This window comes from Trachypithecus francoisi, unplaced genomic scaffold (assembly GCF_009764315.1).
Source record: "Trachypithecus francoisi isolate TF-2019V2 unplaced genomic scaffold, Tfra_2.0 Lachesis_group7, whole genome shotgun sequence".
In the NCBI taxonomy this organism is placed as follows: Eukaryota; Metazoa; Chordata; class Mammalia; order Primates; family Cercopithecidae; genus Trachypithecus; species Trachypithecus francoisi.
In genome coordinates this window covers 64340057-64412145 of record NW_022681472.1, presented here as the reverse complement: position 1 = coordinate 64412145, position 72089 = coordinate 64340057, and the positions used below count along the sequence as shown (strand labels likewise).

General features: G+C 36.8%; 1 protein-coding gene across 2 annotated transcripts; it reads left to right on the top strand.

The window, feature by feature from the left end:
• The first annotated feature begins 22888 nt into the window (after nucleotides 1–22888).
• Nucleotides 22889–67999, top strand: EIF3E (eukaryotic translation initiation factor 3 subunit E). Of its 2 annotated transcripts, XM_033203526.1 has the most exons (14): nucleotides 22889–23072; nucleotides 27965–28079; nucleotides 29915–30032; nucleotides 33770–33812; nucleotides 34869–34973; nucleotides 40743–40868; nucleotides 41530–41654; nucleotides 52301–52427; nucleotides 53241–53342; nucleotides 55036–55145; nucleotides 55471–55533; nucleotides 66225–66327; nucleotides 66612–66746; nucleotides 67816–67999. In XM_033203526.1, exons 1-14 carry the CDS (start codon nucleotides 22899–22901, stop codon nucleotides 67852–67854), a joined length of 1485 nt encoding a protein of 494 aa, XP_033059417.1. In that variant the 5' UTR covers nucleotides 22889–22898; the 3' UTR covers nucleotides 67855–67999. The 2 variants fall into 2 exon arrangements, with proteins under 2 accessions (XP_033059417.1, XP_033059418.1); XM_033203527.1 differs by lacking the exon at nucleotides 55471–55533.
• The last annotated feature ends 4090 nt before the right edge of the window (nucleotides 68000–72089 follow it).

Here is a 72089-nt window from a genome sequence, read left to right as displayed (position 1 = left end):
TGATAGTACTTAAGATTATCAGGGACACCTCTGAGTGGTCCCTACCATTGTTTTTCTCATTTCTCCCTAACTCCAACTTTCTCTTTGCTTTCCTTTTTTTATTTTCTGAGGTGCACCTATGTTATTGCAAGGTATCTATGTATGCACACACAACACACAAATACGTTATTGCATGGTGTCTATGCATGCAGACACAACACACACATATGTTTAAGAACATTAAAAATTCAATTCAAAGTCATTTTGGAGCACGATTCTGAAATATTTATCTCAAGATGTTTAAATTTTACATACCATGAACTAACCATTATAAGTTTAGGAATTTATCTTCATAAAACTGTAGTGGACTGAATTGTGTTCCCCTAAAAGACATGTCCATGTTCCAACCCCAGGAATTTGTGAATGTTACTTTATAAGGAACAAGAGTCTTTGAAGAAGATATAATTAAGGATCTTGGGATGATGAGATCATCTTTGATTATCTGGGTGGGTCCTAAACCCAATGACAAGTGTCCTTATAAGACAGAGGTAGTGGGAGATCACACAGAGAAATGAGGAGGAAGCAATGTGAACAGGGAGGAAATGCATCCACAATCAAGGAATGCCAACAGCCATCAGCAGCTTGAAAATCCAAGGAACATTATCTTTGCTTAAGTCCCTGGATTAGTGTGGCCCTCCTAGATTTCAGACTTTTAGCCTCCAGAGCTGTGAGAAAATAAATTTCTGTTGTTTCTACCCAACAAATTTGTGGTACTTTGTTACAACAGCCTCAGGAAGCTAATACAGAAATTATCCATAAAATTAATAAATATAGTCAGTATAATTTTATTTATAATAGCAAAAGTAAAAGTGTCTACAATAGAGAGAACATTAAAAAGTATACTACAGATATGACAGAATATAAATCCTATAGCAAAATAATATAAAATAATATATTCAATATATATGAAACGAAAAAAATAGTTTGCAAAACAGCCTGCAAAGTATAATTCCATTTGTTTAAAAAGATATATTGGAAGGGTTAATGTCCAGAATACATAAAGAACTTCTACAACTCAACAACAACAACAACAACAACAAAATAGCCTGATTAAAAAATGTGCAAAGGATTTGGACAGACATTTCTCCAAAGATGATATGCAGTGCTCACTTTGGCAGCACATATACCAAAGATGATATAAAAATGACCAACAAGCATGTGAAAAGATGCTCAATATCACTAATCATCAGAGAAACACCAATTAAAACCACAATAAGACATCACCTCACACCCATTTGGATGTCTACCATCCAAAAAAAAAAATACCCAGAAAATAATAAGTGTTGACAAGGATGTGAATAAATTGGAATCTCTGTGCACTGTCTGTAATAATGTAAGATGGTATGGTCACCATGGAAACAATATGGCAGTTCCTCAAAAAATTAAAAATAAAATTACAATATAATCCAATGATTTCATTTTTTGATATATTTCCAAAAGAATTCAAAGCTGGATCTGAAAGAGATAGTTGCACACCCATGTTCATTGCAGCATTATTCGCAACAGCCAAGAGATGTAAGAAACACAGTGTTCATTGATAGATGAATGGATAAGCAAATTGTGGTATACACACAATGGAATATTATTCAGCCTTAAAAAAGGGAAGGAGGTTCTGACACATACTGCAACATGGATGAGCTTGGGGATATTCTGCTAAATGAAATAAGCTAGTAACAAAATCACAAATACTCTATGATTCCACTATCTAAAATGGTCAATTCATAGAAACAGAAAGTAAACTGGTGGTTGCCAGAGGCTGAGGGGAGGGAGAAATGGATTGTTACTGTCTAATGTGTAGAGTTTCAGTTCTGCAAGATGAAAAGTTCTGAATATGTGTTACACAGCAATATGAATATACTGAAAACTATTGGAATGTACACTTAAAAATAGTTTTTGAAACTTACTAAATTGTATATTTTAAATATGTGCAGTTTATTATATCAATTACACCTCAATAAAGCTGTTTAAAAATATGTTGGTGGCTGGGCACAGTTGCTCATGCCTATAATCCCAGCATTTTAGCATGCCGTGGCAGGATTACTTGAGCTCAGGAGTTCAAGATCAGCCTGGGCAACATAGTGGGACCCCATCTCTACAAAAATATTTTTTAAAAACTTAGCCAGGCATGGTGGTGCACACCTGTAGTCCCAGCTTTTTGGGGGGCTGAGGTAGGAGAATGACTCGAGCCCAGGAGGTTGAGGCTGCAGTGAGCCAAAACTGTGTCACTGTACTCTAGCTTGGGCAACAGAGCGAGACCCTGTCTCAAAAAATATATATATACACATATATATGTAACTGTAAACCTAGCAATTGATTAAGAATAAAAACTTCAAAGTCAGACTGCCTGGCCTCAAATTCTAGCTCTACCATCTACTAGTGGTATGATCTTGGACACATTATTTAACTTTGTTTCTTGGCTTTCTCCTCTGTAAAAATAGTGTTTATAACAGTAACACCCAGATGAGCTAGTATTCATAAAGCAAGGTCTCGTCATAGTTTGTGATAAATAAATGCAATGACCTATCACTCTCAATCTTGACATAGCTCTACAAATACAGATGGTCCCTGACTTACAATGATTCAGTTTTTGACTTTACAATGGGTTTATTGGGATATTATTTGCATTTTTGATTTATGATATTTTTGACTTAAGATGGCTTTATCAGAACATACCTCTATTGTAAGTTGGTATTAGTGATTATCTCTAAGTGGCTGTTCCACCAGAGACTTTAATTATGATCTTTTCAGCTTATCTTTTTATTACATGCATGTGTGATTTTTATAATAAACCTAAGCAAGCTTTTTATACATACAAAGTAAGTCAGATGATCTATCTAGCACAGAGGTTTGTCTCTCTTGGTGATACTAATGAAATGCTATTTGAGCAAACATGGGCCATTTATTATATTTCAGAAGTCCTTCTAATATTATTGGTACTATTATTGAAAAACAGAAAGATATTACATTTATATGAGGAAAACAGAGTTTATAAAACCAGCCTGCAACTGTTGTTATGGTTATTAATCTCCTGAAAATTATGGTTGATAATCTCCTGAAATTTTATAGTAATGTCATTAACTATTAGTCTCACTAACTATGTGTAAACAATAGATTGGGTGATGGAAGAAGTATTTCATATAGATGCCTTATTGATCCACTATTTTTGTAACACTGGAAAGAGCCATGGTAAATTTGGTGTTGATCCTGTTTTTCCCTCCAGACAGGGCCAGCTCTGGCCTGCTCTATCTCTCATTACTGTGATGACCGCTGTATCCAGATGCTAAGCACTCCAGGGACACTCCAATGCAGTGTTAAAGACTCTGAACACTTCATCCCCAAAGAATGTAGCATTCCAAGAGAAAACAGGCCTCTTTCTGACACTAGTAAAACTGTGAAGGTGTGTAATAAATCAGGGATCAAAATGAGAGGACACAAATTCTCTGCCCCTTACAGTGAATCCTGCTCTTCTCTTCTCAATAGAGTAACAGTCATATTTAAAAATAATAATAATAAAGCTTGTACAGACACACTAATGGAAACAACGACAAAATATATTCAAACATAGTGTGTTACAACAGCTAGAGGCTGCTCTAGATGGGAATCAAAGAATAAATAGCTGGAGATGTAACTAAGGATAAAAACATATGAAATGTCTTGGGCTATTTGAGGGGATTAGTTTTGAGAGGGTAGGCTGGAATAGTTTGTCCTTGGGGCAATGGTTGCTTCCATTTGCTTTCCTTTCGTTTTTCCTCGTTTTTCTTCCTTCTTTTCTCCCTCCCTTTCTCCTTCCGGCTCCCACCCTTTCTTCCTTCTTTCCTCTCTTTCTTTTTACAGAAATTTTCATTTCTTTGCTGCCACAAAACAAAGACAAAGGGTGTTGAAAGTACCATTTACTTGACACATCAACCTCCCAAAGTAATATAAATTTTTTAAAATGTAAAATAATAAATATTATCTATATCCAAGAAAAAAATGGTGGCCAAAAATTTTGGGCTATAAATTAGAATTCTTTTTTCACTAACAAAATCAAGTGTTTTAATCAAAACTATGTACAAGATTGTTTCCAAAATGACCACTACCCAAGTTTGCTAACAAAAATGCAAAACAGTCTGCTTCAGTACAACAGAAACACATAAATTATGGCCACAAATGGTAATTAAAAATTTCAAAACAATAAGTTTACTTGTTTTGTTAAAGTATTATGTAATCCTTAGCATTTTTTGTTTCTTCTTACTTTTTAATGAGGTGTCATTTATATAAAGTACACAAGTGTGCATCTTGATAAATCTTTCCATAGTCTACAGCCATGTCACCACCAACCAGATCAAGATAGAGACCCCCTCAAAGACAGTGTTTCCAGGTTTAGGTGTATAAGACTCTCCTGAGGATGTTGTTAAAAATCTATATTCCTGGGTCACAATCCCAGAGGTTCAATATCAGTGGGTCTAGGGTAGGGTCCCTGAGACTGATTATTTAATAAGCACTTCCACTTAGAGAAACTCTGCCCTAGAAAGAAACCTAACTTAACCCAATGGCTCTAGAAGTTCTATTACTCTCTACTTCAAAGACAATTTATTGGGAAACGTAGGTGCTTTCCTACCGAGGAAGAATATATAGGACATTTGCTATCCCTGTGTAATTTTAACTTTTAGCATTGTTTTTTCTTTCTTCGAGCCAGAGTCTCCCAAATGAAGTTTCCACCAGTCCATAGAAAAATGAAAATTAATAAGACCATAGTGAGTTATTCATAAAGTTAGATGTATCTAAAGGATTGTCATTTATTTTCAGATTATGATCTTCCTACCTTTAGGACTTTCAAACGCTCTTTGCTTTACAAAATAATTCTACCAGTAAAATGGTATGGCCTTTTTTTTCTTAATAATTCTGAGAAATTAAGAGATAGAAATGCTATATTGTTCAACTTTGAAAAATCTGGGTTATCAAGCCTTCAGGTCTGCTCCTGAAATTTGAACCAATTGCCACCAGGGGAAGTAGAGTACTACAGCCTGTATGATTTCAACTGTAGGGGCATTTTTTTCTGCCAGAGAATGTCAAATTTAACTGCAGATTTTCTACTGTAGTCTTCTGTCACTTAACAATGAGGAGATGAGGATATGTTCTGAGAAATGTGTCCTTAGGCTAGTTCATCACTGTGATAACATCAGCGTGTACTTACACAAACCTAGACAGTATAACCTACCACACACTTAATGCTAGATGGTGTAGCCTATTGCTCCTAGGCTACAAACCCACACAACATGTTACTGTACTGAATACTGCAGGCAGTTGTAACACAATGGTAAGTATCTGTGTATCTAAACATAGAAAAAGTACAGTAAAAATAGGTACTATAATCTTAGGGGACCATGATATAGTATATGTGGGTTTGTCACTGACCAGACTATCATTACATGGTGTATGACTGTTCTCCGAAAAACAACCTTAGCTTCTTTTCTCTCTATATAAGCAACATATGGTCTCTGTAAAAAACTTTCAAAGAATGGGAAAAATTAAATCAAAACCATCAAACTATTGTTAATGTGTTTTTTTTTTCCATTTTAGTCTTTTTCTATGTACAATTTTTTAAACAAGTCAGGAATGAAATGAAGATAGAAAGAGAGATAGATTCATTACCACCTGATATTTTTCTTCAGCAGTTTCCAATGTCATTAAAAATCTTTTCTATGCAGTTTTGTCTGTATAGTGTTTATCTCATGAATGCATCATAATTTATTTATTTATTTTTATTTTTTTGAGACAGAGTCTCATTCTGGCACCTAGGCTGGAGTACAATGGTGCAATCTTGGCTCACTGCAACCTCTGCCTCCTTGGTTCAAGTGATTCTCATGCCTCACCCTCCTGAGTAGCTGAAATTACAGATGTGCACCACCATGCCCGGCTAATTTTTTTTTTTTTTTTGTATTTTTAGTAGAGACAGGGTTTTGCCATGTTGGCCAGGCTGATCTCAAACTCCTGGCCTCAAGTGATCCATCCACCACCTTGGCCTCCCAAGGTGCTGGTATTACAGGTGTGAGCCACCATGCTCAGCCTCATAATTTATTTTATTAGCAATCTTTTACAATTTTTAAATTTAGAGGTTATTTCTACTTTGAAAAGAGGTCAGGAGTTCCAGACCAACCTGCCAACATGGTGAAACCCCATGTCTACTAAAAATACAAAAATTAGCTGGGCATGGTGGCAGGTGACTGTAATCCCAGCTACTCAAGAGGCTGAGGCAGGAGAATCACTTGAACTCAGGAGGCAGAGGTTGCAGTGAGCCGAGACTGCACCACTGCACTCTGGCCTGGGTGGCAAGAGCAAAACTCTGTGTCAAAAAAAAAAAAGAGATGTAGGCTGGGTGTGGTGACTCATGCTTGTAGTCCCAGAACTTTGGGAGACCAAGGTGGAAGGATCACTTGAGCCCGAGAGTTTGAGACCAGCCTGGGCAGTAAAGTGAGACCCCATCTCTCTCTCTACATATATATTTTAAAAGTAAATAACACTAGAGGGAATATTTTTGTACTCACTTAAAAATAACATTTTGAATCTATCTTTAAGATAGATGCTTTTTTAAAGGAAACTGATACAAGGGATATAAGGATTTTTTAAGGCTTTTGATATATTGTGATTCAATGACCTATTGCTGTGTAATAAAATCTCCACAACTCAGTGGCTTTAGAATCACAGTGTTCATGCTGTTCTAAGGGAGTAGTAAAAAATAAAAAAATAATAAAAGCCATATATTATGTCTCTGCATGATGTTGACGGAGGTCACTCATGCAGCTGCATTCAGCTGAAGGCTCAACTGAGACTGGATGTCTAAGATGACTTCACTCATATATTTGGCACCTTAGCTGGTATATTAGTCAGTTCTTGCACTGCTGTAAAGAAATACCTGAGACTGGGTAATTTATAAAGAAAAGACTTGGCCCACAGTTCTGGAGGCTGTACAGAAAGCATAGCAGCTTTGGCTTCTGAGGAGACCTCAGGAAACGTACAATCATGGCAGAAAGTGAAGAGAAAGCTGGTACTTCACATGGCTGGGAGCAGAAGGAAGGTTGGGGGGAGGTGCTATCTACTTTTAAACAACCAGATCTCATGAGAACTCACTTACTATTCAGTATCAAGGGGGTAATGGTGCAAAACTGTTCATGAGAACTCTGCCCCCATAATCCAATCACCTCCCACCAGGCCCCACCTCCAACACTGGGGATTACAATTCAACATGATACTTAGGCAGGGACACAGATCCAAACCACATCAACTAGGATGTTTGGAAGAGCTGGAAGATGATTTGGCCTCACTCTGCATAGATTGTCATAATTCAATAGTCTAGCCTGAACTTATCTATAGGGCAGCTGGATTCCATGAAAATAAACTTAGAAGCTGCCAGGCTTCTCAAGACCCAGACCTAGAAGTCAAAGCAAGTCATGGGGCCAGCCCATATTTAGGGGGAAGAGAAGTAGACTCTACTTTTTAATGGAGAAGCTACAGATTCACATTGCAGAAGGAGACTGAGGTAAGAAGAATTGTTGTGATCATCTTTGGAACTAATCGACCATATATCACCATATTATTATTTTATATATCACCAATTTACAATAAAAAAGTGTATGCAACATATACTTCCATCAGATTGCCATGAATTAAAAAGTGTCAGCAAGGATATGCAGCAACAATAACTCTTATATACTCCTAGAAAGAGTGTAATCTTGAATGCCCACTTTAGAAAGCAGTTTGGTATTAACCGCCAAAGTTCATAGGTATATACCTGAAAAAATGGGTGCACGGGTAGACTAGAAAATATGTACAAGAAGGTTCATAGCATCATCATTCATAACTCAGTATAGCCCAAAACTAGAAACCCTAAACTTCATTGAGTCTAAAATAGATTTTGTGGAAATATGAAATATTATAAAGCAGTGAAAATGAACAAACAATACACTCAGCAACATGAATGAATCCTTTATACATAATGTTGAACATAAAATCCAAGTCACAAAAGGATGGATACAGTGTGTTTTCATTTATGTGAAGTTCACAAACAAGCAAAAAGGAACTATGTTGTTTAGGGATGCAAACAAATAATACAACTATAAAGGAAAAAAGAGAAATTGTTACCATTTCAAAGCTAGAATAGGAGTTTGCCCCAGTGAGGATGAAGGAGGATAAAGAGGAGAATCTAGGCAGAGGAAACAGCATAACTGCATGATTGGAGCTATTTAAATTTAAGGAAATTAAAGAAAGCCCATGCACAAAAGGAAGAACAGGAACTTACAGAGCAATTTAAGGATTTTCAGGTTTCATGCTAAGAACAACAAAAAGGCCATTGATTGGTTTTAAGCAGTGGATAATATAATCAGAGTTTCATTTTCAAAAGGTAATTTTGTCTATTGTGTGTAAATTGATTAGAGAAAGTCAAGAGTGGATACAGGGATATAGTTAGGAATCTATTTGCAGTGGCTTCAGGTGAGAGATGATATGGCTTCAACTAGTGCAGTGACTGGAAAAGGTGAGAAAAGAATAAATCTAAGATAAACTTGGAAAGTGGAATTAACAAGAGCTGATGCTTAGCAATTAAAAAAAAAATGAGTTAGAGTGACTTTTATCTTCTGGCATGATCAACAGGGTGCCATTAACCAAGAAAGGGAACACTAGTGGAGGGCTGAACCTTGATTTTGGATTCCCTGGAGACATGAAATTGCAGATGTTACCGAATAAGTTGAATAAATGATCTGGAGTTCAGATGAGGTGCTTGAGTCAGAAAGAGGAATTTGGGATTCATCAGCACTGACACTGATATACATCTTTTAATATATATATCAATATATCAAGACACTGATATATCTTTTAATATACCATGGCAGTAGATGAAATGGGGCATAGCTGAAATACCAGGAGAGGTAAAATGACTCAGAAAGGACAAGTAGAAGCAAGAAGCAGCGAAGATATTAAAACTCTATGCATAAGGTACTGTGTTTGATGCTGGGGGCACATGGATGAATAAGATATGGGCCCTACTTTACTGCCAAGTAGAGGAGATGGACACTTTAGCATATTACATCTATGTTACTTGGTAAATGACAGAGTAAAGATAAGTACAAGATGCTGTGGGAACTCAGAGAAGGGCAGTGAAGCCCGGAAAGTCCAGTAAGAATTAGCCACAAGAAGAAAGGTGGGAAATGCAATCCAGGCAGACATAATAAGACACAGAAGCACTGAGGTCTGAAAGAATATCATGTATGTACACAATTGCAAGCAGACCAGTATTATTAATGTACAGAGTTTGAAGGCTAAGTGACGGGACATCAGAGCAAAGAGGGAGAAAGACCCCAGTCATGGGCACCTTGGATGCCTTGCCAAAGAACTTAGGATTGAATCAGTAGGAATACAAGTGACATGGTCATATTTGCATATTAGAAAGATTACTTAAACTGTGAGTGAGGGGTGAGGGTAAACTGAACACAGCTGAACTGGTTAGGAAAACAATAAGTGGCTGAATAGTGGGTGCTGATAGGGACATGGGAGAAATACATTTGATAAATATTTAGGACTGTTCTTTAATTCAAAGGGCCTTTCTGGAAGGTCATAAATGCTCATTTCTAGTTTGTCCCACTTTTAAAAGCAGTTGACTGGTATTTGGGGGAGATGGCGGTGGCCCAAGTTGTCAATCTCTGAATTCCTACACACCACACACACACACACACACATGCACACACACACATACAGAGCAACTAGATAGCAAAGCCAAAATGCCTAAGCAACATTTACAATAAAGCTAGGGGACCTCGAAATACAAGCAGGTGGTGGTAACCCCCCAACAGTCACAGATTGTCAGGGTCTGTGCGGGAGGAAGAAGGTAGCCATGAAGCTGAGGACCGAGATCGCTGCCAGCAGGGGAGAGCAGGTGCGGGCAGAAGCCTCAGCAGCCATGGGCTTGAGGGCCACTGCTCAGAGCAGCTGGATAGGAGAGAGCACATTGTCCTCTTGGCCAGGGTGGCGCTCCTGCTGGCGGACTGCAGGCACCGGAGCAGTCCAGCCTGCCTGTAACTCCAAAACCTGTGACTCGCTGCTGCTCCCTCCCATCTGGGACACAGCCCCACACTGAGAAGAATCTGCTGCAAACAATCCAAAGCAGCACTGGGACAAATGGGATAAAGAAAAGTAAAGGTCCAGTGGAGAGGGCTTAGGGCCAGGGAATCCCAGAAAGCAAGCCACTGACGCTTTGACCACTATGCAAAAACAACAGAAGTGGGAGCTTCTTAAAGTCAGAAAAGATTTCCTCCATTCTATCTCATTGTAGAATTTTGGGGAAAATAGAACTGAACACCAGGAGAGTATGGAGGGAAAATCCCAAACACAATTATTATTTAAAAAAAAAAAAAAGAAGCAAATAAACATCTACAGACAAGGAAGGCAGGCCAGGAAGATGTGCCCACAAAACAGCTCAAAATAGTAACTTCACATTTTAAAACAAGTCTAAGAACATTAAGAAAATTATTCAAGATTTTGAATAATGGTGTTTTGTGGAATAATGTGTTCACTGGGTAACTCATAAGTTGCAATCAGAAAAGCTCAGCATTGAGGTGACAAAACGACAAAGAATTAGAGATAAAAGGAAAAATATTTCCAACACAAAGAGGAAATGAAAAGGAATACCAGAGAAAAGAAACACAAGAGATAATATGCCTTAAAAGAAATAGGAAGTGGCCAGGCACAGTGGCTCACGCCTAGCACTCTGGGAGGCTGAAACGGGCAGATCACTTGAGGTCAAGAGTTCAAAACCAGCCTGGCCAACATGGAGAAACTTTGTCTCTTCTGGAAAAACATAAATTAGCTGGGCTTCCTGGCACACATCTGTAGTCCCAGCTACTCAGGACGCTAAGGCAGGAGGACTGCTTGAGTCCAGGAGGTGGAGGTTGCAGTGAGCTGAGATTCCCCCACTGCACTGGGTGACACAGCAAGACTCCATCTAAAAAAAAAAAAGAGAAGAAAGGATGTAAAAAAGGAAATTTAAAAGCCATATGTTTTAAAATAAAAAAGAAATGAAGAGATAAAGACTATTAGTGAAGCTAGTAGTCTAGATAAACCTTTTCCAGCAGTTACAGACAGAGCTCTGCTTTGTATCTGCCACTGCCTTAAAACCATCCTCTTAGGCATCTTTGTATCTCTGTGACTTCACTTAATTCTTGTCACATGACAAGAAGGTGATGAGAAACTGGGGGAGCCATTCTACATAGGAAAGTCAGGGAAGACTTCTCTAACCATATTCATAGCCTTACATTATCAGGTTAGTTTGATAATAATGTTAAAATATTCAAGCACCCATGAATCCCAGTTGTTCCCCTGTGAACTAACTACAGGCCTCCTTTCTTTTTCTTTATTTCTTCCAAAAGGTACATGGGGTATAGTTACAGATAACACCTAATTCCAGACCTTGTAGAACTCACAGTTTAGTGGAAGGGACAGATGGGTAAACAGGTAAGTAAACACAACATGACAAAGGGCATACCACAACTTTGAACAGTATTACTGTTCTCGTTGTTAACTCTTCTGCTTTGGGCCTCTGAAGTCCCTGGAAAACCCTGTTTTCCTGTTTGAATTCCAGGCTGAATATCTGCCTGGCTCCCTACATCATCTTAATATTTACTTTCTATTTTTTGGCTAGATCAGTAACTTGACTTGCATGCAATACTAGCTTAATTCCCTCATAGTCAGTTGATTATAGCATTGGCTTGAGATACATGACTTAATGTAACATGACAATTTTATTTTAAAATTACTTTCTTAAAGAGCCTGTATTTTTTGCACCAAATATTTTAAATAAATGCTAAATAAGATTTTGGCCAGATAATTTAAACTGGCTATTAGCCAAGAGAATGCATTCACTGGGTAACTGTCATTATTAGAAATCTATGCTGCATTTCAGTATCACTGTATTTCTATCATTAAGCACAATCACCAACCACTTGGTCTAGTAATCAGGCAGGGAGTGTTTATCTGTACTGCAGACATTTTTAAAGACAGATAACACAGACAGAATATTCTATAAGAGACACACAATAATTAGAAGTATTTAAACAAATACATAGGTATTTAAATTATGTTCTGAACTGGCTAGTGGTTTATATTAGCTTGTCAACTCTTCTAGCTTTACCACAATTCTTTTAGATTCCTCTGAGATACTCCCAATTACTGGAAATTGCTATCTTCCCCCAAAGAATGGGGTAGCCACATTCCAGGGCCTAGTGTTGGGGACAGATGAGAAAGAACAGTGACGATGTCTCTTTCCCAATATCCTTCACTTCACATATTACGAGGCCTCAGAACTAGAGTAAAATTGACTGTCAATCCTAGCTTTATATGAGGTGGTAAGTGAAGAAAGAAGGGGATTAAAGTTCTCCAAAGGCATCTTCTCTCCAGGTGATTCTTTAATGAGGATGACAGCAGGATTAAGGCTTCTGGAAATTCTCACACAAGCATTAGGTGTAATCATAGGAAGTTCCAATAAGGTCCCTCAAGAGCAAGAGAATAAGGTCAGGAAAAAGTCATCTTCTGAAGATACATAACTTAAAGAAACAGTAATAATTTTACAAAAAGACACAGAAAACACTTAGATGTAAGATACATATATATTTTAATCTAATTAAACTACTCCATTAATACTTCATAACGCATCTCTATGGTCACACTTATCACACTGCAGCGGAATTCTAAGTTTTTACCTATCTGTCCCTTCTACCTACCTGTGAGTTCCTTTACATAGGAACAGTATTTTAGTCATTTTTGTTTTGTTTCGTTTTACCCTCAGAATCTAGCACTGTGTCTGGCTCAGAAGAGGGATGAAGAAAATGTGTGTTAACTAAATGAGCTGGAAATATAACGAAAGAAGGCAGATATTGAATTGTAATAGGCATCTGCATGTAGTATACAGGAAAGGTTATTTGACTGAAATGTTAACGCTATTTAGAAATACCTGAGATATATGGAATCAGCAGATATGGACAATCTGATTGCTAAAATGTGTGCACCACAGTAGTAGTAGGTATTCACTAGACTATTCCAAAACATAAGCCAATTTCTTTCAAGAACACATAGTTCTAGACATCTAGGTTTTGTGCACATTCATTTCTAGAGCATTTACATTTATTAAATACCTTTTCTTTTCTTTTCTTTTCTTTTTTTTTTTTTTGAGATGGAGTCTTGTTCTGTCACCCAGGTTGGAGCAGAGTGGCACGATCTCGGGTCACTGCAACCTCCGCCTCCCGGGTTCAAGTGATTCTCCAGCCTCAGCCTCCTGAGTAGCTGGGATTACAGGTGCCTGCCACCATGCCCGGCTAAATTTTTGTATTTTAGTAGAGATGGGATTTCACCATGTTGCCCAGGGTGGTCTCGAACTCCTGACCTAGTGATCTGCCTGCCTTGGCCTCTCAAAGTGCTGGGATTACAGGTGAGAGCCACCATATCTGGCCTACTGAATACCTTTTATGTGCCAGGTACTGAGATGGGAACTGGAACTATAATAACAGATATTCATAGTCTTTGTTATCAAGATGTTTAGTAGGAGGAAACAACAATAACAAAAAAGGTGAATGAAAGTGTCATAGGCTCTGAGGCCAGGTACCATGGCTCGCGCCTGTAGTCCTAGCACTTTTAGACACCAAGGCAGGCAGATCGCTTAAGCCCAGGAGTTTGAGACCAGCCTGGGCAATATGGCAAAACTCCTTCTCTGAAAAAAAATATAAAAATTAGCTGGGTATGGTGGTGCGCATCTATAGTCCCAGCTACTCGGGAGGCTGGAGTGGGAGGGTCACCTGAGCCCAAGGAGGCCCAGGCTGCAATGAGCTGTGATTGTGCCACTGCACTCCACCCTGGCAACAGAGTGAAACTCCATCTCAAAAAAAAAAAAAAAAGTAATAATAATGTTATAGGCTCTGAGATAAAAGTTCGTTGCCAGCAGAGAGTGGTAGAAGAAGAGACTGATGACTTAAAGTTTTGCTAAAGGGAAATAGAGAATAAAAAGATGCTTCATCCAAATCTTAAAATATGACAAGGCGATCAACAGGGTGAGGACAGAAGAGCATTTTAGACTGAAGAAGCTTATTGAAGAAACAATAAACTTGGTGGCTTACTTGAGCAGAGCTTACTGTGGAAGGAGTGTAGGGTTCTGGAGAGATGAGATTCCAAGGAACTTTATTTCATGGGCTAAGAAGTTTTGACTTCATATTACACAAAATTGGAAGTGACAGAGTATATTAAATTGCTAGGGCCACCATAACCAAGTACCACAGACTGGTTTGGTTTAATAACAGAAGTTTATTTTATCACAATTCTGGAGGCTGGAAGTCCAAGATAAAGGTGTTGATAGGGTTGTTTCTTCCAAGGCCTCTCCTTGGCTCATAGATGTCCATTTTCTCCCTGTGTCTTCACATGGTCTTTACTCTGTACATATCTGTGTCCTAATCTCCTCTTCTTATTAGGACATCAGTTATATTGGATTAGGGCCCACCCCAATAATCTCATTTTAACTTAGTCACCTCTTTAAAGATTCTACTTCCAAATACAGCTATATTCTGAGGTACTGGAAGTTGTGACTTCGACATATGAACTTGGAGAGAATATAATTCAGACCATTAACAGGGTTAGATCTAATTTAGATCATCAAGACAGCAGTGTGGACAGATGCAAGACCAGGGCAGGGAGACCCTTTGGAAGACTATTACAGTGTTTAGTTTGTATGGGTGATGATCCCAAGGTTGGTTTGGTTGTTGTTTTCTCCCTGTCATGGCTGATAATCTGAATTTGAACAAGAGACACAGAGGGAAGCATGGCAAAAGAAGATGTTAAAAGGGTCAACAGGAATACCATATTAAGGATCAGTGGCCTGTAGGATAGAATTCAGACTCCTTGGCACAGTCCATAGGCTTCTGACAATTTCCCTCTGATCCCTCAGTGCAGCAGACTCTTGTCCTGCCACTCGACACAGTGCACGCCCTGCCCTCTAGCCATAAAACCTCACAGTCTCCAATCACACTAGGCTTTTCCTCAAGGCCAAGCCAGTGCCTGCTCTGTCCTCTGCCTGAAATATTCTTTCTCCTCTTCTTAGCCAGCCAAACATCTATCTACTCAAGTAGAGGTAGTCAAATGTTGCCCTCTTCATGAAACTCGAATGTTCTCTGGCAGCGAGGAACTTCCTCCCCTGGACTCCTGGGGGCATTCTGCCTAGACACTCTCATTTGGTGCTATGATTAGTTTACATTTTAAACACTTGCTAGTCTAAATTGTAAACTCCTTGTGGGCTGGGACTGGCTTCCTTTGTTTCCCCAGAGCTCAACACTGTGATCACCAAATGGGAAACTCTTCAACAAATATTTGATAAATGTGTGAGAATCAAAGTCTACACCTGTTACCACCTAGACACTACCAGGTAAAGCCTTGCCCGTGCTCTCTCTATGATATCTCTTTTTAACTAAAACACTCAAGAAAGTCAGATTTTCCAAATTTGGAGCTAAATCTCTCTTATAAAAAAAGAAACAAGATATTTTACAAACCAGCAAGGAAAATTCCAGGGGAAAAGCCAGGGGAATCAGCAGAGTTTCCAATCTGTCACCACTTTAACCCATCTTGTAAATCACTTCCAGTTTAATTTTAAAGGACAAAACACCACTGCCTTCATGTCTTTTTCTATTTAAGAATTTAACAAGTGGCTCCCTTTGCCTTTCTGATCAAATCCAAGTTTCCCCATCTGGTTTTGGAGATCTTCCATGGCCTGGCTCCATTTTACCCATCCAATCCACTGTCTACACAACTGTCAGAATCACCTCTCTGAAACACAGACAGGATTATTCACTATCATACTCAAAAATACTTCAAGGCTCCTTATGACCTAAGATAATTCTCAAATTCCTCAGTTTAGTTTTCTACTCTAGTAAGCCCTCATTTAATGTTGTCAGTAGGTTCTTGGAAACTGTGACTTTAATCAAAATTAAGTATAATGACACCAAGTTGTTGGGTTTATTTTCCTCATCAATGTTATAAGGAAGCAACCTTGAATGAAATGACATTACTTGACCTGCTGTACTTTGTTTCACTTAAGGTTGCAGTTTCCAAGAACTATCGACAACATTAAGTGGGGATTTACTGTAGTTGGTCCTGGTCTTTCTTGTCCAGGACATTCTCCCCTATAGACTCCAATCGTCAGCTCACTTCCCGAGTTGTCCTTCACAGATATTTCTTACATTTTCCTGTTTCTGTGTCTCTACAGTGTTCAAGTTGTTCCTGAACCACCTGTACTGTTCTCTTCCATATCTGTGGTATAAATTAGCAGTCTTAATACAAAATACTTGCAATCCACTAACCTTCCCATCTGCTCTACCTCCACTGATAATCAATTCCTGTTTGGGGTCAGTGTTGAACTAACAGCACCATCTGATATAGTTAATTGCTCTTTGCTGCTTGGGCCACTCTCCTCCTTTGACTTCTAGGACACCACTTTCTCTTCTTCCTCCTCTTCTGTCTTCCATGAACTGACTGATCCTTCTTTAGCTTTTTTATTTGATCTGAATTGTCCCGACCTCTACAAGTTGAAGTATCTAAGATTTAATCCTGCTCATCTCTTTTCTAAACACACTCATACTTAGATTTCATCCAGTTCCATGGTTTTCAATTTCATCAATAGGTTAAAAAGATCTAATTTTCTATCTCCAGCTCTATCTCCTTTCCCCTGATTCCAGATTCATATGTTCCACTGTCTAATCAATATCTCCACTTGAATGTCAAAAAGGTATCTCAAACATAATATGTCCAAAACTAAACACTTTATTTCCCTCTTCCCTAAAACTTGCATCTGTCATACCCTTCCTCATCTTAGAAATGACCCTCAGTTCTTCTAGATCTTAGAATCAACTCTGACTCTTCTCTTTCTCATACAATCCATTGGCAAATTTTGCATTGAAAATATGTTCAGAATTGCACTATGTCTACAAGTCTTTCACTGTTACCACTTTGGTCCAAGCCATAGTCATCTCTTTTTTGAATTAACTCAATAGTATCTTTACTGATCTCTCTGTCCCTGTATCCCTAACCCTCAAGGTGGTCTTTCTAGAGCTGATTATGTAAACTCCTCTGCTCAAAACCCTGTTAGTAGCTTCCCATCTCATTTAGAAGATAACCAAAGTCATTACCATGGCCTATAAAGCATTATGACATCTGGCCCACCATTGCTTCTGAGTCCATCTGCTACCACAGTTACTGTTAGTCAGCTCTAGCATTTCTAGCCTCCTTGCTAATTCTTGCAGGACTCCAAGCACACTTCTGCTTCAGTATCTTTATACTTAATATTCCTTCACCAGGAATGTTCTTCCTCTAGACAGTCACAGGCTCTCTCACTTCCATCAGGTTACCTTTCAAATTCTACCTTATATGTCTGGGTATAGTGGCTCATGCCTGTAACCCCAGCACTCTGGGGAGGCCAAGGCAGGAGGTTTATTTGAGGCCAGGAATTTGAGATCAGCCTGGGCAACACAATGAGACCCTGTCTCTACAAAATTGTTTTTTTAAAAATTAGCCAGGCATGGTGGCACATGCCTGTAGTCCCAGCTACTCAGAAGGCTGAGGTAGGAGGATCACTTGAGTCCTGGTGATTGACGCTGCAGATCAAGCTGATACCATGCTGCTGCATTCCAGCCTGAGTGACAAAGAGAGACCCTGTCTCCCAAAACAAAACAAAACAAAAAGCAAAACCAAACAAAAAATTCTACCTTATAATTGAGACTTTCTCTAACTACTTTATACAAATTAGCAACCTTCCCCCATCATTCTCTAGCCTTTACCTTGAGTTATTTTTCTTCATATCACTTATTACCACTTAACAAAGTATATATTTGTTAATATGTTTTTATCTACATCCTTCCACTTAAATGTTGTTAGTTTTCTTTAGAGAATGTTGTTTTCTTTCCTTCTGTATTCCCTGGGCCTAGAATAGTGCCTAGCATGTTGTAAGCATTTAGTTTAAATTGAATAAATTAATAATTGTCATCTATAAGACTGAAAGCTCCTGTGGCCACAGACTAACACTTATTGATTATATATTCCCAGTAACACCTAGCTTAGTACCTTGCCTATGGCAAAAGTTCAGAATGTTTGTCTAATAGAATTGCATCTTATTTCTCTCTGCTTCTCACAGATGCTCTCCGTTCCTTTTTGGCAAGTTTTCATACTGCTACCTGTTTCCTTCCTTCCTTTGCTCTACCTCACTTTTGCCTATTTTCCTGTTTATATTTTATTACAACTTCCTGGAATTTCAGGAAACTTCAAATTACAACTGTTATTTCTCAACTCTTAGAGGCCACACAGACTATGCCCCACAATTTAGCAGTTTATACTAGCATGTATTCTCTGCTTCATGGGCATTCTGCCTTGCTTTCCCAACAATACTGTAAATGGCATAATGGTAGAGATCATATAATACTTCCACATCATGGAAAACATACAAGGTAACATTCATTGTAAGCAATCGATAACTATATCAACTCATCCAGAATAGTATCTCCATTTGCTTACTAGATATGACCACTCGGATATTTAATAGAGATCTCATTTTGCCTGAAACAGAACTCCTTGTTTAAGTACCCACGCATATTCCTTTGCCATTCTACCCCATATACTGGTCACCAGAAGGGACTCAGTTTCTTAAGCACAAAGTGCAGGAATAAACTTCTTAATTTTGAGATAAAAGATTCACATGCAGTTGTAAGATCAACTTGTAAGCACAGGGTAGATCCCATTTGCTCTCTATCCAGTTTACTCTAATGGTAACATCTTGCAAAACTATAATACAGTCTAGCACTTCCTCAAACTATGAAACAGAGATAACCATGTAACCCAGCAATTCCACTCCTATACATATACCTAAGCAAACTGAAAACACATGTCCACAAAAATACTTGTACATGAATGTTTATAGTAGCATTATTATTATTATTTTGAGACAGTCTTGCTGTGTCACCCAGGCTGGAGTGCAGTGGTGCGATCTCAGCTCACTGCAACCTCCGCCTCCCGGGCTCAAGTGATTGTCCTGCCTCAGCCTCCGGAGTAGCTGGGATTACAGGTGCATGCCACCACGCCTGGCTAATTTTTGTATTTTTTGTAGAGATGGGGTTTTGCCATGTTGGCCAGGCTGGTCTCAAACTCCTGAATTCAAGTGATCCCCACACCTCAGCCTCCCAAAGTGCTGGGATTACTATAGTAACATTATCTTTAATAGTCAAAAGATGCAAACTATATAAATGTCCATTTACAGATGAATGGGTAAACAATATGCAGTCTGTAAATACAATGGAGTATTATATAAATACAATGACCATAAAAAAGAATGAAGTACTAGTACCTGCTACAATTTGGATGAACCTTGAAATCATCATGTAAAGTGAAAAAAGTGGGACACAAAAGGCCACATGTTATACAATTCCACTCATATAAGCATCTTGAATAGGGAAACCTGTACCGAAAGAAAGTGGTTATTTAGGGCTGGAGTGAGGGGAATGGAAGGATAGAGGAGTTACCCTTAACTAAAGGGTACAAGGCTTCTTTTCGAAGTGATGAAAATGTTCTAAAATTGACTGTGGTGATGACTGCACTTATCTGTGTATGTCTATGGAACTGTATACTTTAAATGGGTGGACTGTATGGTATATAAATTTTATTTCAATAAAGCTGTTGAAAACAAAACATAAACTGCAGTAAAATAGCACAACCAGGAAAATGACATAGTTAAGATGCTGAGCATTCCATTACCACAAAGATCCCTGCTATTGCCTTTTATAGCCACCCTCACTTCCCTCCCACCCCCACATCCTCCTTAACCCTTGGCAATCACTAATCTAGTTTCCATTTCCATAATTTTGTCATGTAAAAATATTATGTAAATAAAATAATTTAATATGTAACATTTGGGAACTAACTTTTTTTTTTTTTTGAGATGAGTCTCACTCTGTTGCCCAAGCTGGAATGTAGTGGTGCGATCTCGGCTCACTGCAACCTCCACCTCCCTGGCTCAAGCAGTTCCCCTGCCTCAGCCTCCTGAGTAGCTGGGATTACAGATGCACGCCACCATGCCTGGCTAATTTTTTTGTATTTTTAGTAGAGACAGGGTTTCACCATGTTGGCCAGACTGGTCTTGAACTCCTGACCTCAGGCAATCCACCCGTCTTGGCCTCCTAAAGTGCTGGGATTACAAGCGTGAGCCACCGCGCCTGGCTGGGAACTAACTTTTATTCACTCAGCATAATTCCCTGCAAATTCATTCAGGTTGTTGTGTGTATAGCTAGTCCCCTCCTTTTTATTGCTGAGTAGTATTTCTAGAAATTATTTTGATTTTTACTCTTCCTTATCCATCAGATCCAATCCAGGAACAAGTCTTGTTAGTTCTACTACCAAAGTTCATCTTGGTTCTTATCTCTTCTCTCTACTTGTGTGAATATACTTGTCTATACCACCATTAGCCCTCACCCAGTCTGAGAACATCAAACTGATCCTACTGCCTTCACTCGAGCTCCTTCGCAATTCATTTACCACACAATAGTTAGAATACATTTCCACTAAAAATCTTTGCATCAGGGCAGGCGCAGTGGCTCACGCCTGTAATCCTAGTACTTTGGGAGGCTGATGTCGACGGATCATGAGGTCAGGAGATCGAGACTATCCTGGCCAACATGGTGAAACCCTGTCTGTACTAAAAATACAAAAATTAGCTGGGCACGTGCCTGTAGTCCCAGCTTCTCGGGAGTCTGAGGCAGGAGAATCACGGGAACCTGGCAGGCGGAAGTTGCAGTGACCCGAGATCGCACCACTGCGACAGAGCGAGATTCCGTCTCAAAAAATGAATGAATAAATAAATAAATAAATAAACTCTACATCACTCTCCAAAGGCCTATCTCCTTCTTTCACTCATATACTCATTCAAATATTTATTGAGTACCAACTATGTACTGGGCATTGTTTAGACTTTGGAGAGGTGGTTATTATATTTAAAATAATGACAAAATCCCTGATCTTGTGGAATTAATACAATAGTCAGGGAAGAGCAAAAGTAAACAAAATAAGTAAAATATTGTAAAACAAAAAAATAAAGCAGGAAAGCAAAATAAGAGGTTCTTGTAGGCAAGTTAGTTACATTTTTAAATAGACTGGTCAAGGAAGGTCTCATTGAGCAGATGACATTTGAGCAAAATATGAAGGAGACAGGAAAAGAGCTATGCAGATAACTGGGTGAAGAACATTCCGGGTAGAGGGAATAGCAAATATAACAGGACAACATGAAAGCAAGGTGGGAGTATCTGAGGAACTGAAGGGAAATCTGTGTGGCTGGAGACAAGTGAGCAAGAGGGGAACATTTAGGAGATGAGGTCAGAGAGGTAATGGGTCCAGATGATCTACTGGCTTTTTAGGTCATTTAAAACACCTACTCCATCTTTTACTCTAAATGAGATAGCAAGCCTTGGAGAGCTTTAAGCATAATTTGACTTTTAAAAATTCACTCTGGCTGCTGTATGAAGAATAAAGCACAGGAGGAAGAGGGGAAGCAAGGTGATTAGTGAAGAAGTGATTCCCAAAGTCAAAGCAAGAGATAGTGGTAGTTTGCACTAGAGTTGTAACTTTGGAGGTGGTGTGAACTGATTGGGTGTGAATGTGCCTTAAAGATTAGCGTTAAAGGGTTTGTCGGTAGATTTCATGCACAGTGTAAAAGAAAAAGTCAGTGATGATTCTAAGGTTTTGAGTCTGGGGAACTGTACAGATGGAGTGGCCACTGAGGTGAAGAGTGCAGCTGGAGCAGGTTTGGTAAGCTACATGGGGAAACTTGGTTTGGGACAAGCTCATGTTGAAATGCTGGGTACATTTGAGTCTGGGACTAATAGTCAGTGTTGCGGCTATATTTTGGGAGTTGTCAATGTGCGGACTGCATGTAAAGCCATTAGGCTTGATGTTATCAATATAGGGCATTGGTCTAGATGGAGAAGAGGTCCAAGATCCCTGGGGCTCTTCAAAATGAAAAGGCCTAAAAGAGGAGAAGTAACTAGCAAAGGACACTGCAGAGTACTTAGAAAAAAATCCCATATTCCTTACCATAATCATGACCTGACCCTTGTCAAACTCTTTAACCTTACTCCCCAGTACACACAGGCCACTCAGTTTTTGAAACACACACACTAAGTCCCTTCCTGCCTCATGGTCATTGTCTTTGCTGTACTTTCCAACAAGCATGTTTTTACCCTGGCTCTGGTTTTAATCACTTCCTTCTCTTACTACAACTTTCAGCTAACTTGTTACTCTATCAGACTTTTCTCTAATTTTCTTAATTCCCATCTGAGTTTTATCTAATCATCCTAATTAAATAGGTCCAACCCAACCATCTCCACCAAATTATGGCTCTTACTATATCTGAAAATCTTTTTCACTTATTTCTGTCTAAAAACCCACCCTCACTTTAACAATCGCTTACAAAATGATTAGCGTATGCCAAATGAAAAAGCCTAGATATTCCTCCCAGTATGCAACTTCCTGGAGATGAGGGCCCTTCTCATCTTTTCCTTTGCCGCATCCCAATGCAGTCACATTGCTTCAGCAATCAATTCTGAGGTTTCAATAGTTATTAACGGAATAGAATGCAAGCCACTGACTGGCAATCGAAGGCCAGCATTAGAAGGAGAATACTGACAAACCTACAATTAGATAGAAGGAACTGTTCCCGTCACTCGCACCCTAACGCAAAGGGCGTGGGACAACCCGCGCGCATGCGTCGTTGTCCTCTGCTCGCCAGGCTAAACCCCGCCCCTTTCCTTAGCCCAGTTTTACCGTGGCACATGCGCAGTACGGGATCTGTCTGTTCGTTTGTCGGCGCTACCAATAAAGTTTTAGTGAGCACAGACTCCCTTTTTTTTGGCAAGATGGCGGAGTATGACCTGACTACTCGCATCGCGCACTTTTTGGATCGGCATCTAGTCTTTCCGCTCCTTGAGTTTCTCTCTGTAAAAGAGGTGAGGGGGTCTTTGGGTGCGAGGAAGGCGTGCGGGCGGGTGAGTTGCTGAGCAAGGCCGAAAGGCGGTGTCTGTAGCCCTAGGCCTGACACGTGCGAGGCGGTCGCGAGTTTGGTTCTGGACGGACAGTAAGGATCTTGTGGTAGTTTAGCGTCTTCTCAGTTAAGAAGCACCGCGGTATTCGGCAGTGAGGAGGAGGGAGGTTACGGAGAGAGAAAAGACGTCTCCTTCACTAACTGAGGTGTCAGTGCCAGAGGGACGTTCGCATCAGTTCACCACCAGTGAAGGTGGTGATTCACTGGTTTCTCTAGAGAACGTTAGAGCTTCACAGGCCGGCTTCTAAAAGCAACCTGGAGTGTTGTTAAAGCTTTTGATTTTTCTTTTGGAAACGGTGAGAAGCCTGGGCTTGGCTATGGGTTTTTGTATGTCGAGTCGTTTGGAGTGATTCTCTTACACTTAAAATAAGTATCTAGCGCTTTAATTTCCATCAAGTTGTGAGTTCTTTGCGTTTTCTTGTCTTTGATAAGTAGGACTTTCTAGAACAGCATATTTCGTCAGATGGGGACGGCGCTCCCCTGCCCCCCCCCAAAAAAAATCCCCACAATCTTTAAATGTGTTTTCCAGTGTGTATATTGTACTGACTTAAGTGATTTGAATTGGTCGTTAATGTTCAATTATCTACTCAAGATATTGTGAATAAATGTGTAATTCTGGAACTTCATTTTAAAGCGTATGTCAGTCCTAAAAGTTTTATTGGACTTGAAAGTTTTGGCTAGAAGAGAATTGACATTAGTTATACCGTGAGTTTATTGGGAAATTGATGCATTTTGATAATGCAAAGTATTTTGCAATGATGAAGGAATTTTGGGCAGAAAAATAAGTGAATTCTGTTTCTGGAAGCAGACTACAATGTAAGTCTACTTAGGGAACTCTAGATTTGGGGAGTGGATTTTGTGTAGCAAAAGACAAAAAGCAATAAAACAAAAACGTCCCACAAAACCAGCCGCCAGGTGTTTGTGGCTCGTTAGACAGGTATAATCCTCATATTCCTATGCACCTTTTCTAAACATAGACAACTCTGAAGTTGTTGATGTTAGGTAACGGCTAAGATCATTTTCAGTAAATGTCCAAGAATGTCTTGTCATGTAAAACTTTCTCTTGAAAAGATATATTTTTGCTTTGATTCTTCTTTTTACACCTGTATTTTAGCCCTTGAGTAAAACATTCCCATCTGCATTGTTTTCTTTTCTGGAAAAGTGAGGACAGAAGATCTAGTAAAAGTGCCATATTTTGAAAGCCTTTTTAGCAGCTACTTGTAGAAGTACTTCTGAAATAGCTGAACTTTATATATTTTTGTGTTCTTTACAATTTCATTTTTTTAATGGCAGACAGAAGGAAAGGAGGAATATGTAAATGTAAATTAGATTTTCATAGGGCTAGATGAAAACTATGAACTGCGGGCAGTTGAGAATCAGTGGGAAAAACTGCCCAATACCCACCTCTTTGGAGAAAATATTGGTAAGATTACTGTAACATACCAAGAGGAAGACAGATGCTAGAGTATTTAATTACCAATTACTAAGTACATTTTATTCTTGGACAATACAGGGGTTAGGAATGCTGAACTTTTGCAGTCAAAAATCTGTTAGAACTTTTGACCCCCAAAACTTAATAATACCCCAATGTTGACAGGAAGGCTTACTGAGAACATGAACAGTCTTGTGTTGTATGTGTTATATACTGTATTCTTACAATAAAGTAAGCTAGAGAAAATGGTCTTAAATTATAAGGAAGAGAAAATACACTTACTTTTTAGTAAGTGGAAGTACATCATCATAAAGGTCTTTATTGTCTTCATATTGAGTAGGCTGAGGAGGAGGAAAAAGAGGGGTTAGTTTTGCTGTTTCAGGGGTAGCAGAGGTGGAAGAAGTAGAGGAAGTGGAAGGGAAGTCAGGAAACGCAAGCACACTTGGTGTAACTTTTATTGAAAAAAAGTGTATACGTGGACCTGTGTGGTTCAAACCCTTGTTGTTCGAGGGTTAATTGTATAGGGCTGTGTAACTGTGAGAAATCCAAGATAAAACCCAGACATCTCACCACTAAAAACTTATCTATCCTTTAGAGTTGAATATTTTTGATATAAGGTAAAAAGTAATAAATGTCCAAGAGGTACTGGTAGGGTGCTATCAAAATTGAGATTCTGTTATCTTCAGTAAGCAAAGAGTACTTTGAGGAGGTGAGGCTTTGAGTTTTGAAGGCTAGATGGTTAGGATAGAGTCAGTGATCCTGCTATGTGAGGATACAGCAGCCCCCCCACACCCCCTTAGCAGTTTCAGTTTCTGCAATTCCAGTTACGGTCCAAAAATACTAAATGGAAAATTCCAGAAATTAGCAATTCGTAAGTTTTACATTGTGCGCCCTTCTGAGTAGTAGGATGAAATCTGTCTCGCTCCCTTGCTTTAGACCGGGACATGAATCATCCTTTTGTCCAGTGTATCCACACTGTATATGCTAACTTAATTGTTATATTTTGTTATTGTTAATCTCTTGTGCGCAGTTTATAAATTAGACTTTATCGTAGGTATGCGTGTATAGGAAAAAAACAGTAAATATAGGATTGGGGCTATCTGCAATTTCAAGCATCCGCTGGGGGGTCTTGGAACATTTAGCTCGTGGATAAGGGGAGACTATTGTATTGCACCAAGAGAAAAACAATTTCATATATTTGTAGTACATTGGAGAATATAAGCCTCATGAGAGCAGAAGCTTCCTTGTGCTCTCAGCACGTAATATGGAGTCTGGCATAAAGGCTTTTTATGATTGTTTAATAAATGATTGAATGAATACGTATTTGTTTCTCACTCTTTATTTTCATGTGAAGCAGGCCAGATAGTGAAATATTTAGGACCCTGGGCTCTGAATTGGAACCTTCATGACTTTGTCATTTAATACCTCTGTACAGTCAACAGATTCTTTTATCCTCTTAACCTTTTCTCATGAAAAAATTGTGGAAATTTGATTCTGCTTTTTCATGTGAGTACTTATATAGTATTTTCAATTGTTGCTTCTTGATACAAAGTCTGAAGTATTTGCTTTCTGCTTATGAGGCAGAATTGAGAGGCAGATGTAGATTTCAGAACAAGTCAGTAACACCTGACGGTAGAGGAGCAGGGCTGTTGAATCTATTGTGGAGAGAGACGTGGCAAACTAAAAGTTATTAATAGAGTTGTGAGGAGAGGTTGCATGCTTGGAAAAGAATGTTTTTATTTAAGATTACGGTTTCTATAGCGCAAAGTGATGTGAAGGTTTTTTTGGTAAATTTTATCAGATACAACATTCATTCATAAAAGTACACAAATATAAATGTACTGGTCAATGATACAAATTTTTTTCAAAATGAGTAGTGAATACATTTATGTGACCACCACTCAGATTAATAAATAAAACATTACAGACATCTTTAAACCTTCCTCTTGACCCCTGTTAGTCACTACTCACACCCCCTAAAGGTAAGCTGTAGTCTGATGATTCATTTTGCCTGTTTTTAATTTTTACATAGGTGGAGTTAAGCATTTACCACCATGTACTGCTTTGTATGACTGCTTTCACTCAGCTTTGTTTGTGAGTCATCGTGTTTTTAGGATAGCAGAAGTAGTACATTGATTTTGCAGTGCCGAATGTTAGTGTCTTATGAGTATGCTGTGGTTTGTTTTCTCATTTTAACATTGATAGACTTGGCTATTACAAATAGTGCTCCTGTATACATTTTTGGAAGTGCACTTTGACTGTATGCACCCATTTGTTTTGGATGCCTCAAAACAGAATTGCTGGATCAAAAAGTATGTTTGGCTTTGGGAGATAAAAATCTTACAAAGTGGTTTTATTCCTGCCAGAAGAGTATATGTTCCAGTTAGTCTACATCCACAGCAACACTGGTACTGTCAGGATTTTTAAAATTTTTATTGTAATTTTTAATATGCGTTTACTTATGATTAATGAATTTGAGAACCTTTTCATGTGTTTTTTGGCCATTTCATTGTCTTCTTTTGTGAAGTGCCTATCTTTTAGCCATTTCATTTGCATGGTCTGTCTTGTCTTACTCATTTATAGGAGTTCTGCATGTAATTTGGAAGGTTCGGTTTCGCTCTTATGGCTAAATACCATTTGACCACCTTCATCTTTACTTCTTGCAGGCAGTGAAATACTGTGGCATTTGCCTGGATTTTTCTTTCCTTGCAAGGTTAAGTTCAGTACAGAAATCTCTTCTTTTGCTGAAGCATTTATGTCTCTGAATATTTTGTAGAATCTTTACATATTACTCAGTACACTTCATGTTGATGTGAGTTTGTATATGTATCTATTTGCTCCCTGTACTATAGATTAAATTATGTTTTTTGGACCCTTTGCAAAGCAAAAGCCTGTTCTGACATGGTTGACTTAAAAAATCGGTGCAGTTTTTGTTTCAGCAGTGTGGATGGAGAAGCATGTTAGAGTTTATTACTAATTACCTGGATATGAAGAGGTGACAGCTATTTCTGCTTTACAAAAAGATGGTGTGGATTTTGTTTATTTATCCACAGCCTTGCCTAGAAAAGATAAGAGATGGTTTGTAGGGACACATAAAAAATAAGATCATATAAATCAGAAGGAGGTTGGAATGTCCATAGTAATTCTCTTCATTTTAAAAATTTTAGGTAAGTAAAATACTTTTATATCTGTAGGTTGTTTGCTTGCCATATTGCTTGCCATTATTACAAGAGGGGGAAGTTAATAGTTTATCATATTTTATAAAGTATTTCTTGAAATATATTTCCAGGTAAATTAGTCTTAGTATTAATCAATTTATTTGGGGGACTTAAATATATTCATTAGAAAGTTATCTTCTTTTGCAGATATATAATGAAAAGGAATTATTACAAGGTAAATTGGACCTTCTTAGTGATACCAACATGGTAGACTTTGCTATGGATGTATACAAAAACCTTTATTCTGATGATATTCCTCATGGTAAGTTTTGTCATTAGAATTGAAGCTTGTCTTGTGACTTGAGGATGTGTGTATTAAAGTTTTATGATTTATAAGAGAGCTTTAGCCAAAAGACTTAATTATTATTTGAATGTTAATGTTCTTTGGGTGAGAGGTTATATAAAGGTTTCATGTCTTCTGAAGTGTATTGTTTTCTCCCTGTGAAAGATGTGGAACTACTTTAAAATATGGTCATCAGATACCTTCAGTTCATAGTATGTATCATCAAAGTTGTGCTTATGATTCACATTCCTTAGAATTATCTGCGAATGTTGCAGTTCTTGGGTTGCTACCTTTTTTAGTTACTGCATTGTGTGCCTTAGAGATTTTTTTTTTAATTTTAATTTTGAGGCATCTAGTGTAGACATTGTTCTCCAAATATGGTCCCCAGGACCACCGTCATCAGTTTACCTGGGAGAGCTTGTTAGAAATGCAGGTTTTTGGCCACACACCAGACTTACTTAATCAAAACTGTTAAGTGAGGCCTAGCACTCAAGTTGGAGAACTACTGTGATACAGTGTTTTCCAAACCCTTGCTTTCTGTGGTAACGTTACTTAAAAAAAAAAAGGGGGGGGGGAGGTTTTGGGAAATACTTCTGTGTCATTTCTTCAACGCACATGACATTTTTAAAGATTCCAAGAATTCTGGCAGTAGAGAAATACAGTATACTCTATTTAGATTGGCATTTCTCAAAATTTGATCATAAATCTTCTCCTGTGTTTGAGAAAGACTGCTCTAGAATATACTTTCTAATATGTAATGCAGAAATTATTACATTAAGCATAATCCACCTGTTTGACTTGTAGTTCCCTGCAACAACAGTAGCTCTTCTTTAGTTTGTCATATATAAACAAAAAGGAAACTGTTTCTTAGTTTTTTTTTTTTTTGAGACAGAGTCTCTCACCCTCAGACAGGTTGGAGTGCAGTGGCGTGATCTTGGCTCACTGCAGCCTCCACTTCCCAGGTTCAGGTGATTCTTCTGCCTCAGCCTCCTGTGTAGCTCGGACTACAGGCACGCGCCACCATGCCTGGCTAATTTTTGTATTTTTAGTAGAGACGGGGTTTCAGCATTTTGGCCAGGCTGCTCTCGAACTCCTGACCTCGTGATCAGCCCGCCTTGGCCTCCCAAGTTCCTGGGATTACAGGCATGGTGCCACCGCCCCCGGCCTATTTCTTAGTTTCTTAATGAAACATTAAGGTGTTACCAGAGTTGGTTATGTGCAAGTTTTCTCCACCTTTTCATACCCTTCCACGCTCCATGCCCAGCCCAAGTATAGTAAAAGGAACAATAGAATTTGGTTTGAGAGGTTATAGAGCTGGATTTATAGTTAAAAGAGATTATTTAATGGATTTAAATTCCATTCAACCTTGTGGATAGCCTGTAATAGTAATATGTATGCCCCTCTGAGTTTTTGTTCAAAAACTCCTGATAATATTCACCTAAGAAAATTAAATGGGAACAAATATAAAAACACTTGGAATGAAGTTTCTGCAATGGAGAATTAAATGATAGATAATTGGGTCCTACCCTTTTTTTCTTTCACCTCTGTCACCCGAAGGCTGTATATTCTCCAGTTTCCCTTAAGAGTAGGAAGAGGATTCTCTTTTCCTTTTTGTGGCTTTGTATTACTAGAAAAAAGAAATTAGGGATCGGGGGACATTTTCTGAGTGAGTAGCCCCTGGCATATGAATATATTGGGGATAAATAAATGTATGTATAGTTTAAATACTCTGAAAAATTTCCAGGCATTCTCATGATGAGTAGCACACTTTAACATGCCTTGACATTGTAGTACTCTTCTGCACTTTTAATTAGCTTTGAGAGAGAAAAGAACCACAGTGGTTGCACAACTGAAACAGCTTCAGGCAGAAACAGAACCAATTGTGAAGATGTTTGAAGATCCAGAAACTACGAGGCAAATGCAGTCAACCAGGTAAACTCTTCTTAATTTTGAATTCGAAAAATTCTCGTTTCTGGATTAATACAAATGTTAATTCAAACTTTATCCAGTATCCCATAGTAAAAGTTCATGGGTTTAAATGAGTACTTTATTCATTTTTAAATGTTCATTTATCCTTATTTTGTAGGGGCCAGTATAATTAATAAATGTTAATATTAATACTTTTTTTTTTTTAAACTTCTTTAGTACTTATCTGTACTGATTATGCTACAGAATTTCCATCTCCTATTTCCCCCTTCCTGGGGACATTTGGCAATGTCTGGAGATACTTTTGGCTGTCATAACTGGAGGGGTGCTATTGGCACCTAGTGAGTAGAGACCAGTTATGCTGTTAAGCATCCTACAGTGCATAGGACAGCACCCCTCCCGCTACTCCCCAACAAAGAATTACCTAATTCAAAATGTCCATTAAGAAACACTGTGCCACTGTGTGGTGGCTCACGCCTGTAATCTCAGCACTTGGGGAGGTGGAGGCAAGCGAATCGCTTGAGCCTCGGAGTTCGAGACCAGCCTGGGCAACATGGCGAAACCCTCTATCTACCAAAAAAATAAAAGCAACAAAAAATTAGCCAGACGTGATGGTGTACGCTTGTAGTCTCAGCTACTTGTTACTTGGGAGGCTGAGGTCAGAGGATGGCTTGAGCCCAGGAGGTAGAGGTTGCAATGAGTCAGTGTCATATCACTACATTCCAAAGTAGGTGATGTAATGAGACATCATCTCGGGAAAAAATAAAAAAGAAACCCTGTGCCTGAGCAATACCTAGCGCCTTAGAGCACAGGTGTATCTCGTTATAAGAGAAACCTGAGCTCACTTTATTACTGGCTACATTCTTTCATACCCTTCCACGCTCCATGCCCAGCCCAAGGAGGGTAGTTTTGAGCTGATAAGATTATTTTATTACTAACTTCCCTTTACCTGGAAATAGATTTACTGTTTCGTAAGCATGTTGCCTCACTCTGACTTAGTACATGTCACGGGTAGAAGTCGTTTGGGTTATTAGAAACATTAAAAATAAAATCTCTTACTAAAATTGGATATTGTCATTTGAGATAAATCCTAGCTACCAATGAATTCACTTGAGGAATTGCTGGATATTTTGCCGTGCTATACCTTTAATTTCTATGTGTTGAAACCAAATTTTTAGAGATTGGCTCTTAAGTTTTCCTTTGTGATTTGTGAAGATGTTACCAGATATTTTTAGAAAAGCAACAAATACACAATTACTGTGCCATACTATAGAATACTATACTATACTATACTATGACATATACTACACATAAATACAGTCAACTCTCTGTTCTGCATCTGTGGATTCAACCAACTACAGACTGAAAATGTTCAGGAGAAGAACCTAAAAAATAACAATACTGCAATAAAAAATACAAATAAAACTACAGTATAACAACAACTATATGATATTTACATTGCGTTAGGTATAAGTAATCTAGAGATGATTTAAAGTATATGGGAGGATGTGTATAGTTTACATGCAAATACTGTGCTATTTTACATAAGGGACTTAAGCACCTGCAGATTTTGGTATTTGAGGGAGCTGGTGAGTAGGGGGTAGGCGAGGTCTTGGAACTAATGCTCTGGGGATACCAAGGGATGACTATATGTGGGAAAACACGCACACAGAGATATATATATACACACATTACATGCATAGGTGGAGCTATATATTATACTAAACTACTTGTATGCTTTTAGAATAAGTAGTTTTAGATCTTCAGGTCACATGTAGGTGATTACAAAGGGACACCTGAAATAATCCAGTTGTTAGACTACAACAGAAAATTTTGAATGTTGTAGTTCAGTCACTCTAAGACTGGGAAGTTATGGGATCAAAGTTTGAATAAGGTGAATGTAGATATGTTCACCAGTTAGTAAAAGAGGATCCTTGTAGCTTAATAGGTACTGAATTTGAGATAAATGAAAGGATCATGTGTTAAAAACTTGTAATCTTATTATACCTACAAACTACCTATTTTCAATGTGAAAACCTTTTTCTGACAATTCCCCCTTTTTAAATTTCATTGAACATACAGTATCATACTTAACACTTTACTGGAAATAATCAGCCAGAGGACAGTAATTATATACGTGAGTGGTGTAAGTAGTGCAATACAAAGTTATTCACTGTGATCCACTGCAAGTGTTCAGTTTTTGTGGAAGTTCTTCTGTGTTGGAATTTCATGTACATTTCATACTCAGTATTATAATACACCTATGTTAATTTTTATGGGGACATATCTCGCCCCATTAAATCTTCAAGCAAAATTGTGCTCCCCAAGATACATTATGGCATATTTCTTCTCATGAGAAGGATAAGAAAATGTTTTCGTTTTGGAAAATGCAGTCAGGTGCAGTGGCTCACACCTGTAATCCCAGCACTTTGGGAGGCCAAGGTGGGCAGATCACTTGAGGTCAGGAGTTTGAGACCAGCCTGGCCAGCATGGTGAAACTTCATCTCTACTAAAAATACAAAAATTAGCTGGGCATGGTGGTATATGCTTGTAATCCCAGCTACTTGGGAGGCTGAGGCAGGAGGATTATATGAACCCGGGAAGCGGAGGTGGCAGTGAGCCGAGATCACGCCAGTGAACTCCACCCTGGGTGACAGAGTGAGACTCCGTCTCAAAAAACAATAACAACGAAAATGCTCATAAGGTGAGCAACTACCCTTATATCCCCGTCCCTTGATGTCTTTATTATCAGTTTGTCTTTTACCAGTCTGTCAGCATCTCAAGATAATGCAAAGCTAATTTAAGAAAAATTAAATATGGCACTTGGTTATACCTAATGATTATGTAGGGTATGTAGCATGGCTGTCATGTACATGAGTCATGATTTTTTAATTTTTATTAATTTTTTTGAGACAGTCTCACTCTGTTGCCCAGGCTGGAGTGCAGTGGCGCCATCTCTGTTCACTGCAACCTCCAGCTCGCAGGTTCAAGCAATTCTCCTGCCTCAGCCTCCCAAGTAGCTGGGATTACAGGCACCCGCCACCATGCCTGGCTAATTTTTGTATTTTTAGTAGAGATTGGGTCTCACCATGTTGGCCAGGCTGGTCTTAAACTCCTGATCTTAGGTGATCACCTGCCTCAGCCTCCCAAAGCCTTCCAAAATGCTGGGACTACAGGCATCAGCCACTGTGGCCAGCCAGGCATGATTTATTAATCTTGTAAATTTGTCAGAATCATCCTTTTGAAAAATATTAACAGATTGGAAGAGGGGACAAAATTTGTATATAGGATTAGTTTCTTGTAGTTTGTACATGGTGCATTTATATCAGTCTCTATAATTAGACTATATTATCTGTTAGAAATCTGATCACAGAGAGCAAAAACCATTCTCAATAGATTACCACTAAGTAGACTACTGACCTTACTAGAAATAGTCAGAATCTTCTGGTTTTATTACCTGACAGACTTCTAAAGGCCTTACCTTAGTTGTGGTGAAACAACACTAATTTTCAATTAGAACTAAAGACATCTGAAAGTGAATTTTAAAGTTTGTAGCTCTCCTTGTATACTTACTCTTTATATTCAAAACATGTAATGTCCTGCTTATTTTATTCTGGAAGTCTTATAACATTTACATATTTATTTAAGGTGACTTTGCATAGGTAATAATTTAGAAGTTGGATATGCTTATTTTGTTTTCTGTGGCCTTTAAAATACTGTAATTTTTGTTTTTTATTATTTAGGGATGGTAGGATGCTCTTTGACTACCTGGCAGACAAGCATGGTGTAAGTGTTTTAAAAATATTTTAAAGTTGTCATGTGTTAATAATGCTGACTAAAGACTGTTTTGTACAGATAGACTCATGACTTGGCCTAGGAATATAATTTCCAGATTAATTTATTAATTATAAAATCTGGTTCTATTTTTAAAACTTCAGTTTTTAAAAATTGTTGCTGATAGGAAAATTTGTGCTTACAGCTCACCTTTAGGTAACAGAAATTCTCAAAGCTTTTATTTATTCCAGAGTTGTAATATCTGGCAATAGTTGTTGGCATTTTATATTAGTGCCAACAGCAAGCTAAGTATTATATATTATAGGGCATAGGATGCCTTTTCTTATGGATTAACAAGTAAGGCAAACAGAATTAAATTTGAATTAGAAATGTTTTGAGCAATAGAATTAGGTAATACTTTGGCCGCCTTGTGGAACACAATAGCCTTTGAAGTTATCAAAGTCTTTGTAAGTCCCCAGATTCACAAATAAAGAAATGTTATAAGCTTTCCTAACCATCGCTCAATCTCATTTCCCTTGTGTTAACTCAAAGCATGAGGCTTTGCATATAATTCATTATTTAAGGGGTCCCCAACCCCCAGGTCATGGACCAGTACCAGGGGGCCACAGAGCAGGTGATTAGAAGGTGAGCAAGCATTACCATCTGAGCTCTGCATCCTGTCAGATCAGTGGAGGCATTAGATTTTCGTAGGAGCACGAACCCTATTGTGAACTGCGCAAGCAAGGGATCTAGGTTGCACGCTCCATATGAGAATTCAACTAATGCCCTGATGATCTGAGGTGGAACAGTTTCATCCTGAAACCACCTCCCCCAGCACAACCCCCGTTAGTTTACTTCTTTAAATAGCTCCAGAGGTCAGTTCTTTGAAAGTCTCCCAAAAGCTGCCGCCAAAAATAAATACCATAATCAGAGATAGATTTTAAAATATACATTAGAAGTTCGTGAATTAAACGTTCATAGTTTTGACCTCAAAGACTTATGAATTACAATGAGGTTTTAAAACTCTGAATTAAAGAAAACTTAATCTTTTTTTTTTTTTCTTTTTAGTTTAGGCAGGAGTATTTAGATACACTCTACAGATATGCAAAATTCCAGTACGAATGTGGGAATTACTCAGGAGCTGCAGAGTATCTTTATTTTTTTAGAGTGTTGGTAAGTATAGGTACCTGATTTTTTTTTTGTTGTCTTTTGTAGGATTCCCTTGGTTCTTCAAAATGTGTATATAGATTTGGGTCTGTTCATTAAGTTTTCAACAGTTACTTGCCAAAGAGAAAAAAGTAAAGAAAACCACTGGAAAACAGAAACCTTGTTTCAGGGCCTCAAAATTTGGAAGGTGATTTAACTTGTCCTTGAAATCCAAAAGTAGGAACAATTTTATGATTTTTAGCATTAACAGAATCATATCATGTAATGGATTTGTTATTACAATATTATATAGCACAGTGAGTAGCACATTGTAGGTACTTAATATTGTTGAGTAAATCCATTATTCCTGATTTAATACTTTATGATATGTATATTCCTTGAACTTGTTCTAAACAACTGTGGAATCATAAGGATATGTGAAATATTTTGTGCCTTAGTAGTAACTTTTCCAGTTACCTCTGCCTTCAGCTATTAAAATATAAAGATCAATGGTTTCTTCATTACGTGGGGTGTAGATGAGTTTAAATGGTACTATTAACCATGAAGTATCCTGTTACCTTGTATTTGACAGGCTTCTAGATTTAGTGCTTCTGTTAGAGAAGGAGAGTTGTGTGAAGCCAAATTAAAAATCAGGCCTTGGCCAGGTGCGGTGGCTCACGCCTGTAATCACAGCACTTTGGGAGGCTGAGGCGGGCTGATGACCTGAGGTCTGGAGTTCGAGACCAGCCTGGCCAACATGTTGAAACTCTGTCTGTATTAAAATACAAAAATTAGCTGGGTGTGATGGCACATGTCTGTAATCCCAGCTACTTGGAAGACTGAGGCAGGAGAATTGCTCGAACCGGGAGGTGGAGGTTGCAGTGAGCCGAGATGGTGCCACTGCACTCCAGCCTGGGTGACAACAAGACTCCATCTCAAAAAACATAAACGAAGTAAATAAAAATCAGGCCTTCAAGTTGATGTACTTCGTTCTCACTCTGTCTTCTGTTTAGGAAAGTGTATTAAGTGCCTTCTACAGTTATCAAAACATCCTTGTTTTAACTAGCCTCTCATTTGAGAAATTATAATTTGTTACTCACCTTGGACTAGTCAGTAGGTACTTAAAGTCTAAGATTTCTTTTTTCTTTTTTTTTTGAGACAGGATCTTGCTCTCACCCAAGTTAGAGTGCAGTGGTGCCATCATAGCTCACTGCAGCCTTGAACTCTTGTGTTCAAGAGATTCTCTTGCCTCCTGAGTAGCTAGGACTACAAGTGTGCATCACCACTCATGGGTAATTTTTAATTTTTTTTTTTCCAAAATGGAGTTTTGCTATTTTGCCCAGGCTGATCTCAAACTCTTGGCCTGAAGTGATCCTCCCTCCTCAGCCTTTCAATGCTTTGGGATTTACAGGCATGAGTCCCTGCACCCTGCCTGTCTAAGATTTTCTAGTTAATCCTAGAAGTTGGGAAAAGACCTTAAAACAGAGACCTTTTGTTTTCCAACCTTGGAAGAGTTTCTTTTTGCCTTTATTTTCTGTTACTTTTTTCTTCACTTTTAGCTCCACATGTCGCAAAATAAAGTCTCTTGGCTGGTGTCTGTGGTTATTTTCTAGGAAATTAAATTTTCATTTTGTGGGGAGGGAGAGATTAGTATTACTGATTCAGGTAATTTCGACACTTAAATTGCATAGACAACTTCACTTTTTGAAACTCCACCATCCTTTAAATAAAAAGATTTTCTGTTTATTTCCAACTTTGCTTAAGAAAAACAACTTTTTTTCTTGCTCCCATTTGTAGATGAATTCTTAATTTACAGATTAGCTGTGGTTCACTTGCAAGTGCATTGAAGGTAATCAGTGATGCTAAACTTGTAGTAACTTATCAAAAAATTCCATCAGTTTTACTTTGAATATTACGAGGGATTTAGGAGAGCAAAAGTTGATTACTTTGGAAATGTAAACAGCTTAAACCCGGATTGTAAACTCAGAAGCCTGGTATGATTACAGGTACATGAAAAGAGTTGGTTATTTATATCATTTGTTAATGCTGGGAGTGAATTTTGAGAATGAAGATTTAGTGTCATGTTAGAGTTCCAGCACAGTAAATTTATTGTTGCTGGTCAGTGAGTGAATGTGCCGTTTTGCTAAGACATGGAAACTTAAGGTAACTGCTGGAAATCCAGATATTGAAACTCTTCTAGCATATCAACCCTTGAAAGCGGGTTGGTATGAAGAGCCAACTGTAATGACATGGAGTTTAGCCAGAGTAGTACACATGAACCTTTTGAGGATTAAAAAACTTGCTACACTGCTACAAAAAGCTTTTATTCTAACACATATAACACATTCTAGTGTTAATAGTATCATTATATTTATGTAGTATGGTTTTATATTAGTCTGAAAATTTCTACAAGTGACAGGTTTGTACTTGTAGATTTGGTGAATTTTTGTGTTTACTTTTTAAAAATATGAAGATAAAAGTTAATTCCCTGTCTTTAAAAAATTGGGGGGTTAGTTTTAAACTTTTGCATTGCCCCTAACATATCTTGTGGTGGAACTCAAATGATACTTTGATTAAGTGATTGAATACGGTGATATAAACACTAAATTAATATGTTTTACATCAAGAACTGTCAACATAGAGTTACTGGAAATTCTGAGAAGTTACGTTCAATTCATTTTTAAATTTTTGTCCTGTCTTGTGCCACAAAACATTTGTGTTAGGTGAGAGTTTGTTGCTTCCTATTGGCATATTGGCAGGCTAACAGTGCCAAGCTTAAAAGAATAGATATCTTTTTCTTTTGATTTAGATAGCCACTACCATAAGATCTGTGTATTTGTTTGAGGTTTTGTTAATAGCAGATCTAAAAATCTTGTTTGGATTTGGGATGAAAAATGTCAGTGTTTTACTTTAATTATTTTTATTTTTTGCAGTCGCCTTTTTTTATTTCTAAATACTTTTCTGGTGGTTGATTATTTTAAATCTATGGTTAGGGAAACATAAGCTATGAAAGAACCATTGTAACTATGATCTGAGATTAGAATTTGACTCTCCAAATGACCTATTGTAGGTCAGTGTTGTATAAATTAAAGCTGTGTGACCCTAGAATCTGCCCTTTAAAAAAAAAAAAGAAAATGACTTGTGGATTTTAGAATACATTGAGGATTGTTCAGGTACACTGTTTGGTTGTGAAACTTCTTTGGTTGTGAAAAAGACTTGTGGATTTTAGAATACATTGAGGATTGTTCAGGTACACTCTATTCTTTGTGAAACTTCTGTTTGGCTGTGAAAATGACAAAACTGGTTTGGTGGGAATTTTTGAAAACGTTTGCTTTAAAAGTTATTAGCACTATTGATTATTTTATTAAAATTTTCCTTCATTGTGGCCTTTGCTCTGGCTCCATAATATATCCCATTCCCTTATTCAGCAGCTCTTTGAAATAAAAGTGATTTTAGTTCCTAGGACTATTTGTTATATTTTTGGAGCTATATCTTTCCCTCCCTCAGGATGTGAAATGTATTTCCTGGTTGTATATACCACTTCATTTAAAAATATTTTTCCTTGAGGCTTAAGACAGTATGAGTAATGATAATTTTTGGTGACTGAAAATTTCTCTCTGATGTACCCTGTTGTGATGTCACTGTAAGAATTGTGCATTTAATACTGATTTTCAAGCATAGTTTTTCGTATTTTAGCATCTGAAATCAGAAAGTGTCTTTACTGGGTTTTTCGTTTTGGAAACATAAAATAAAAATGTATGTTAAAATTGATAGCATCTTTGACTTGATGATATATTTTAATATTCAGATGTCCTTTATAAGAATTAAACATTTTATCCTTTGTAATTAGAACAATTATTTTATGGATTTTGATAAACCAGTTTTTAAATTTGCAATGAATTTTGAAACATTTGTGTACTTGTGTGGCTACCATTAAATCAGGATAAAGAATATTTCTGTCACCTCAGAAAGACCCTTTTTCTGATCATACTCCACCCATGGTCCTGGGCATCCACTGACCTGCTTTCTGTCCCTGTAGATTAGTTTTGCCTGTTCTAGAATTTTACGTATGTAAGTGGAATGATGTACTATGTATGTGTTAGGCTTATTTTTACCAGCAAGTTTTTGAGATTTATTCATGTTATCATGTGTATCAGAAGTTAGATTTTATTTATTGCTCAGTAGTATTTCATTCTGTGAATTTACCATGGTCTCTTTAATGTATTCATCTATTGATGAACATTTAGATTACTTTTAGTTTTTGTCTATTAAAAATAAAGGTGTTATGAATATACATGTACAAGTTGTATTGTGGATATACTTTGTGATAATAACTAGAACCAGGAGTGTCATGGATATATTTCAAAATGTGATTTACAAATCTAGTCCCTGTGTTATTTGCCTGCTCTTAAGAGTGTGCCAAATGTTATTTAGTACATTTGAAAGAAAGAATCTCAATATAGACTGAGTTTGTATTGTGGTCCCCAGTGTTTGGATTATATATCTGTAAATATGTATATAGATAAATGTAAATTTACATATGTAAATATATGTAAATCTGTATACATAGCTCTGCAATGATTTTCATCATGATTTTAATAACTCATATTTACCAAGTTCTTAATCTGTATCAGGTGATAATTGTAATCTCTGTATGTCTCATGTCACTTAAACTATGCAACTGAGGTGGGTTTTATCCCCATGTTGCAGTGAGGAAGCTAAAATACAAACTAGCTGTTAAGTGGTAGAGACAGAATTCTTGATCGGATTTCTGATCCTGCACATAGAATTTAACTTGTAATTATGGTATCTACTTGATATTTATACTATTATGTAAAAGTGCTTATATAAAAAATTAAAATTGAAATTTCATCTTGAGGTGTAGAAATGTTCCCCCTCTACTACCCTTACTTGTTTCTACTGCTTTAGCACATCTGACTGGTTCAGAGTCAGTTTACCTACTTCTACTGCTTTGTTTTGAGGGAATCCAGCTTTGCTCATTGTTGTTAGCCTGGTCATCATGAATGTTTTGAGTTTGTGACTGTTCTACCAGTGGATAGAAGAGGTAGGGATGGCCCTTAGTCCCTTCTTTTTTTGGGTTAAGACTGTGGTGTAAAATTTATAGGTTTCATGATTAGAAGTGTAATTTGGGGCAAGTTACACTCTATGTATTAGTTCACCTCTTGAAAATGGGAATAAAAAATAGAGGATTTTTGTTAGGATTACAGGAGAACACCAACTTGTATTGCTCAGTACATAATCCTTCAGTAACTATTAATTGTTAATCAGTGAGCCTGTTTTTTTTTTTTTTCCCCTGTCTCCCTCTCTCCATACTGACTTCATTTGTGTCATAATTTGGAAATATTTTTTGGTTCTGTACATAATTTCTCATTACATTGTAAATGAGACTCACGAGTCTTGATTTTCCACATCTTCATTCTAACGACAAATTACATGTGAATCTAACTTGGTTTCTGAAGTTTTAGGTGCCTGAAATTTGATTTGTTGTGTATAAATTATCTAAAGTGGGTTATAGTAAGATGATGCTGCAGTTTCCTAGTTACAAAAGTTATTTTTTATTTTCTTATCTAGACTGAATATTGAAGACCTGAGTATTTTTAGCAAAGATTTTTTGAAACAAACCAGTGTGATCCAATAAGGACTTAGATAACTACAGTTTTGTGTAGAGAGCTATAGGTCTTTTAGTAGGCTAGAGGGATACATGGGTATAGAACATACATTAAGTTTATTCTTCAAGAATATTCACAATATAATTAATTATGATTTCTTAAACAGGTTCCAGCAACAGATAGAAATGCTTTAAGTTCACTCTGGGGAAAGCTGGCCTCTGAAATCTTAATGCAGAATTGGGATGCAGCCATGGAAGACCTTACACGGTTAAAAGAGACCATAGATAATAATGTGAGTTTGACTTTTTCACAGTTATTCTCTGAAATATCTATGTATCCTTCACCCTTTCTGATGAGGAAAAACACTATGCATTTTGGGAATAAAAAAAAATTTCAAATTAGCTTTTGTTGACCTTACAAAAATCATAGTGGCTTAACTAGTTTGACTGTCCTTGAACGAAATTGTCAAACTTCTTTTGGCTCTTAGAGAAAAAAACATAGCCTTCATTTCTGTTACACAGTTACTGTGTCCTTTTTTTCTATGCCAGTCAAAATGACACTATGCTGTTAGTGCCAGCTATTATTGAAAGTCCTATGCAGAAGACAGTTTTCATCTACAATTATCTAATTAAACCACTTACTATGAAATGTTCAGTTTAATTCTTGCTTTTAAAATGTTTTCTGAAATGATTATAATTTATAACTTCTGTTAGAGTTTATAAATTAGAACGTCTTCAGTGGACATTACTGAATCTTTATAAACAGGGTAATAATTTGGAATATCGAGGATCATGCAGAGAGAAGGCATAGGGGATCAGACATTGATCATAATGACCCTCGTGCATGCCTTAGAAGGGGCTCATTTTTAATTACAGTTTTGAAGTTAGTGATGTTTGTCCTGCCTGTTTCTTATATATTAATATTTTTTGTGTGTACATTTTTAAATCCTTCAGTCTGTGAGTTCTCCACTTCAGTCTCTTCAACAGAGAACATGGCTCATTCACTGGTCTCTGTTTGTTTTCTTCAATCACCCCAAAGGTCGCGATAATATTATTGATCTCTTCCTTTATCAGCCACAGTAAGTTATTTCACTGTGTAATTTTGGCTCTGTTTAGATAAAATTATATGGAATTGTTTAAAATATACGTTTCTCTGTCATTTGAATTTGTTGTCACCTGTTTTTTTGTTTTTTGTTTTTTGTTTTTTTTCCTTCATGTAGTAGATGTGCTTGTTATTGAAAAGCATGCGACTCTTAAGTAAATTGTTTGACAAAGTGCACCCTGAGCCTTTTAAAGTGCTATTTAAAGTGTGGTCACTGGGCCAGCAGCATAGGCATCATGTAGAATCTCAGGACTCACCCTAGAACTAAATTAGAATTTGCATTTTAATAAGATCCCAGGTAACTCATGTAAACATCCAAGTTTTAGAAATAAGGCTCTAGGCCATACTACTTGAATATGTGCATCCTGCAAATCTTTTTATATCATCTTTGCTCTGTCAACCCGCTTTTGTTTAATCTTTTGGTAATGAGAAATTCACTGCTTATGAACTAGACCATTCTTTTGTTAGCTAGAAATTATTTGTAAACTTTACTCTTCCAGTGGAACTCAAATACCTTCTGCCCATTATTTCTTGTTTGTTTGGAATGACAGAAAACAAGACTGCTTCATGGAAACTCTTTAGATGTTTTAAGATAATTTTTTACTCCTCTCTGCTTCAGGCTAAATATCTCTAGTTTTATTAAGTAACATAGTTTTTCAGACCCTTTAGTATTTTGATTGCCTTTTTAGATAATTTCTATTCATATTCTTACAATCTAGATCTTCATAATTGAAATTTTATTCTAGGATTGTCATCTAAACTTTATAGATTACAGTGGCAATACTAGCTCCTATTACTTGTACATACGCTTTTACTAATATAGCCTAAGATTGCAATAGCAATTTTAGCAATCGCTTCATGGTATGAGTTATATTGTATTGACTGTATTATTGGGCAAATTTTGCAATACTTTTTTTTTTTTCCTCTGAAATAATGTCTGGCTCTGTTGCCCAGACTGGAGTATAGTGGCACTATCTCAGCTGACTGCAACCTCTACCTCCTGGGCTCAAGCCATTCTTCTGCGTCAGCCTCCCAAATAGGTGGGACTACAGGCACATGCCACCATGCCTGGCTAATCTTTCTCTATTTTGTAAAAACAGGGTTTTGCTGTGTTGCCCAGGCTGGTCTCAAACTCCGGAGCTCAACCAGTTCACCTGCCTCAGCCTCCCAAAGTGCTGAGATTGTAGGCATAAGCCACTGGGCCCAGCCCTACATTAACACTCTTAGTTCATATTGTTGTTATTTGTTCATCTAAATGAAGATTTTATAGTTTCATTACGTTTTGTCTTGTAGAAATGAAAGTGGCTTCATATAACAAATGAAATAATAAAAATTCTAAATCAAACGAAATACTATACACTTGGCTGATATCTTCCAAAATCTGAAATACCATATGTGGCATTATCAGATCGGTTAACTGAGGGAGGCATCCTAGGGGGTTTTGCTTTGTTTTTAAATGGTTCCATTAAAAGGATTCTGGGTCCTGATGAATATATTAGTCAGTATTAAAAAGTGTGTGCATATGGGAATATATCCTCACTCTGTGGGGCAAGAAAACCCCTATTTGAACATCCAGTAAAGCCTTCCTCCTTAAACATTCTAATTAGATATACACTGAAAAGCCACTGGATATTTGGAAGGAAGAGAAAAATTACATTAAAATTATATTTGGAGTATTTTTACCAGCCAATGGTTCTTAAACATTTTGCTCTTGGAACCCATTTACACTATTAAGAATTATTGAATGTAGTCTAGGTGCAGTGGCTCATGCCTGTAATTTCAGCACTTTGGAAGGCCGAGGCGGGTGGATCACCTGAGGTCAGGAGTTCGAGACCAGTCATGGTCATCATGGTGAAATCCCATCTCTACTGAAAGTACAAAAATTAGCCCCACGTGGTGGCGGGCACCTGTAATTCCAGCTACTGAGGAGCCTGAAGCAAAATTGCTTGAGCCTGGGAGGCATATGTTGCACTGAGCCTAGATCACGCCATTGCACCCCAGCCTGGACAACAAGAGCAAAGCTCTATCTCAAAAAAAAAAAAAAGAATTATTGAATGTAATTTTCTTTGCATTGGTTTTATCTCTTGGTATATACAGTAAGTCTTCAATATTGTCTCTATGTTCTTGGAAAATGCAACTGTAAGCAAAACAATGAATAATGAAATCATTTGTTTTTCTCATCAGCTTCATAATGAAAGAGTGTTATTTGGTTTTAAAGTTGCAGCTTCCAAGAACATACCGATTATGTTAACAAATAAAAAATTTTCTCATTAATGAATGGTAAATTGATTAGATTTAACACATAATAGAATTTTAACGAAAGTAACTTTAAAAACAAAATTATTGAGAAGAGTGACATTGCTTTACATTTTTGCAGACTTTCAGTTGCTGGGTTAATTGAAAACTGAGTTTTCATGCCTGCTTTCTTGCAGTCTGTTGTGATGTGTTTTACTGTAAGATGAAAAACCTAGCTTCACGCATGTAATTGGAAAAGAAAGATGTGTTTTACTAATAATATCCTTTTCCAATAATTGTGAATATTCTTTTTTGAAGATACAGTAAAACTCAATAAGAAGTACAGATACAATACAACTCAACAAAAAGTAGTTTTTAAAAGGTTGTTTGTAATGTAGAATCTGAAACCATGTCATTAAACTTTTTGGGATCCTAAGCTATACTGGTATTCTACTTGGAATGGATCTTTCACCCATGCATGATATTATAGTATCATTCATTGGTTGTTTGGGAAATACTTACTGGTCCAGTGAGTTATGCAGGTATTCCAGTGTGTTGACGTTATACAACACCAGAAAAACCACATTCATTAACATCACTATCAAACCCATAGAAATGGTTAAGTATTGGAAAACTTTCAAGCTCCCAGTGGCTGATACAAATTTTCCAAAATTCTAGTTTTTCTTGAAAGCTCTAATTTTTATCATTTGCTTTTCTTGAAGGACAGGCTCATTTCATTTTCTAGAAAATGTCTGCACCAAATTCCCAAGTCTGAATGTCTGAATAGCTTTGGTTTGTCTGCCATTCTTTCAAGTAAAAATAGCGTTCTGTTAGAAAAGCAGCTGGTTCATCTTGTTTCTCAGTTGCACAAGTGCTTTTCCTTAAGGACAACCAAGACAGTGAAGTGCATACACAGCAGAAGCACTTTATGAATACTTGCCATTTAGTCATACAGAAGACTGGAAAGATTAGTACTTAAGGGTTGAAATTTTTAAAAATTAATTTGTGCTACCTGATTCAAGGACATAGTTGAAACTTTTTGTGTGTTTTTTAAAACTGCAAAAATGTGGTGGTGAAAAATATAGGGATTACTAATATAGTTGGATGCCACTGCTTTGATTTACTCTAAAGTCCAAGAAGAGTTTGTTTATAGTTTAGTAATTTTTAGTAACTTAACTGAGTGATACAACCATCACAAGCCAGTTTTAAAACATTTTTATTGCCCCAGTAAGAACCATCATGCCTATGGAACTATTTTCTTTGAACAGAGACGGCCTGTGGAAAAGAAAACTACTCAGTAGTATGATGACTTTTAGTTGTTTACAAAAGTACTGTGTTTACTGTTTCACTTGCTATAGGGTCAGATTGCTGTCTTATTTTATGTCTTGTTAAGTCTTCTTATCTGATTTTGATTTTTGCTTGATTCTGACTTTTTTCCTAATGGAAGTATACCCAGTTGACTTGACAAATCTTTGTGTCATCCATTTTCCGGACTTCATATTCTTGAAATGGGAGAGCTACTTACTGTTGAGATTGTGTGTAATTTGCATTTGTATGTCTATAATCAGTATATGTTTTTCAGTTGTGTCTGTTAAAGATTTATGAAAAAAGTAGTTTTAATTTTTTACAGCACAGTAGGTGGTTGGTTGATTGCATGTTATACATAGATTGTAAATCGCATACCTTTTTTTTAAATTTAATTTTATTTTATTTTTGAGACAGAGTCTCCCTGTCGCCCAGGCTGAAGTGCAGTGGTACAATCTCTGCTCACTGTAAGCTCTTCCTCCCAGGTTCACGCCGTTCTTCTGCCTAAGCCTCCCGAGTTGCTGGGACTACAGGCGCCCGCCACCGCGGCCAACTAATTTTTTTTTTGTATTTTTAGTAGAGACAGGGTTTTTCACTATGTTAGCCAGGATGGTCTCGATCTCGTGACCTCATGATCCGCCCGCCTCGGCCTCCCAAAGTGCTGGGATTACAGGCGTGAGCCACTGCACTCGGCCATACTTTTTATTTTTAATATAAAAGTACTTTAGAGATCATGTATATGTTTGTCCTTAAAATTAAAGTTTAGATACCAGTGCAGGTTAAAGTCTCTTACGTCACATGTATTACCATTTCTGCCATAATTTATTCTGACTCTAAAATGGAGATGATTTACACATTTGAAAAGTGTTGAACTTTTAAATGTAACATAATATATAAGATAAAGTAGCAGGTGTAAGATAGAGCCATGTTCACAGGCTATCGGAGATGAGGATTTGCCACTAAATGTAGATGCTGTTAGGAAAAAGAATCCATTTGTAATACAATGCCCTGTTACTCTCCACTTGTAGAAACAAAGATGCAATATTTCGTTTTCTAAATAAAAATAATAAAAATTTTCTAAGAAATTTCAAGTTTTACTATTAACCAATCCACTATATGATGTGTAGAATTTGTACTGTCAGACTTTTCCTGCTGTTATTTTCCTTATATTTTCTAATTAGTTCCTAGTAAGAAAACTCTTTTTCATGCAAGTATTTTACCTGCTTTAGCTCACTCAAGATGACCTCTAGGGTCCTCATCTGGAAATCTTCTGAAGGTCTACTTAGTGTCCTACCTGTGTTTTTGTTTTTCTCTTTTTAAAGCCTCGCCTTCATGAAATGCACTTCCCTTTTTGTTCTTTCTTGTCCAAAGCCTATCTGTTTTTGAGGTCCAGCTCAGATTTACTTCCTTCGTGAAGTCATTTCAGTGTATTTTGTTTAGCTTGTACTTGATGTTTAATTACTTAAAGCTGTTAAAATAAACAAAACTTATAATAGCTTCATCTCCCCAACTTGTAAGCATACTTACAGACAGAGTTGTCATTTTTCTTGTTCTTGTAACATACAGTAGATACTTAAGTATTAAAATTTGGTAGTATATTTTTTGTTTTGATTATTAAATTTTCTGACTTCCAATTATGAAACACTGTAGGAAAACTCCCATAAAGCTGTACAGTTGGGGAAGAATTGTGCTAGAATGAAAAAATAAACTAAAACATTTTACTTACCGAGCTTGGAATATCACTTCACAACATAAATACTGAGTCTATTATTTAAAAGAAAAAAAAGGTCTAGTAAAATTTGATTTCAAAACTATGAGAAGTATAGCCTGCTATTACACAGCTTAAAATTCAAACTAGTAACATAATAAGTAGTACAAGAGCATGTCTAATGAGTACATACAGTGGTATTGTACATGCCAAATACTGGAGAAGTTAGAAGCATCTAGTCCTTGAAGATAAAAATTGATCTGTCTTAAATTTGGTTGGACAGAGAGGAGAGATAAGCCAGGGAAGTAAAACAAAAGAGCACACTGGTCATTGGTAGACTAACTGTTAACGTATATACCTGTGGTTTTGCTTATGTTTGAAACAAATTTATAATTGCTAATCCTTCAAGAATGTGAATTGAGATAACAAAATAATCATCTCTAATCTCCACTCCTATTCTTTCCTCTCCTTATCTATATATAGATGTATACACACCTAGATGTATATACACAGGATGGATCACTTTTGCCCTATAAAGTAGGGAGTCTGCCATGTTTTGAAGTCTGGCTGGGCATGGTAGCTCCTCCCTATAATCCCAGCTACTTGGAAGGCTGGGACAGGAAGGTCACTTGAAGCCAGGAGTTTGAAGCCTGCCTGGGTAACATAGTGAGACCTATCTCTAGAACTTTTTTTTAGAAATCAGTTGGGCATTGTGGTTCACTCCTGTGGTCCCAACTACTTGGGAGGTTAGGGCAGGAGGATGGTTTGAGTCCAGGAGTTAAAGACTATAGTGAACTATGACTGTAACACTGCACTGTAGCCTAGGAGACAGAGTCAGATTCTATCTCTAAAAAGTAAAAACACCTGGAGCCTGATACTGTATACCAAGGATCTGCAAACTATGGACCATGGGCTAAAATCTGGCCCGTAACCTGTTTTTATATGTCTGGCAGTCTAGAATGGCTTTTATATTTTAATTGGCTAAAAAAATGTGAAAAGAATAATAATATCTTGTGATGTAAAAATGACATGAAATTTCAATTTTAGTGTTCGTAACTTTTTATTGGAAAACAGCCACTTTCTCTCTGTGTGTGTGTGTGTGTGTGTGTGTTTGTGTGTATAGTCTGGCTGCTTTTGAACTCTAATGGTAGACTTGAGTAGTTGAGACAGAGATTATATGTTGCACTTTTGCCACTTCATACTCTTCTCAGTTTACTACAAATCCAAGTGATGCCAGTTATACCTGGACAGTGTTTCTCATGCCCCATATTGTCACACTGCAACATTTTATTTATATGTTATCTTATTACCAGTGCTTATTTACCCTGTCAAAACAGAGAAGTGAACTTCAAATGTGATTATAAAGCACAGTGGAGTCGAGATTTTATTGTAGGAATTACAAAGCAAAGTACTAAACACTGTAGGTAAGCTAATAATATACATCCACATTACTGGACTATAATCACTTATCACAACTGTCACATGTTCTCAAACTGACAAGAAAGCAACTGTCAGAAAAATTATAAGTTTTAAAAATGGAATATTAGATCCCAGCAGAATTTTTTCATAAAACTTAATGAAAGTGAGGCTTCAAAGGTAACTTTCTAGCCCAGAGTAGTGCCTCATGCCCATAGCCCCATCACTTAGGCTAAGGCAGGAGGATCACTTGAGCTTGGGAGACTGAATGATGATCATGTCACTGCACTTCAGCCTGGGTGACAGAATGAGCCCCTGCTCTAAAATTTTTTTAAAAGTTTCTGAGTGGTTCTTTTCTTTCTTTCCTTTCCTTCCTTTTCCTTTCCCTTTTCTTTTCCTATTATTTTTCTTTTTCTTTTCATCCTTTCCTATCCTGTCCTGTCCTGTCTTGTCTGTCCATGTCTTGCTCTGTCGCCCAGTCTGGAGTGCAGTGGTGGAATCTTGGTTTACTGCAGCCTCAGCTCACTCACTCCCTGGGCTCAGATGATCCTTCCTCCCAACTCAGCCTCCTGAGTAGCTGGGACTGTAGGCTCACACCACTATGCCCAGGCAGGAGTAGTACTTTTAGCCAAGTAAGGAAAGTCATTTACCAGTGGTGATCCAGTTAAAACATGTTTTGATTTTAGCAGCCAGAGAAATCTGTCCAGTGAAATAAACTTGTTTAAAACTATTAACCTTTCAGCGAGAACAGTTGCTCCGAGTTGAGAATATTGAGAGCATGTTGCTCCAGGGAGAGATGTGAAACTGCCCCCAACCTGTTATCAAACACTGAATGGCTCTGGAGGTTAACTTTTGCAGCAGACCTGATAATGTTTCTTAGTCTGTTCCACCTAAAATTCCAAAAGTGTTTATATGTAGAATTTATATTGCAGTAAAGTCATTTCAGTGACAACATGGTATGAATTATAAGTAATAAAAAGCCACTGCTTTACACATTTTGTGTTCTGTCAGAAGTTAAAACACAAAGGGAGACCTTCATTCCTAAATAGGATTGTAGCAGATACATTTCCAAGCTCAAATTAGAGTTGCAGAAAGTTTTAGACCTTATTGCAAGCACAAAGGAAATTTCTATATTTCAAAATTTGAACTGAAAGTGATTAATTTGCAATGTAATGACACGCTAAAAGATAACACCAATATAATAGAATTGTACATGTCTTTCTAAATGTGCTCAATTGAAATAATATACTTGTCAGTTGGTGTTTGATGTCAGCATTTACTAGTGCCTGTGCATGTTTTTACTTTTTCTTTTTTTGGAGACGGAGTCGTGCTCTGTCGTCCAGGCTGGAGTGCAGTGGCGCCATCTCAGCTCACTGCAACCTCCGCCTCCCGGGTTCAAGTAATTATCTTGCCTCAGCCTCCCGAGTAACAGGGATTACATACAGGTGCCTGCCTCCACACGTGGGTAATTTTTGTATTTTTAGTATTAGTGACGGGGTTTCACCATGTTGACCAGGCTGATGTCAAACTCCTGACCTCAAGTGATCCACCCACCTTGGCCTCCCAAAGCACTGGGATTACAGGCATGAGCCACCATGCCCCGCCTACATTTTCTTTTTTCTTTTCTCGCTTTCTTTCTTTCTTTTTTTTTTTTTTTGAGGCGGGGACTTGCTGTGTCACCCAGGTGGGAAGTGCAGTGGTGCAGTTAACAGCTTATTGCAGCCTCGACCTCCTGAGCTCAGGTGATCCTCCACCTCAATTTTTTTATTTTTATTTTTTTGTAGAGACAGGGTTTCACTATGTTGCCCAGGCTGGTCTTGAACTCCTAGGCTCAAGCAGTCCTCTCACCTTGGCCTCCCAGAGTGTTGGGATTATAGGCATGAGTCATGGTACCTGGCTGTTTTTACATTTTCAAGGACTAAATATGGAAAATCTCATTACAGATTACATTATCAGAAAAACATTTGCAATACTTTTTAATGATATGAACCTCTAAATTTGAAGTTAATTGAGCAAAATTATTCCCAGTGAAAGAATTCCATTGGTCTCATTAGTAGACCTATATTTTGGAAATTTGTTTCCTCTCTTTTTATAGAAATATCTAGCATACTATTCTGAATTTTGCCTCTTGCCCACAAAGCCAAAAGTGTTTACTATCTAGTTCTTTACAAAAATTTTGCTGGCTTCTGAAATACACTCACATAAACAAAGAATAGATTTCCCAAATAAGGAATCCTCCAGTAAAAATAATTAAGATGTATATGGTGCACAATAGTATAAACTTAGGATAAGTAAAAATAACACGCTATACAACAAACTTATAGAACAATATGTGTATAAATTGCTTTTAGATAAATTTATGATTAGTCTCATAAATGCACACCAAAATGACCTACTTCGTCTTGGCGCAGTGGCTCAAGCCTGTAATCCCAGCACTTAGGACTCAGCAGTTCGAGACAAGCCTGGCCAACATCGTGAAAAGTTAGCCAGGTGTGGTGGTGTGCACCTGCAGTTCCAGCTACTCGGGAGGCTGAGGCAAGAGAATCTCTTGAATCTGGGAAGCGGATTTTTCAGTGAACTGAGATGGTGCCACTGCACTCCAGCCTGGGAGACAGAGTGAGACTTTGTCTCAAAAAAATAAATAAATAAAATAAAAAAATAAAATTACCTACTTTAAAACTGATAGTAAGAAAAAACAATCATGCTTTCCTGTGTTTGTACATGAGCTCTCTGGCAAGAGAAGTAATTGTTATAAATGAGCATTGCAATTAAAAAATTTTCATTTGAAACTCGAGCTTAATTTTTCAGATGATGTCATTCAACCAGTTTGTTTTTGGTGTCTTTTCCTAGAACTTATTTATTCTTGAGTGGATATTCTTTGTATACTTTGCCTCATTTAGAGGGCATTCAGGGTGGCTGAGTGGGACTAGATAGTATTAAGTGTTCGATTCTAGGGTCCTCTAAAGAGTTTAAACAACATTTTGTGGGAATCTGTAATATAATAAAATACAGATGTATTCATCATTGCCTGGGGGAACTTAGAAGATGAGGTATTGAAGCTGGACCTTGAAGGATGGCTAAGATTTAGGCTTTCAAGGGTATGCATTTGGGAGACCAATCTGTGTGGAGTGAACTTGAAGAAAGAGGAAGCTGTTAATGGTAGTGTGATGGGAGATGGAGCTGGATGAGTGATTTGGGGCTTGAATATTCACCTAAGAGAAATGGACTTTATTGACAGATACTTCTGAGATAGGTATAGTGTCTGGCACTCAGAGGTGCTAAATTAATATTTATTGGGTAAATAAATAGGGAGCTTTTTGAGGAAATTAAGCAGGAGAAACAAGGGTAAACACCTAATTACAGGGCATTGTCCCATGTTGATCATCACAACAGCAAGATTTGCTAAATATTAGCCAAGACCCTGTTAATGTTTACCTAACATCTATTCCTTCCTAATTCCTACTTCTACCACTTCAACCAATGCCTTGTAATATTGTAATATTCCTTCTCCCTATTGCTTCCAGTCTTTCATCCCCTGAATTATTGAAGTGCCTGATTTTCTGATTAGTATGAGTGCTTTGCACATAGGTTTTCACACGTTTTTTTCTAATAGGTGAATGAAAGTCTTTGCTTAGTGCCTTTTGGAACAGACTGACAGCATGTCAATGAGCCTTCCAAAATCCTGTTACTCAAAAATAGTAACAGGATAATTAGCCTCTTGATTGAGTCTTCCATCTCACCCCATATTAAAGAAATAGTGGCTGGCATTCTCCTCTTTTGGATTCCTGAAACTGGATTCTGTTTTTAAATTTCCTTGGAGGAGATTTTCTTATAATACTCATTATTAAGTGTTTGTAGTCTTAGGCTAGTGAAATACTACAATCTAATGACCTGCTTTGAGAGTTTTCTTTAACTCACCCTGGGTAAGTTATTAAATAACTTTTATATTTTTTTCTTAGATATCTTAATGCAATTCAGACAATGTGTCCACACATTCTTCGCTATTTGACTACAGCAGTCATAACAAACAAGGATGTTCGGAAACGTCGGCAGGTTCTAAAAGACCTAGTTAAAGTTATTCAACAGGTAAAACTGAATTATATATTGTTTTTTTTAAAAGTACCTAAGCTTTAGGTCTAACCTCTTTTTCTAAAGCAAGACTTAGTTCTTAAGGTAAAAATGTTTTTAAAAATAGGTGAGGAATACATGAAGTTTAGAAAAGAGAAGGGCCTCAAACGCGCTTTTGTTTTCCTTAAGTCCAAGATAACACAAGTTGGATGTGGTGGGAATGATTATTACTGTCTGCTAGATGAACACTTAATATACATTATGTATATGTGTTTCTCTTATTGCAAAGAGTGAAGAAAATCTAGAACCTGGAGTTAGGGGGTCATTACCTGTATAATTCTAGATGGGTGAACTTTATATACAATACAGTTTCAGTAGACCCCAAGTTGGGGAAAAGGTTCAGGCAGCCATGCTGATTGATACTTAGTGAGCTTGTCAGCAAAACCCATAGTTTAGAAAAATAACTTAAATATTTATTTAAGAGTGAATTAAATACAAAGAAGTTATTGTCATTCAGTAGGGAATGAATATCCTTATGCTTGGGAAGTTTATTACTGTTTATTGACTAAGGGAGACTTGGTAGTAGGGGAATTTGAAAGCTTTCAGAATGTTTCTAGGATGAGACTTTAGAGAACTTGGTTTGAAAGACATTATAAGCTTAAGGTGTGGTCTGGAATCAGGATAGGAACAATTGCTTCGAGAAGATGCTAGGTAATTTGGCTAGAAATTAATGGTAAGGAAGGAGAAAACAAGAAGATTGGGATATTCTGGGGCAGTCTGCTAAACGGTGTTGAATCAGACTTACCTTGATCATTGACTTTATTTTTACAGGAGTCTTACACATATAAAGACCCAATTACAGAATTTGTTGAATGTTTATATGTTAACTTTGACTTCGATGGGGCTCAGAAAAAGCTGAGGGAATGTGAATCAGTAAGTATGAATTTTTACTTATAAACTAACACTGTTCTTAAATTTTTGGATATTGTAAAGTTAATCTTGCAGTGTCTTCCTTAAAATAATGAAGTAATTATAACAGAAATATGTTTATTAATCTTAAAGAGGCCTAAATGGCTCATGTTTATTAACCTTAAAATGGCTTAAATGGCTTATGTTTATTAATCTTAAAATGGGAATGTGCTTTTTTAATGTTGTTGCCATGTGTTTATCTCTTTTGTGAGGGGAGTTTGTTGAAACATTGGGGGTAGATTCAGAGATATATCCATAATTTCATGTCTTATCTCGAATGAATAAATATTTTTAATATTTCATATGTACAGGCAAGGTCACGTTGAATTGCAGGTAACAACTGTGTTTTTAATTTTGGTTCATAGGTGGGCTTATCTTTAGAATATTTCCCATGGTTGTATTTAACATTTGTGATAAACCAGGCAATTCATTGTACTTATGAATTTTATAACGGCAGTGTCTCTTGTTGTTTAGTAGAAATTAAAGTACCTTTAGAACAACTGTGGAAGAGTTAGATTATAGTTGTTTTGAATAATTAGTTACAAGTTTTAAGAAACCAAACTAAGAATTCTAACTGCTAAATGTAGTCACATTTACCAGATTCACAAGTTACTAGTCATCAGTTTCATCCTTGGAACTAGAATTTTGGCACAAAATGGGCAATTTGTTGACAAAGGTCTTATTTCTCTAAGGAAAAAAATGATCATGCAAATATCCATTCCCTGATGATTTTCTTTCTTTTTTATTTTTTTTGAGATGGGGTCTCGCTCTGTCACTCAGGCTGGAGTGCAGTGGCGCGATCTCGGCTCACTGCAAGCTCCGCCTCCCAGGTTCACGACATTCTCCTGCCTCAGCCTCCCAAGTAGCTGGGACTACAGGCGCCCGCCACCTCGCCTGGCTAATTTTTTGCATTTTTAGTAGAGATGGGGTTTCACCGTGTTAGCCAGGATGGTCTCGATCTCCTCATCTCGTGATTCTCCCGCCTGGGCCTCCCAAAGTGCTGGGATTACAGGCGTCAGCTACCATGCCTGGCCTCCCTGATGATTTTCAAACATTAGATGGAATAGAAAATTAGAATCCAATATGTTAATATGTTATTATCCATATATGTTAATTGGTGTTTTTTTGTAGTCATATTTTGCATTATTAAGGTAAATATTGGTGTATATTCATTATGCTAAGTGTTTAGGTTTTGCTATTAAGAGACCTAGAGGGCACTTGGTTGCTGCTTTTGAAATTAAAATAGTCTCTTTTAATTACACCATCTGTGGAATAGTAGCCACCTTTTGCATTCTTTTCCTTTCTAATTTCTAAGTCTACTTAATATTACAGAAATAGGGCTTTAGTCCATTTATAACTATTTTAAATAGTTGGAAGAGGTATATTATCTGCAGAGTATTTATGTGGAATAATGGATAGTACCAAACTTTGTTGTCTGAAGGCTACTTTATTACTTAAAGTTATCAGAAACATTGTAGTTTTTAGGTCTTTATCTTGTAGTAGTCTTTTACTACTTATTTAAATCATTAAATATTTGAACACAGTGTTCTAGAAAGTGCTGTGGTATAAAACTCATGATATTAGAATGGAAAAATAAAGCAGACAAAGTATTTGATTCACATTTCATCATTAATTTTTGTTGTATTTGTACATATAGGTGCTTGTGAATGACTTCTTCTTGGTGGCTTGTCTTGAGGATTTCATTGAAAATGCCCGTCTCTTCATATTTGAGACTTTCTGTCGCATCCACCAGTGTATTAGCATCAAGTAAGAACACTGATTTGATTTGGGTTTTCTACTTTAAAATTCCTGGAAATTTCCATTTATTGTGAATTTACACTTAATAGAATTCTAGTTAATTGGATTTTTATTTCCCTTTGCTTTCAGAAGAACAATGAAACAATTTGATGAAATTGCTTAAAAACCTAACTTTTGCTACAGGCTCAAATCGTTTTAGCTTGAGTGGCATAATTTTTCAAAATACTAATTTAAAGGCAATATATGATTGTCAGTTGCCTTATTGAAGAGTAAATACTGTTGTAACTTTACATAAGGAGAAAAGTGAAGTAAACATTTCTAAAATGGTTTTCAGCAGCAGTACAAAGAAGGAGATACCCATTAACTTGGAAATTCTGTTGGAAGACCACTATATTTGGTAATCCTTTCCGTTTAGTTTGTATGATTTAATTACATATTTGACTTCTCCTATAGTAAACTCCTATGACATCTTAAAATGTTGAAAGATGGAAAAATTATGGTGAATTTTAGTTGTAATTTCCTCTGTTTTGTGAGAAAATTTTTGGGTAAAAATTGTGAAATGTACATAACCTATTAGAAATAAGTTGTACACATTAGAGTTTGAAAAATGACTAGTGCCCTTTGGGCACAGAAGAAGTCAAACATAAATGTTTAAAAACCTACTACTTTAGTGTTTGCTTCTGAGCAATTGTGCATAAAACAAATTCTTTTTCTTTAATGCCATTTGTTTTGCTTATCCGTACTTGTTTTGCCTAATTTTAGTGGGCTGTCCATTGAAGTGGTTGTCCAGAATTAGAAGTATAGTATAATCATGGGATTTTTTCCTATGGGAATTGAATCCTTGCCTTCACAGTTTTATTAGCACTTTACTATAGCTTGTAGACAGAATTTTTTAAACCTGATTCTCTTACAAATTACATGAAAATTCCTAATAATGTAATTGGTTGTGAAATAAAGAGGTAGGTATATCATATGTGGGGCTCCGGTGGACAGTAGTAACCGAATTCTTGCATTGTTCTTTATTTTTAAGGTTTGTAAGTAGGGCTTGTGAAAGAGGGATGTTAGTATTTTGGTTTCCCTTATAGAATTTTCTCCATTTCTTGTTAGAATGTGGTCATTTGGGTGTTTCTTGGTCCAGGACTGATGTAACTACTATCCCTGTTGTGGGCCTTTTGAAAGCTGACCCTTTTTTTTTGCATCTTTAGCACCTAGCATACTAACTTTGTAGCACCTAATATGCTTTGTACAGTATAGTGTGAGTATACAATATAAATATTTGTTAAGTAAAGTTCTTCTGTTCTTTGTATTAGTGAACTTGGCATTTTTGTCAGTGATAATGCTTGTCTGCTTTGATGTTTGCTTCCAAGGTACTATCAATAAGATTTGTTCTAGCTCTTTTTCTTTAACTCTGCAACCATAGATTCATTATTTTCTTTCTTGGGATTTGGTTTGTTATATTTTAACAGGAACATAGATTAAGTATGTGTCCTTCTTACTGAAGGGAGATGTGCAGCTCAAAGAAGTTAATAGAGTGGGAATGTTTCTATATACCTTTATGTGACATTACCTAAGAATTTTTCAAACTTTTCTCCGTGTAGATTTTTATTCTTTTCTTAATCTCTGTAGTTTTATGCTAGACAAAAATCTACAAAACATTTTCAGACTAAAGTCCTAGTGGCTTTCCAGAGTCTAAAAATATTTTTTTTTCTAGTAGTAGCATTTTCTTTCACTTCAGCTCTTCAGTTTTTTTTTTTTCAATGTTTTACTAAGATGATTAAGAGTACATGGATCAATAATGTGTGTTTTTCTTTTCTTTTTTTTTTTTTGGAGACACAGTCCTGCACTGTTGAGTACAGTGGTACGATCTCTGCTCACTGCAACATCTGCCTCCTGGGTTCAAGAGATTCTCGTGCCTCAGCCTCCCAAGTAGCTGAGATTACAGGCATGTGCCACCATGCCCAGCTAATTTTTGTACTTTTAGTAGAGAAGGAGTTTCACCATGTTGGCCAGGCTTGTGTTGAACTCCTGGCCTCAAGTGATCTGCCTGCCTTGGCCTCCCAGAGTGCTGAGATTACAGGCATGAGCCACTTGCACCCAGTGTTTTTTCAAATACTATGGTGGAATTTTCAATCTGAAAGCAATCTTAGGGATCTTATAATCCAACAACAGTTACTTTTCAGGTGAAGGACTTTTCAGTAGAATTTTCTGTGGTGATGGAAATGTTTTATATCTGAAAATGTGTTTGTATGTGTTCAGTATGGTATACTTCAAAGATGGCTCACATTTCAAGATCTTGAAGCATGGCTTTCAAATCTCTATGTGTGTGACAGTGGGACTTATTTTCAAATGCAGTTATCATATATATGAATATATGTATTTATATATGTATATAAGCAGATCAAAGCAGAGCCCATTCACCTTGCCTGTCTTACAGCTCTGTTCAGCTTCTCTCCTGACTCCTAAGACACCTCTTTGGAACACAATTTTACAAAACACTGACTCAGAACAACTGCATTGTTTTGTAGCCAGGAAATTTAAGACTCAAGGACATTAAACTAGGTCTTGATAGAGCCCACACTAAAGGTGTCTGACATTCATTGTACTGTACCTCACTGTAAATTCTTTTATATTGTGAACAACTTACATTTTTAGAAATGTCAGGTTTAGATTAATTTGTCATTTAGTGTATCAGTTGAGCCAGAGGATAAAGTTGAATACCCTAAGTCAGTTTAACTCTGTGTTTCAGAATTTTTGTAGAATTTGTTTTATAAACTCCCTGTAGCCTCCCTAAACCTTTGAATCACATTTATTGAGTAGGCTGTGCTATGATTTGCAGCAGGGCTGCTGTGCTGTATCTTGAGGGTGGTTATTCCGAAGCACAGCCAGAATCCAAAACCACTGCATTAGGTCACCAATTTTTTAGGCGTGTAATTACAGCCTGCTAAAGTAATGGAGTGAAAAAATCAATAATTCAATACCTTTATTGTGTAATGAATTAAGAAGATAAGCTTCTTCATGTTTTTAAGGATGCTGTAATGGGTTAGAAAGACAGTGGCTGGACAAAAGAAACTACCATCAGAGTGAACAGGCAGCCTACAGAATGGGAGAAAATTTGTACAATCTACCCATCTGATGAAAGGCTAATATCCAGAATCTGCAAAGAACTTAAACAGATTTACAAGAAAAAATCAAACAAACAACCCCATCAAAAAGTGGGCAAAAGATATGAACAGACACTTCTCAAAAGAAGACATTTATGCAGCCAACAGACACATGAAAAAATGCTCATCATCACTGGCCATCAGAGAAATGCAAATAAAAACCACAATGAGATACCATCTCACACCAGTTAGAATGACGATCATTAAAAAGTCAGGAAACAACAGGTGCTAGAGAGGATGTGGAGAAACAGGAACACTTTTATACTGTTGGTTGAACTGTAAACTAGTTCAGCCGTTGTGGAGGACAGTGTGTTGATACCAGAAATACCATTTGACCCAGCCATCCCATTACTGGGCATATCCCCAAGGATTATAAATCATGCTGCTATAAAGACACATGCACACATATGCTTATTGTGGCACTGTTCACAATAGCAAAGACTTGGAATCAACCCAAATGTCCATCAGTGATAGACTGGATTAAGAAAATGTGTCACATATACACCGTGGAATACTATGCAGCCATAAAAAAGGATGAGTTCATGTCCTTTGTAGGGATATGGATTAATCTAGAAACCATTATTCTGAGCAAACTGTCACAAAGATAGAAAACCAAACACCGCATGTTCTCACTCATAGGAGGGAATTGAACAATGAGAACACTTGAACACAGGGTGGGGAACATCACACACCGGGGCCTGTCGTGGGGTTGGGGGAGGAGGAAGGGATGGCATTAGGAGATATGCCTAATGTAAACGACGAGTTAACAGGTGCAGCACATCAACATGGCACATGTATACATATGTAACAGACCTGCACGTTGTACACATGTACCTTAGAACTTAAAAGTATAATAAAAAAAAAAAAAAAAGAAAAGAAAGACAGTGGCTGGAAATAATAAGTATTTATGTTGGGATTTTATAAATACAGCAAACATTTTAATTTGGACTTCAAGGATTTGTAATCCGTGATAATGACCAACAGAGCTAAAAACTACCTTTAAACAATATACAGGAAAAAGAATACTTTAATCTAGAGGTTTTAAACCTAGTTGTACATTGAAATCATCTGGAGAAGTAAAACAACAAGAATTTAAGCTTAAAAATAATAGATTTCCTGCTTTTATCCCAGACCTTCTGAATCAAAATCTCTGTGATGTAGGCATTGAGAATCTGGGATTAAAGCTTCTCAGTTGATTCTTTTGCAGTCAGCCTTGGGGAATCATTGCTGTAAATTAGTGATTTTATAGTACTGACAGCACATTAGAATCAAATGGGAAACTCTAAAGTAATAAACAGAAATACTAGATGACTGAGCCTAACCATTAAAATCATTTTCTGGAGGCAGACCCCAGAGACTGTGATTTAGAAAAGGTCCTCTAAGTGACTTTGATGCAAGATCTGGCTTAAAAAAAAAATTTAAAAAATTTAAAAAAAAAAGGTTAAACTGTTTATTTCGAGATGATTATATATCACTTGTACGAAATGATAAAAAGACACCCTGTGTCCTTTACTCAGTTTCTCCCATTAGTAACATCTTGCAAAACCACAGTAAAATATAGCAGCCAAGATATTGATGTTGATACATTCAAAATATAGAATATTTCTATCACAAGGATCCTTCAAGCTGCTCTTTTATAGTGGTACCCCCTTCCCTGCCACCCTCTCATTAATTTCTGGCAACTACTCATTTGTTCTCCATTCCTGTATTTTTATTACTTTGAGAATAAGCAAAACTTTTCTAAAAGTTAGTGTTCAGCTTCCTAAACAACAAATATGTTGTTCCTAAACAACAAATAATCATCTATCATGATTAAGGTATAATTAATTAATAGCGACCTACCTAGTAGTACAGCTCTCCAAAGAAAACATTACAGATGTTAATGAGTGCCTCTTTTGGCCAAACACAGGGTAGAAAGTAGTGAGTACTTTTTCAAAGAGCTTAAAATCCAGAGGAAGAAGCAGATATTAAATAAGTGGACAAGTATAAAATTACAAATTATTGAAAATATTTGTAATTTTGGGAAATTTCAAATTTCATACATGAAATTACACATTATTAAAAGTATGTCCATATCAGTCTCTCTAGTCACTCTGCATTGGAGAACAATGGGAAGAAAATTAGATAGGGTCAGTGAATCCTGGTAACTCTCTAAATGGAATATCTTTAAGGCCCAAACTAGACTTTTTCCACTGAATGCTAACTATGGCAAATTATTCCATTCACTAGTTTATGCTGGCTTGTTTTTGCCTTTAATTAGTTTAAAGTTATTTGATGTCTTTTGAGGGAGGGGAAAGGATATGTCTCAGCTTCTTTTTCTTCCACCAAAGGACATGTTTCAAATGCTGAAAATAGTATTATAAAACTCATAATTGTTTATTAAATAACTCTTTCCATGTGTAATTTGGAACATTCTCTGTTAATAGATTTCCTGACTAAATGCCTGTAAGCACATGTGATAGCTTTATAAAAATGTATATTAAAAATGTTTTATATGTTTTTATACAACCTTATTGATCTGTAGGATAAGTTACAAATCTGTTTACCATAAAGTATGCAACATCTGTCAAAAAAGATTACTGTGTTGGGGTTTAATTTAGTATAGCTGAATCGTTTTATCAGCTATGGTATGTGTCTGAAATTTAAAAGCTGTTCTAAAATAATTCTTGGACCAGTTTTCAATTGTAGATAAAAACAAAGTATGGAAGTAATATTTTGAATGTGTATGATAAACATGTTGGAGCGTACATGAATATAATTTCCCAATGGGGGTTACTTTAAGTTTTGAAGTTATTCTGCTTTGCTTATTTTATTAAGTTATATTTTAGGTCTTAATATTTTTCTTAAAGCTCTTATAACCATATAACAATTTACATTTAGAATGTAAATGTATGGAGATAGTTTCAAAGGCCATTATCATTGCATTTCTGCATTATCAATAAGGTTCAGTTATTTATAAGATTATAAAGAGATATTGGAAAGTTCAGTGAGAATTTTCAGTTTTCACGTAAGGATTTAGCACGTCTCAGTTTTCTCCTGTTTTCTTTGTCCTATTTCCTCCCAATCATACAGTTAAACATAGTTTACACTTAACACTGATTCTTTAATTAGTTGTCTTAAACTAATTAGAGAAGACTTGGAGTACTTTTCTTTGGATATTCTGAATAGTTGGCCAACAGTCTTCAGTGAAAGCTAGACCAGAGGTTTCTATATTCGAATGGTTAAATCAACAGTATTTTGAAATAAATTGTGCGTATCAGATAAAATTTGGAAAGCCAGGTTATTCAAAGAGGTAATTAATAAGACAGGTGAAATATAGGACCTCCAGATCCTTACTTTTCCAAGTCTTTGTTAAGATGAGAGGGTGGGGGAAGATGGTGGCTATGGGAGAGTTCAGAAAAGGAAGACCATTTAAAAGATTAGGCACTGAAAACCTGACAGAAAATCTAGAGTTGATACAACCCTAATCGGTTCCCTAAATTAAGACTTATATATCTTGTGTCCTTAAGTGGGGTCTCTGGTATTTTTTTACTTCCTGGAAACAAGGTATTTCATTTTGTGCTAGAAGCATGAACATGTTTAATTAAATTGAACTGAGGATGAAAGATTTTTTTTTGCTTTCTGTTTTGAAATAGCACTTAAGAATTCTGTACGTATCTTATTTAACATATTCGATACTGTGTTTTGTGTGTGTGCCGGTGGAGCAACAGAGCTAGTTAGGTTAAAGATATTTATAAGGGATTTACAGAACATATTTAAATATCTACCTTAAGCTGCCTACAGACAAGATTGAGATTTTTAGTGTAATCTAAATAATCTAGAAATTTGAGTGTTTAAAATCTGGATTGGACTAGATATTTTTCTCAGAAATTCTGCATTTTGATGGATTTTGTCTTTTAGTTTATTGATAAATTGAATTATTTTCAGTAACATGAGGTAGCATATTCTGGGATAAGTTAAGCCAACTTTTTGTCTTTTTAAAAATGGTTTTATTTCTCCGTAGCCACTATACCACCAGGGACAGCTTTTTATCTTCTGAGCTTTGATAGGATATTACACTTTTATTTTAAAATCTATACTATTCTGCATAAAATTGCTAGATTGGAAACGAATTGTAGACCTTGATGATTTCTATTAGTCCTTTTTTTGCCTTTTTTTTTTTCTTTGCTTTTTGTAGAGACAGGGTCTTGCTATGTTGCCCAGGCTGGTCTCAAATTCCCGGGTTCAAGCAGTCCTCCTTCCTTGGCCTCCCAAAGTGCTGGGATTACAGTCTTGTTAATCATTTGGTTTCTTTTACTGTGTGCATTTTCATGTTACTTAAAACAAACTAGATTATTTCCACATTCTTTAATTCAGTCACAGTGGTAATTGGTAGCTTAGATAAACTGAGATGCCATGAATAATTTACTAGTATTCCTTGGGCCTTATTTCAGGTTTTTCTTTGACTTGATTCACCTCGAAAAGTAAAGATCAACAAATAAAAGATCAACAAGCACAGTGCAAACAAAGATCCACAAAGTAACATATGGCTTAGAGCATGCAGGCATTTATGGATCTTGATGCTTGATGCAAAATTAACACCAGCTATGTTGGAATGAGACTTAGAATATGGATGTAAAGAAAGAGGGAGGGATAGAGAATTCTAGTTAGTTATTACATAAGATGGAATTTTTTTTTTATAGAAGCACAGGATCTTGTTCTGTCACCAAAGCTGAAGTACATTGGTGTAATCATAGCTTACTGCAGTCTCAAACTGCTGGGCTCAAATGATACTCAGACCTTAGCCTCTCGAGTATCTGGGACTAGAGGTGCAGACTACCGTGCCTTTGTGTGTGTGTGTCCCGCTATGCGTGTGTGTGCACACGTGTGCACAGAATCTCTCTTCGTTGTTCAGACTGATCTCAAACTTCTGGCCTCAGCCTCCCAAAGTGTTGTGATTATAGGTATGAGCCACCACATCCAGCCTACAATGGAATTTTCATTCTATGGTCTTAAAAATCTAAGATTAAGTATCATTTCCTTAGGTAAGCTATTCCTAAAATCTCCAGATTAGAACTGGTAGACCTTTTTGGATTTCACATACATAGCTCCTTCCACTTTTTATTTTTTCTTTTTCTTTTTCTTTCTTTCTTTTTTTTTTTTTTTTGACACGGAGGTCTCACTTTGTTGCCCATGCTGGAGTGCAGTGATGCCATCTCAGCTCACTGTAACCTCTGCCTCCCAAGATCAAGCGATGTTCAAGTCAAGACCCCCTTGACTTAAACTCTGTAAAGGCTGGCAACAGAGGATGTTTTGCCAACAGTATCTAACACGGTTTATATTTTGTTGAGTGAATGTCAATGAAGGTAAAGGATTGGTTTGGTTTGGCTGGCATGTTATATTTATGAAGGAGAATAATGGGAACTTGGAAAGTTAAAAGTGTTGAAAGGAATATGGAAATAAATTGGGTATAGTAGTCTCCCTTTATCCAAGGGGATACGTTCCAAGACCTCCAGAGGATGCTTGAAACTGCAGGTAGTACCAAACCCAATACATACTAGGTTTTTCCCTGTGCACATGTGACTATGATAAAGTTTAATTTATAAGTTGAGCACAGTAAAAGATTAACAACAATAATAATAAATTTATAACAATATGCTAGCATCACTACTCTTGTACTTCGGGGCTATTACTAGGTAAAATAATGGTTCCTTGAACATAAGCACTGTGATGTCAGGGCGCTTGATCTGATAGCTGGGATAGCTACTATGTAACCGATGGGCGGGTGGCGTATACAGTGTTGATATGCAGGACAAAGGGATGATTCAAGTCCTGGGTGAGGTATTAGGACAATACAGGATATCATCATGCCAGCCAGAACAGTGTACAACTTAAAGCTTATCAATTGCTTATTTCTGGAGTTTTCTATTTAATATTTTCAGACTGGAATTGACTGCTGATAACAGAAACCACGGAAAGTGGAACTACAGATAAGTGGGAACTACTGTAGTTGGGTTGTAGAACTAACCTGGTAGCTATGTAAGATAGATGGAAGAGACTCAAGAGGTAAAGTAGTTAGAAAACTAAGAAATAGCAGTGGAGCCTGAACTAGGGTAGTGACTAGAATGGGAATCAATCAGACAGTAAATTTTTATTGTGTCCTGTGTATGAGGCATTGTGCTGCTAATTGGTAGACATAATGGCAATGCACGAGGAGGATACGGTGCTTGCACTTTGGTTACATGTATACAGTCTACCTTGGAGACAGATATTCAGTAAAACAACTATAGCAAAAATAGGTGCTATGAAAGCACCCAACTGATGTATCACAGATGCGAGAGGTGTCTTAGAAGGCTTATGAGGGTCTTATTTTAGCTGAGACCTGATAGCTTCCATGAAGATAAAAGACAGTGTATAAACACACATATATACATGCATGTATACTACATACTCTTAAATATTTTGCATGCATATGTAGGTACTCTTCCATCAGCTGAACTGACTTAACCTACTTACTAAGACTGGTGTGTTTTTAATTCTGATAAATTAAGCACCGCAATGGCCCTCTTCAACCTGATCATAAAATTGGAAAAATACAAAATGCAGATTGATTGATATCAAATAGTATTTTAGATCAAGATCTTCATGGTCTGGTGCACTCCCTCCGTCTCTTTTATCTGAAATTCAGTGTCTATATATATATAGACATATACACGCACACACTATATATAGTCTATAGCTCCAGGGAGTGCCCCCACAGTTTATAGCACAAACATACACAATGCCCCTCAGTTTTATTTATGTTTTTCCTGAGATTATACTTATTACTGATGCTCCTTATAGTAGGTTTACTTTTTTAAAAATTTTATTTCAGTAGCTTTTGGGGTACACTTTTTTTGCTGTTGCACGGATGAATAATATAGTGGTGAATTCTGAGATTTTAGCTCATAGCTTAGCTCCCACTTATAAATGAGAACATAAGATTTTTGGTTTTCCACTCCTGCATTATTTCACTTAGAATAATGGCCTCCAGTTTCATCCAAGTTGCTGCAAAAGACATTATTTTCTTCCTTTTAATGGCTGAGTTGTATTCCATGGTTTGTATATACCAGATTTACTTTATCCACTCATTAGTTGACGGGCACTTAGGTTGGTTCCTAAGTGAATTCTGAATTGTGCTGCTGTAAATATATCTGTGCAAGTGTCTTTTTCATATGTCTTCTTTATACAAAGAAACCTTTATACAAAGGTTTCCTTTGTATAACCATTATATAGTTGTCCCTTGGTATCCTTGGGAGACTGGTTCTAGGACCCTCCTGGATGCCAAAATTCAGATTCTCAAGTGTCTTAAATGAAATGGGGTGATATTTTCATATAACCTATGCATATTATCCCATATACTTTCAGTCATCTCTGGGTTACTGTTAAAAATGTAAATGCTATGTAAATAGGTGTTATACTGTGTTGGTTTTTCATTTGTATTATTTTTGTATTCTTTTTTATTGTTTGTTTGTTCCTAAATATTTTCTATCCATGGTTTGCTGAATCTGAGAATGTGGGACCTGTGGATATGGAGGGCTGACTTTTAATATACCCTCATATAGAGGGAACATCATAAAACCTTTTTCTCCCTTAGATCATTACTTGTTGAGCACCTGGTAAATGTAAAGTATTGTTCTGGAAGCTGAAGGATTTCCATAAATGCAGAATGTTACCCTACCCTCAAGGATTTTACAATCCAGTTGGTGAATGGAATAGGTCGTGCGTAGTACAAGTCAATAGGCACAAGCACATGAACAAATCAGACAGTAGGGGTCATGGTATATAAGAGAAAGGTGATCCAGAAATACCAAAAAGTCTCTGTGCAGAGTATGAGTCAACACTGTGTACGTAAAACTAAGTTTTTAGGGCCAGTTAATTAACATTGCTGTTTTTACTTTTTCATTAGCATGTTGGCAGATAAATTGAACATGACTCCAGAAGAAGCTGAAAGGTGGATTGTAAATTTGATTAGAAATGCAAGACTGGATGCCAAGATTGATTCTAAATTAGTGAGTATTACGTTAGCTATGCTACATACTATAAGTTCTTAATTATACTTTTGGGAATTCTTAACTAGGACATTTTATTACCTCCTTTAATAATTTATTTTGTTTTAATGTAAAACATTTCTTTGAAGGCAACAAAAGCCTCCTATTTTTTTTCTTACTTAGTAAATATTGTCATCTCTATATAGTGCATTAAAATATGTGCAAAGATTATGTCATGCTTATTACTCACCTGAGAAACTCTGTCATTTACATTATAGGATCAATTTCCCTGTGTTTCCTTTTAGGGTCATGTGGTTATGGGTAACAATGCGGTCTCACCCTATCAGCAAGTGATTGAAAAGACCAAAAGCCTTTCTTTTAGAAGCCAGATGTTGGCCATGAATATTGAGAAGAAACTTAATCAGAATAGCAGGTCAGAGGTAAGAACCACACATTTTTTATTCTGTCTGAGATTTAGCAACCGTGCAATTGTTACATGAAGTTTGAAAGTGTATTGATATGAGTTGTAGCTGATTTTGTTTTTCTCTTTAAAGATATGAACATTTTAAGAAATTACTAAACAAATGAATTTTTTCTTAGATGCATTATTGTGTTCCTAGTTTATTATAACTATTTTTCTTTTGCTTTGACTCTTCAAAAAGAAATTGTGTTCCTAGTTTATTATAACTATTTTTCTTTTGCTTTGACTCTTCCTGTGTGACTTCATTAACTCATTTCCTTAGGGTTTTCAACACATCATTTTGATACTGGCAGATGATAACTTACATGTGTAGCCCTCTTTCAAGTGTTCGAAATATGTATTCCTTCTAAATCTAAAGAAATAGTTCTGTAAAAATGTTGATCTTATTATATGTATTAGTGCTGATCTTATACAAATGTCATTATCTTTCATCTGATATTCACATCAAAAATTAATCTCCCATTTTGGGAGATTAATTCTGCGTGTTAGAGATTGAAGCAACTTGAATGGCCTTATAATTTTGGAATCCTAAACTATGTTGTTTACACATTATGATTATGTGTAACAGGAGGATAGGAAGTCATTAGGAAACAGTTGTGGGATATGCAGAAACCCTATTTGATTGAAATTTTAAGAACAAATTTGTGTCTGTGGAATAGTCCGTTAGTTCAAAAGAGAAGGATGCATTAGAATTTGAATTGCATATTTTAACCAAGTTTAGAATAACTGAGCCTAGAAAATAACTTTCATATATTTTTTTCTGTGTGCTTCAGGATTAATTTGTGGTGTTTATTGTTCCAGTATTAATGATACCGTTATTGCTGTACATTTTAATTGGCCAAATACTATACCAGATAATAATTTTGATGTTTGTTTTGTCCTAAGTGGGACATCTGACATCTAGTAATTGCAGGAGTTAAGATCTTAGAATGGTTTGGCAAGAGTAGTGCTAAAGTAAATGCTGTATGTTAGTTTTTTTCCGAAAGTATTTTCTTTTCACTCTGTTGATTTCTTTTTGCGTATTTTAGGCTCCTAACTGGGCAACTCAAGATTCTGGCTTCTACTGAAAAACCATAAAGAAAAGATGAAAAAAAAGAAAGAAAAGAAAGATGAAATAATAAAACTATTATATAAAGGTTGACTTACATTTTGGAAGCAACATATTGAGTATACATTTTGAAGAATTGGAATAAAATTGACTGATTCATTTTATCTTGCTGTCAATTTTCTTGAATGTGCAAGTTTGTGTTTTTTTAACTTTCTTTTTTGGAATAATTATATTCAGAGGAAGTTGCAAAATTAGTACAGAGAAGTCCATGTAGGCTGAACCCTATTTCCGTCAATGTTTTCACTTTATGTTACTGTGGTACAGTATCAAAACCAGGATGTTGACATTGGTACGGTATGTGCATGAATAGCTTCCTATCATTTTATCATGTGTAGATTTGTGTAACCATCACTGCAACCAAGATAGAGAACTATCATCATGATCTCCCTCATGCTACGTTTTTGTAAGCCATACCTACTCCCAACCAGCTCTCACCCTAGGAACCACTGATCTTTTCCTCATCACTATATTTTATCATTATGAGAATGTTTTATAAATGGAATTACAGAATACACAACCTTTGAGATAAGCTTTTTTCATTCATCACAATGCTCTTGAGAGCCATTCAAAGAGCATGGAGACCTCCCAATACTAAACTTAGCGTGGGGGTCTACAAACTTTTTTTGTGAAAGGCCAGATATTAAATCTTAGGCTTTGCAGACCATATGTTCTCTGTTTTAGCTATTGAACTCTGTCATGTAGCACAAAAGCAGCCTTTGTATGTAAATGAATGCTTATGGCCGTGTTCCAGTAAAACTATTTACAAAAACAGGCCAAGGGCCAGATTTGTTTCACCTGCTGTGGTTTCCAACCCTTGGCTTGGGGTATTGGTACTTCTAAGCTTTAGTCTAAGGGTGCTGAAACTAGGAAGATTATTGGTTAGGATAAGCCAAGTGCTATTTTTTTCATTCATCTATAACCAGTATTGTGAAGATGCCAAGTATAGGGCAGGAAAAAATACATATAGAAATATAAAGAATTCTTGGTAGTACAAAATGGTCAAGGATCATGGAGAAAATACCAAAGTGTTGCATCAGTAACAAGGTAGAACAGTAACATGATAGACCCTTTATATATGTAGCAGCTAATTCCATGAATTAAAAGTTTTTTATCAAATAGAGCCGTAGTTATTATACAGAACTATATAAAATGGCTTATATTACTCAGGCTATGTAGAATTGAGAAAGATGTTCTCAGTTGAGAAGGAAGGGAACAAGACTTCCGTGTTTCCTTCTTTACCAGTAAGTAACCAAAGGGCCAAAAGTTCCTACATGGAGACATCATTAATCACCGTTTAAGACTGTAGCTCAGCTAAGCCACATTAATAGCTAACAAAGATTTCTGGATGCTTACATAGCTCAGCAGCTATAAACAATTATTAAATATGCCCGTGGACTAGTAAAAGCCCCAGGTAGGAAAAATAGGAAGCCAATAATAAGTATTTACCGTGTGTCATAGGAAGCCAGTAGTAAGTATTTACCATGTGTCAGGCATTTTCATGTCCTCTGTTTTCTCTAAGTAAACTAACCTAAGGAGAAGGAAGGGAATCTTAACATTTGAATGCCTTGCTTAAGCCTGGAAATACTAAAATTTAGGTGGGATTACTTACATGTTATTGATGAGGAAGCATACTCAGATGGTTGCCTGAAGCTGGAGTCCCCAGCCCCTGGGCTATGGACTGCTACCAGTCTGTGGCAGCATTCGATTCTCAGGAGCGTGAACCCTAGTGTGAACTGAGAGCATGAGAGGGATCTCGGTTGTGCACTCCTTATGAGAATCTAATGTGGCCTACCCCCGATTTGTGGAAAAATTGTTTTCCATGAAACCGGTGCCTGGTGCCAAAATGGTTGGGGACTGTTGGCTTAAGGTAATACCTAGTGCAAGTTAAAGTAAGGAAAAGACTCTTCAGTTATGTCACACTAACCTTCCTTACATCATTCATTGTTGCTTTATAATTAGAAATTGCAAAGAGTTAAGGGATACATATTTAGTAGGTTGTGTGAACAGGTCTTGATCCACCAAACGCTAGCTGTCTCAGCACCATTATCTTCCAATAAGAGCAAAGGGTACTCTTTTTCTACGGGTATAATCATTGGATACTAGTGGCCCCTTACACGCAAAACCTATTGGAACATAGAAAGCTCTGAAGAACATCTCTTTGATTTTTCTTTTTTCTGTTTATACTCTGCTCCCTCAAGATTATTATATGAATAATTAATGCTCACTTCTACCACTTTTTTTCTTTTCACGTATTGCCACCTTTTGAACTTGAAAGATGATGCCACTATGGATTACTAGTATCAATTAGAAAAAACTATATACAACTAATGGCCATTTTTGCACATTACCAATACTTGCTCATCGTGAAAACCCATTTTTGAAGTTTGCATAATAAAAGTTACTTGATTTGGGGCTTAACCTTAAGTTTTGATAACAGATAGGCTATTCCAGTAAAGTATTGAGCACCAAATAAGTACTCATTTTCTTGTGCTCTTTTTTTTTCCTTTTCTTGCCATTCAGTAGATAGTACATCCTCCTATGTGTTAGCAGCTTTTATAAACACATCAAAGAACACCATGAAACGGATGTTTAAAAAAAAAAGTTGCTTTGAGTCCTTTAAAATTTTTTCTATGCATTCATAAACGTGTTTATGCTTTAATATGAACTATACAAGAGTATTTGTAAATGTCCAGTTTACAGGAAAAAAAAAAAACCATGCATTTATCCAGTACCAATGCTTCCTACCTGCTACTGAGCTTAAGAAATAGAGTGGTCCTAGTAATTGGTGCTGTGGGTCCCGCAGTAATTGTATTTTCTTCTTTGCCCCTAAAAAGTGAACACTACCATAACTTTTGTGTTAATTTCCTTGTTTTTATTGTTTTATCACACACACAACATACACACATATAGACCATATATACACACAGTTGACCCTTCAACAACATGGGTTAAGGAAGGACACCTATTCACCAATAACCCAAAAGTCAAAAATTATTACATGGAGACACATAGAGTCAAAAGTCCATGTATAACTTACAACTTCCCCAAAACTACTGATAGCTTACTGATAAACAGTTGATTGATTAACAAATATTTAGTATATTGTATACTGTATTTTTACAATAAAGTAAGCTATAGAAAAGAGTGTTATGAGGATATAAGGAAGAGAAAATATACTCAACATTGATTAGGTAGAAATGGGTCGTCATTATAAAGGTCTTCATCCTTGTCTTCACATTGAGTAGGCTGAGGAGGGGGTTGGTCTTGCAGTCTCATGGGTAGCAGGGCAGGAAGTGGAGGAGGTGGAAGGGGAGGCATGAGGCAGGCACACCTGCAAATTTAAGGAAACACTAATTCGACGTTTTTGCTTTTTCATTTTTCTCAAAATATTTGTATATGATACTCATCCTTTTTTCACCATTTGTGTAGTTTTTAGTGCCTGTATCAGAAGGGTCTATGCCATGAAAGAAATCAAAAGCAATCTTGAATAATCAACCCTTCTGTCAGATACCTAATGTCGATTTGTGTTCTGGCACTGTTGCTTCTCCATTGTCTTATCATCTGGCACTGGTTCAGAAACATATCTCCATCAAGTCGTGTTTTGTTAATTCCTGTAGTATGGTGTCTGTTAGCTCTTGAATTTCTCCAAGATCTGTATCTTGAAACCCTCCATCCCCCACTTTTTTTGCCATATGCATAACCTCTTTCATGATTTCCTTGATTGGTTCTGTTGTCAATCCTGTGAAGTTTTGCACTACATCTGGACACAGTTTTCTGCAGCAGGAATTTATTGATTTATTGTTTTGGGCATGATGGCTTTCATGGCTTTTGTTGTTGTTGTTGTCGTTAGAACAATGTATCTTCAGTGGTGTAATCCTTCCAGACTTTCGTGATGTTCTCTCCATCTGGGTTGGCTTCCACAGCATTGACAGTTCTTTCCATAGAGTACCATGTGCATTGAGGCTTAAAGGTCCTTATTACCCCCTGTTTGAGAGGCTCAAATAGATATAATGTGTTTGGGGGCAAGTAGACCACTTGAACACCTTTAGTTTTGAACTTACAGACTTCTGGTTGGCCAGGGGATTGTCCAATATTAAAAAAACCTGAAAGGCAGTCTCTTACTGGCAAGGTACTTCCTGAATTCAGGGAAAAAGCACTAATGGAACCAATCCAGAAAAAGGGTTAAAGTTGTCC

Bases quoted from the DNA above. Each gene is read 5' to 3' on its own strand.
- EIF3E (XM_033203526.1), top strand. From the start codon at position 22,899: ATGCGCAGTACGGGATCTGTCTGTTCGTTTGTCGGCGCTACCAATAAA. The intron at 30,033-33,769 runs GTAAACTCTTCT...TTTATTATTTAG, and splicing joins AGGCAAATGCAGTCAACCAG to GGATGGTAGGATGCTCTTTG. The intron at 33,813-34,868 runs GTAAGTGTTTTA...TTTTCTTTTTAG, and splicing joins ACCTGGCAGACAAGCATGGT to TTTAGGCAGGAGTATTTAGA.